This window comes from Cannabis sativa, chromosome X (genome assembly GCF_029168945.1).
Source record: "Cannabis sativa cultivar Pink pepper isolate KNU-18-1 chromosome X, ASM2916894v1, whole genome shotgun sequence".
In the NCBI taxonomy this organism is placed as follows: Eukaryota; Viridiplantae; Streptophyta; class Magnoliopsida; order Rosales; family Cannabaceae; genus Cannabis; species Cannabis sativa.
The window spans coordinates 60,871,492-60,938,988 of NC_083610.1; the positions used below are offsets into that span (position 1 = coordinate 60,871,492).

The 67,497-nt window shown below is 35.8% G+C and overlaps 2 protein-coding genes across 6 annotated transcripts; one reads left to right on the forward strand and one right to left on the reverse strand.

Moving 5' to 3' along the window:
- Positions 1 to 32,873: 32,873 nt before the first annotated feature.
- Positions 32,874 to 50,226, forward strand: LOC115710972 (uncharacterized). Its single transcript, XM_030639325.2, has 12 exons — positions 32,874 to 33,112; positions 33,375 to 33,434; positions 33,553 to 33,606; positions 33,740 to 33,800; positions 33,917 to 33,993; positions 34,239 to 34,288; positions 34,764 to 34,846; positions 35,038 to 35,108; positions 35,182 to 35,341; positions 48,233 to 48,375; positions 48,445 to 48,543; positions 49,904 to 50,226. The coding sequence occupies exons 1-12, from the start codon at positions 33,074 to 33,076 to the stop codon at positions 49,976 to 49,978; spliced, it is 972 nt and encodes a 323-aa protein (XP_030495185.1). The 5' UTR covers positions 32,874 to 33,073; the 3' UTR covers positions 49,979 to 50,226.
- Positions 50,227 to 50,337: 111 nt separating this feature from the next.
- LOC115710949 (E3 ubiquitin-protein ligase RZF1) lies at positions 50,338 to 53,738 on the reverse strand. 5 transcript variants are annotated; one of them, XR_009685193.1, is made up of 3 exons: positions 52,173 to 53,738; positions 50,566 to 50,637; positions 50,338 to 50,435 (listed from the first exon to the last, which is right to left on the reverse strand). XR_009685193.1 is itself a non-coding variant. In XM_061106586.1 (2 exons), the coding sequence occupies exons 1-2, from the start codon at positions 53,308 to 53,310 to the stop codon at positions 50,731 to 50,733; spliced, it is 1,173 nt and encodes a 390-aa protein (XP_060962569.1). In that variant the 5' UTR covers positions 53,311 to 53,738; the 3' UTR covers positions 50,338 to 50,730. The 5 variants fall into 5 exon arrangements, 1 of the variants encoding a protein (XP_060962569.1); XR_009685194.1 differs by having other exon boundaries at positions 50,338 to 50,459; XR_009685192.1 differs by having other exon boundaries at positions 50,566 to 50,765.
- Positions 53,739 to 67,497: the final 13,759 nt, after the last annotated feature.

A 67,497-nucleotide genomic window follows, 5' to 3' on the forward strand; every position in this document is an offset into this window, starting at 1 on the left:
AAGTATAATTATATAAATATTAAATTAAAATTTATATTTAGAGTTTTCTTAATTGGTAATTTTAATTGAATAAATATATATTCAAAATAAATAGATTAAAATAAATGTTAGATGAAAATGCATTTTAAATAATGAGCTTTATTATAAGGATATTCGATCTCCATTGTTGGTTCTACATAGTTCTTGTTTTAGTGACTAATCATTCCTAATGGATGAGCGTTCATTAGCAATTTAACGCCGTAGAATCTTGAAAGATAAGTATTATTTGTAAGTGTTTTATTCCTAGTACTGATCACCATAATGGTAGCTGCTAAGAGTAAGACTTACAAGAGTATGAAACAATAATAGAAGCTCATAAGATTGAATGGCCTTGACTCTCGCCTAAACGGGACAACGCTGAATTCTCATCTTGATCGAATAAAAGATTGCTAGAATGTTTGTCATTTTAGATGAGTTGACTACTCTATTCAATGAATGGTATCTTTGACTCTCGCCTAAATAGGACACTGGTATTAGTTTGTTGGAAACCTTGGAAATTATTTAGGATTGTATGTTTTAGTATTTTCACTTGTCATTCCAACTTACTAAATGCTAATAATTTCTGAATATGTTATTGTGTTAAACCTTAATTGATTTCTATTTATTGTTATTTGCAGTATCCAATATGACTATGAACAATCCCATGGTGTCACTGTTGACTGACAACAAGCTCTCTGGAGCTAACTTCATCAAATGGAGAGAGAACATTATTATTGCTCTCATTGGTGAAAATTCCCTGTTTGTGTTGACTGAAGAGGCTCCTGAGTAGCCAGGTGAGAATGCGAGCAAGGCAGTCAAGGAAAAGTTCGAGCATTGACAGAATGCTAACAATAAAGCTCGATACTTTATGCTGTCTAGCATGGTCGACACCTTGAAAACAAGGTTTTCCAATACTCTCACGGCTACAGAAAGCATGAACTAGTTAATTGAATTGTTTGGGATGGCTTCAATTCAAGCTCGCTTTGAGGCGACCAAGAATTTCATCAATGCACGGGTGAAACCTCATCAGAACGTGCGTGATCACCTACTCCAGATGACTAGTTACTTCCAAGAGGCTGAGAATCATGGAGCTGTTATAGATCAGACAACTCAAGTGAGTTTGATCTTGAATAGTTTGACTCCAGCTTTCCTGCCCTTTACATCAAATTATGTCATGAACAAGTTGGAGCTTGACTTCCTCGAGTTAATCAACAACCTTCAGACATTTGAAAATTTGATTGAAGGACCACAGAAAGGAGGAACTAAAGCTCCTAGTTCTGGCACTGCTAATGGTACGGTCAAGGCTGAGGCAAACATAGCCTCTGCTTCGAAACCCAACAAAAAGAAGAACTGGAAGAATAGCAAGAAGCCTCTTAAAGCTGTGAAAACAGTTAAAAAGAAAAAGGTTGCTAATCCCGAGGCAAAGCAAAAAGGAAAATACTTCTATTGCAATGAAAAGGGCCACTTGAAACCCCAATGCTCTAAGTTTCTAGAGACAAAACAAGGTATTTCTATCTATGCTATAAACTGATGTGTTTTAGAGAATTATTATCCCCCTGGATATTAATTCTAGATCTACTAACCATGTTTGTTTTCTTCTTATTTCAGCTCCAACTGCTTAAACTTGGATTGCTATCCTAGCGAGTTGAGTCGGATGGTTGGACAGAAGGGTGGAGATTATCCAAGATTGAAGATGAAGCTCGAAATCTACTTTTATATTTTTGATTTAATTGTTTCAATTTATGAACAATTTAGTTTCAATTATTGGTTTAAGATTTTATTCCCTATTTCATATTTATGCAGACAATTCAGTTTTTTTTTTTTAATATTAATAAAGTTTTCACTTTTAGTTATGAATTGCATTTATGAATTGAGCTTCATATTTTTCTTTATCTTGTGTATGTCAATACCAATTATATTTAAATGTTTATCATGTTTGTATGTGTTTGTGTTTTATTATTGATACGAAATCTATGGTATATTCATCACGGCAAAGAGATCATACCACATAAATACTTAGAATTTAAAATTCAATGTTTATGAATAATTGTTAAATTCTTAAAACAATTATTAAGATTTTGTTTAATAAAAAGATCTTTTCATCTGATAGGGGTGGAAGAAGTTAAGAAGTAATATATGCAGTTCAACGATCTTTTATATCTTTTGAACTCTAGACTATATTCATAACTCCACATGATCTCTATAACACTTAGGGGTGGATAAAGATATCGACATATGTAGTTCATTTTGAACTCTAGACTATACTCAATACACCACAGCATCTCTATAACACACATATTTTGATTAGACATGGATATAATATAATGAACAAATTAGCAAATTATTAGAACTTATTCTTGATCTTGTATTTTGTTCCTATGTTACTATAGTATAGAAATTGATACCAATAAAGTTCTTGGACATAGTATCACAGTACCTTATCTGAGTGGGAGAATTTTAAAATTTTAAGCCCATCTTTATTTGGATGACACTTGTGATAGATTACTATGTTATGATTATGATAGGAACTTTAGAATTCAACTGAGAAAGTAAATCTAACCATTCATATGGATAGAAATAACTTATCAGAATTTTGAGGATAAGATAGTAGAATTTTGCATAGTCTATTCGAATGACTTGGGCAAGACACCTAATCCTCATGAAATGTTTTATGGTATCTCTAATGATTACTTAATCTTAAACAAGTATTGTACATTAATGTTAATACTAGATTGCTATGTTGATGACTTAGTCTAGAAGGAACTTATAGTTTCAGACTAAGATAATATGTCACAACATGATGTCACTGAGTACCAATAGTAAGAGGCTAAGTGTACACTAGTGTACGAACTTAACCAAACTCCTACTGTTGAGTGGGAGTCATCTAAGATGTAATCAAACAAGGAACATTAGGAGACAGTCAAGGAAGAATCTCTGAAAGTGACCTATATGTTAGATGATAGGGGTGTACATTAGAATCCTTATATCTACACCAACTCATAACCAATTCGAGATGGTGGTTACTCTCGGGGTGGAGGAATTATTCTAGAAAGATGTAAAAACCTATCTATAATAATTTAAGCTCCATCAGTGAAGCTACACAACTTTGTTGCTTTTGTAAAGCATTGTAAAAGTTGTTCAACTAAAGAAAGTTCTTAATTGTGTTATCTCTATTTTATTTTGGATAGAATTAGAGATATGTCTTCTGTATATGCAGATGCACTTAATAAGCGGTAAAGAATTCAGTATCCCTAGATGAGTAATGTGTTGGAATTTATTTTTACCAGGATCCTAGATCTACTCACAAGTATGTTATTTTTGTTGGAATTATTTTACCAGGATCTTAGATCTACTCACAAGTATGTTGATTAACACCCTAAATATGAACTTTCTAAAACGATGAAATAAACACATATAAAGTTTAGGAAACCTTACATTGGGGCAGTGGAATTAAATGACTCCTTCCGTTCAGATCTCTAACCCTTGTATCCTTTCTGTAGCAGAGTATTATCAAGATCTGAACCTGGATCTCTTTCTCTGAATCTTTGATGATGAAACTCCTTTGCTGATGATCTTTCTTCACGATCTTCCTCACTATGATTGAGGTATTGCTTGCTGTGTGTGGGCACTACTCTAATCACTAAGGGGTTTCGAAATTATCAAGGAAGAAGAGAGAGAGAGGGTGGCGGCCAAGGTAGAGAGAGAAAGGCTCAGGTTTTCTGAATATGAAGTGTAATTTTCCTAAAGCCTTCACTACCTATTTATAGCATTTCACTAGGGTTAGGTTTGAATTATTTGGCATTAAAATAATGAAAATATCAGTTTAAATTCCCTACAAAAGTGGCCGGCCATGGCTTACTGGGTTTGGGCCTTGTTTTTTGCAATTTTGCAGTTTTAACACTTTTGTATCTGATTTTCTCAAAAACGCCAATTTTCTAATTCAACCATTTAAATGCCAATTCTAATTATTTAATAACTATAAATAATTATTAAATAATATTGTCATTTATCATATTTATTAATTGAACCATACAAAGTATCATAATTAACAAATATGCCCCTAATAACTCTTTCTTTACAATTTCGCCCTTACTTAGTGAAAATTTCACAAATAAACATAGTCTAATTTGAGAATTATAATTGATTAATCAAAACCAATTACATGAGTCTTACAAACAATATTATCTCAACTAGTGCGGGGACAATGGGTCTATATAACCGAGCTTCCAATAAGTAGATCAAGAATTTAGCACTAAAATTCACTAACTTATTAATTCTTCGTTGAATCCACGCATAGAACTTAGAATTGCACTCTCAGTATATAGAATGCTCTATATGTTCCACCATATAGATGCATCATTAGTTATCCATTGTTATAATCCTAATGTGATCAATGATCCTCTATATGAATGATCTACACTGTAAAGGGATTAGATTACCGTAACACCCTACTATGTATTTTATCCTTAAAACACTTGACCCCGTATAAATGATATTTCAGCTTATGTGAAATGAGTACTCCACCATTTATGTTCGTTTGGTCAAGCTCGAAGGAGATCATCCTTTGCTTACTATTCGCAAGATAGAAGCTATAGATTCCATGTTTATGCTAGCGCTCCCACTCAATTGCACTACCATGTTCCCAAAATGTACGTATCACCCTGACCTAAAAGTAGGCTTAACTAACAAATCAAAGAACACGAATAGCCTTTCAAGATTGAGCCTAATCATAACAGGATTAAGAACATTTGATCTAGGATCAACTAGGCAATATTGACTTGAATAGATTTTACAGTAAGTTTAATTAAATCTAAGTCAAAGTTCAATATCGGTCCCTTCCGATGCATACTCCATGCATCCAACCTGAGCTTTACTTTAACCAATGTTCTGGAAAGAACATAGCATTTCTCCAAATGCAAGTAACCTCTTGTTGTAGATTATCATATTAGTAAAACCCTGTGTCTGATAAATCTAGGAAACTTTATTCACATAGTCATGTTTACTTTCCAATGTGATGACAACACAATAAACAGGATCAAGTATGTGAAAAGGGTTTAAGATGAATTTATAAATCAAATAGACAAGCAATTGATAAAGTGAACCAAAACATACACAAATGAATGAAAAATACTTCTGTTTCTTTATTGATGTTGAATAAAATAGATTACATTGAAATGGAGTTTTATTTAGGGCATAAAACCCAACAAACTCCCACTTGCACTAATATAAAACTAATCAGTACATATCAATTAATCCTAAATTCTGACGGTGCTTTTCAAAAGCTGTCACGACCAAGACTTTGGTAAATGGATCAGCTAGGTTGTCCTCTGTGTCAACTTTCTCAACTAGTACATCCCCTCTTGCCATGTATTCTCTGATAATGTGATACTTCCTTTCAATGTGTTTGCTTCTCTTGTGGCTTCGAGGTTCTTTACTGTTTGCTATTGCTCCATTGTTATCACAAAGTAAGACCAGAGGCTTTTCCATTCCAGGAACGACACCTATACTGGTGAAGAACTTTCTTAGCCAGACAAGTTCTTTAGCAGCTTCGGCTGCAGCTATGTATTCAGCTTCCATAGTCAAGTCTGATATCGCGGTTTGTTTTGCACTTCTCCAAACCACTGCTCCACCCCCAAGAGTAAACACCATCCTAGATGTAGATTTCCTGTCTTCAAGACTTGCTTGGAAATCTGAATCAGTGTAGCCTATGGGATTTAAAGCACCACCCTTGTAGACTAACACAAGATTCCTTGTACTCTTTAAGTATTTCAGAATATACTTAACTGCATTCCAATGTTCATGTCCTGGATTAGATTGATACCTGCTCACGATTCCAACTGCATAACAGATGTCAGGTCTAGTGCATAACATTACATACATTAGACTTCCAACTGCAGAGGCATAGGGAATTTTCGCCATGTCCTCTATCTCTTGAGGATCAGTCAGAGACTGTTCCTTAGATAAACGAATACCATATCTAGAAGGCATGTTTGCCCCATTGGTGTTGTTCATGGAGAATCTCTCTAAGACTTTGTCTATGTAGGTTGTTTGAGAGAGAGCAAGAGATCTATTCTTCCGGTTTCTAATAATCTGAATACCAAGAACATAGGCTGCTTTTCCCAAATCTTTCATATCGAATTGAGTGTTGAGCCATTCCTTGATGTGAGTCATTTTCTTGACATTGTTTCCAATAATCAAAATGTCATCAACATAAAGGACCAGTAATACTACTATTTGGTCTTCCTTTAGTTGGTAAACACAAGGTTCATCTTCATTCTGAAGAAAGTCGTAGGTCTTGATGATTTCATCAAATCTTTTGTTCCATGAGCGAGAAGCTTGCTTAAGTCCATAGATAGACCTATTTAATTTGCAAACTTTCTTTTCCTGCCCAGGAAGAACATAACCTTCTGGTTGCTCCATATAGATGGTTTCTTCAAGTACCCCATTAAGGAAGGCAGTCTTGACATCCATTTGCCAGATTTCATAATCGAAAGCAGCAGCTATGGAGAGAAGAATTCAGATGGATTTGAGCATGGCAACAGGACTAAAAGTTTCCTCATAGTCCACGCCTTCTCTTTGGGTATAACCCTTGGCTACAAGTCTAGCTTTAAAAGTTTCAACTTCGCCTCCAGCTCCTCTTTTCTTCTTGTAAACCCACTTGCATCCTATCGGATGGTAGTCGTCAGGTGCGTCTACATATTCCCAGACTTTGTTCTTTTTCATGGAATCCATTTCTGAATCCATGTCGGCTGACCATCGTTTTCGTTGCGTACTAGCCATTGCCTGTTTATAGGTTAATGGGTCGTCATCAATACGTCATCTACGACCATATTGATTTCACGATCCAAGCCATAACGAGCTGGTTTTGTTGAAACCCTCCCACTACGACGAGGTGCGGTGATCTTCTGAACAGAAACTTTAGTAGTAGATTTCTCAGTTGGTTCAACTGAGGGAGTGGGATTATCCTCTTCACGTGTGGAGGAGGACGGAACATTGGAAGGACTTAAATCTGATAGCAATTCCTCTAGAAAATCTTTACTTTTCGGTTCGTTGTCTTTAATATAGTTCTCTTCAAGGAAAGTAGCATTTGCAGAAACAAACACTTTGTTATCCTTGTGACTATAAAATAGTCCACCCCTAGTCTCTTTAGAATTTCCGACAAACATGCATACTTCGGTATGTGATTCAAGTTTGCCTTCTTTCTTTCTTAAGACATGAGCAGGGCACCCCCAAATTCTGTAGTGGCGTAAACTAGGTGTACGACCATTCCAAAGTTCGACGGGTGTCTTAGGGACTGCTTTAGATAGAAAAACATTTAAAATGCCATTTGCCATCTGTATAGCATATTCCCAGAAGGATGTAGACAGAGTTGAATAACTCAGCATAGACCTAACCATTTCCAAAAGAGTGTGATTTCTTCTTTCTGCAACTCCATTTTGTTGTGGGGTGCCTGGGGCAGTGTATTGGGATTCAATTCCAAGTTCAATTAAATGATCTTTGAATTGCATATCCATATATTCTCCACCCCTATCAGTTCGCAAGATCTTTAATGTAATACCTAATTGGTTTTGGCCCAAAGCATGAAATTCTTGAAACTTTTCAAACGTTTCAGATTTCTTTTGCATTAGGTAAAGAAAACTATATCTAGAGAAATTGTCAATGAAAGTGACAAAATACTCATAACCACCTCGGGCTTTGACATTCAAAGGTCCGCAGACATCGGAATGTACTAACCCTAGGGGCATTTTGGCACGCTCTCCCTTTGCAGAGAAAGAACGTTTAGTCATTTTTCCTTCTAGGCAGGACTCGCATACTGGCAGTTCACCTAAGACGACATTTTTCAATGGACCGCCTTTGGTTAGCCTATTGAGTCTATCAAAGCCTATATGACCTAAACGTAAATGCCATAGATAAGTTTGATCATCATTATCAATCTCTTTTCTTTTGAGGTTTCTAGGTTTAGATACATTGAAAAGTTCACTACTTAGTGAGATTTGAGTATTCGGTCTTAAAACATAAAGCCCTTGTTCCATTGTAGCAACACATATTTGAAATCCATTACGAGAAATTGTACAATTTGTACTCGAAAAATTCAATATATAAGATTGTGTTTGCAAACATGAGACACTAATCAAGTTTCTACTAAAGTTTGGAATAAATAAAACATTTTCTAAAATTAAAAATCTTTGTTGAAACTTGATGCGGGCTTTTCCTCTAGCTTTGACCGATACTAATTCGCCATTGCCAACTTTAAGCTTTAACTCTCCTGGAAGCAGATTTTCCCAAGTTTCAAGCAACTGCAGTGAAGAACATACATGGTTAGTAGACCGAGAATCAACAATCCAGACAGATTTGTCGTTCTCTAAAACACATGATTCAAAGACAAAAGCATTACCTTCGTTTGAACTGTTTAGAAGCTTGGGACATCGTTCTTCATGATGTCCCTTTTCATTACAATTCGAACATAGAAGATTATGTCTGATAATTGTACTTGAAGAAGCAGCTTTGCTAGATCCTTCACACCTAGTCCTTTTCCTCTGATTATGAATTGCAAACCCAGGGGGACCTATTGCAATCAGATTCCGTTCATGGGCTCGTAATTCTGCTTCGAGCTTGTCCATGTCGGAGGAGTTGGAATTGTTGATCATGTAAGAGATAACAAATTCATTATACTCCGGAGGAAGACTATTAAGGATGAGTTGGACCCATTGTTCTCTTGATAAATCAATTCCTAGTAGATTTGCCTTTTGGAACTTTAGATTCATCATCAACAGGTGCGAGTTTATGCAACTACCAGGATGCATTTTCACACTATAGAGTTCTTTTGCTAAGATATTAACTAGGAGAGGATCGGGGTGAGGGTTATTCATAATGACACTACAACACATCAATAGAACAGAAGTAAGGTTTTGGCTCATAAATTCATACACAGTTCAGAAAATAACAAGTAATGACATATGTTATAGAAATACTAAATCTAACATAGTTTATTTTCCAAGGTCTTTCAACAAACTGATACAGTGTCCCGTTTAGGCGAGAGTCAAAGCATCATCCATTGAATAGAGTTGTCAACTCATCTAAAATGATAACCATTCTAGCAACCTTTTATTCGATCAAGATTGGAATTCAGCGTTGTCCCGTTTAGGCGAGAGTCAAGGCAATTCTATTGTATGAGCTTCCACTGTTTCATAATTTGCAAGTCAAGTATGGTCGCCACCATTAGGGTGATCTGTACCATACAAAACACTTACAAACTACTTATCTTTCGGGATTAAACGGTGCGAAATTGCTAATGAACGTTCCTCCATTAGGGAGGATTACTCACTAAAACAAACGCGATGTAAAACCAACAATGGAGATCGAATGTCTCTTGATTAAAAGCTCATTATTTAAAAAAAAATAATATATGTATTTTGTATAATCATTTTATTCGATATTATAATAATGAAAAATTACAAACTAAAGTTGGTTTAAATAAAAAATCAACTTCAATTAATTTTCAATTATTATTTAATTCAAAAAATAAATTCGAATAAATATCGAACAAGTTCCATAATATAATAATGAAAAATTTCAAATCAAAGTTGGTTTAAATAAAAAATTAACTTTAATTAAATTTCAATTATTATTTAAATTCGAAAAATAAATTCGAATAAAAATGGAACAAATTTGAAAATATCTTGTTTAAGTTGTTTTAGAATAATCTAAAAAATCAACTTAAATATCTTTCAAATCAGATTTAATTAAATTAAAATTAAGTTGTAACCACTTAATTTGAAGATATTCCATTTTAAGTTAATATTCGAAAAAATATTAACCTGAAAAATATCTATAATATTCCATTTTAAGTTAATATTCGAAAAGATATTAACTTAAAAAATATCTGAAGAATCTTAATAACCAATGCATAAAATTCCTCAACTTAATTTTGAAATTTTAAATCCAAAAGATATTCAGATTTAAGTTGGTTAGTTGTAGATAACTAAATATCAACTTAAATAGGAATATTTAATGAAAAATTTAAATTAAGCTTCAGAAAGAATCTAGATGGTTATAATTCTATATTTAATTAAATACAAGAAAATACATATAGTTTAGCTTAGAATATAAAATTCTTTAAACTATGGTTTTCTTAAATTAATTTCAAAATAAATGAAATTAATTATGTTGCTAATCAATTTTATTAGGTTAAACTAGTGTAATTAACCTAGTACAGTTATTCAAATCAGGAAAATGGGCCTTCACAATTGGGGTGGTTCATCCGAAGTCTTTGGGTTCAGTATGTCGTACCCACTACTATGGCTCCCAACTCTCACACAAGGCCCAAAAGAGAGAAATTTAACCTTAAAATGAACAACTGTTATTAATTGAATAGGCCCAAAAATTAAATGGGCCTAAATAAAATCTATCAAGAACTATGATAATTTATTTAGCAACAACAACCTATATGCATCTATAATGAAATTAAACACATAGGCTCACACAGGCACACTTTGGATGGGTCCTATCATGTTGCTAGGTCATACACAGATGAAAGAAGATTATAAATATACATGTTACAAATTATTTACTTGACCAAGGGAGCCATCAGATCATTAGATCTGGCAAAAAGTAACCATGGCTATTTGCAATCAAGTAATAATAGGTTTTGAAAACTTAAAAACAAGCTAAAACACATACTCCTGCAACAAGGTTAGCTAGATAGTTGGATGTAGGATTTATTTAATTTTAAATAAATAATTTCGAAATAATTAATTAAATAAATAAAATATTTATTTTCGAAAATTTAAAAAATTAAAAAAAAATTCGAAATTTAAAAAAAAAAATTAAATTTAAAATTAAACCTACAATTTTGAAAAATTAGGTTTCAACCAACCTAAATAACATTTCAAAATTTGCTAACTACTTTTAAAATTTAAATGTTATTTTATAAATAAAAATTAAATAAAAAATTAAAAAAGATAAAGGAATATCTTTTTCAGATTTTAAATGTAATTTAAATAAATAAAATAACAAAATTTAAAAGTTAGCAAAATATCTTACATCTATTTAAAATTACATGATTATAGTTATCTTATTTTAAATTTAAATAAGATCAAATTATTTAAAAAAAAATTAATTTAAAAAATTTAAAATCTGACCTTAAATTTAAAAATAAGATAAAATATAATCAAATTTAAAAATAAGATAGATTATTAAGCAAAAAAAAGATAGATACTAACTATTTTTAAATTCAAATTACACTAATATCATGAATTAAATTTAAAAAATATTAAATAAATTCATTATGATAAATAGAATTGAATTAGGAATAGTAAATGTATAAATACAGAACTACACAAAAAATCGGAAGTTAATTCCATGAAAAAGCATGAAAAAACGAAGAAAAACGAAAAAATTGCAAGTTGTACGGACATGATGCAGTGCATACCCGTCCGCGCGCGTGCTGAGGGTGCTGGGCCGAGTTTTCTCAGCGGAATGCGTGTCACGCATGATTTCCGCGCGCGCAGGGGGAAATCCAGCAACCTTATCTTTTTTTCGAATCTTCAAAAAATCATAACTAATTCCAATTAAATCGAAATTGAGTTCTATAAAAAAGTAACTTGCTTAATTTTTTTCCATACTATCCAATAAAAATAATTCCAGAAACAGATATTCAATTATTTTTACAAAAATTCACAAACATCAATCAATCATCAAATAACACTCAATACAACATGATACCATCCAAAAACATCAAACAATCGTTTTAAAGTCCAAATTTCTTGCAAGCAAATCAATTACCATGGCTCTGAGACCAGTTGTTGGAATTATTTTACCAGGATCTTAGATCTACTCACAAGTATGTTGATTAACAATGAAATAAACACATATAAAGTTTAGGAAACCTTACATTGGGGGCAGCGGAATTAAATGACTCCTTCCGTTCAGATCTCTAACCCTTGTATCCTTTCTGTAGTAGAGTATTATCAAGATCTGAACCTGGATCTCTTTGCTGATGATCTTTCTTCACGATCTTCCTCACTATGATTGAGGTATTGCTTGCTGTGTGTGGGCACTACTCTAATCACTAAGGGGTTTCGAAATTATCAAGGAAGAAGAGAGAGAGAGGGTGGCGGCCAAGGTAGAGAGAGAAAGGCTCAGGTTTTTTGAATCTGAAGTGTAATTTTCCTGAAGCCTTCACTACCTATTTGTAGCATTCCACTAGGGTTAGGTTTGAATTATTTGGCATTAAAATAATGAAAATATCAGTTTAAATTCCCTACAAAAGTGACCGGCCATGGCTTATTGGGTTTGGGCCTTGCTTTTTGCAATTTTGTAATTTTAACACTTTTGTATCTGATTTTCTCAAAAACGCTAATTTTCTAATTCAACCATTTAAATGCCAATTCTAATTATTTAATAACTATAAATAATTATTAAATAATATTGTCATTTATCATATTTATTAATTGAACCATACAAAGTATCATAATTAACAAATATGCCCCTAATAACTCTTTCTTTACAATTTCGCCCTTACTTAGTGAAAATTTCACAAATAAACATAGTCTAATTTGAGAATTATAATTGATTAATCAAAACCAATTACATGAGTCTTACAAACAATATTATCTCAACTAGTGCGGGGACCATGGGTCTATATAACCGAGCTTCCAATAAGTAGATCAAGAATTTAGCACTAAAATTCACTAACTTATTAATTCTTTGTTGAATCCACGCATAGAACTTAGAATTGCACTCTCAGTATATAGAATGCTCTATATGTTCCACCATATAGACGCATCATTAGTTATCCATTGTTATAATCCTAATGTGATCAATGATCCTCTATATGAATGATCTACACTGTAAAGGGATTAGATTACCGTAACACCCTACTATGTATTTTATCCTTAAAACACTTGACCCCGTATAAATGATATTTCAGCTTATGTGAAATGAGTACTCCACCATTTATGTTCATTTGGTCAAGCTCGAAGGAGATCATCCTTTGCTTACTATTCGCCAGATAGAAGCTATAGATTCCATGTTTATGCTAGCGCTCCCACTCAATTGCACTACCGTGTTCCCAAAATGTACGTATCACCCTGACCTAAAAGTAGGCTTAACTAACAAATCAAAGAACACGAATAGCCTTTCAAGATTGAGCCTAATCATAACAGGATTAAGAACATTTGATCTAGGATCAACTAGGCCATATTGACTTGAATAGATTTTACGGTAAGTTTAATAAATCTAAGTCAAAGTTCAATATCGGTCCCTTCCGATGCATACTCCATGCATCCAACCTGAGCTTTACTTTAACCAATGCTCTGGAAAGAACATAGCATTTCTCCAAATGCAAGTAAACTCTGTTGTAGATTATCATATCAGTAAAACCCTATGTCTTATAAATCTAGGAAACTTTATTCACATAGTCATGTTTACTTTCCAATGTGTTGACAGCACAATAAACAGGATCAAGTATGTGAAAAGGGTTTCAGATGAATTCATACATTATATACATATAATCATGAAATAAACCATGTGAACCATGCAACATTAAATGTTATTTCTGATCTATATTAATAAGCAAATCTGATTATATTGAAATGATTTTTATTTAGGGCATAAAACCCAACAAACTCCCACTTGCACTATTATAAAACAAAAATTACGTTTCAAATAATCTCAACACCTCGATATACAAATCAAGTGTAGTAGTAGTAAACTCCTCGTAATAGGATCTGAAAGGTTGAATTAAACACAACCTTTTCTCCACCATTACTCTTCCTTTAATCACAAAATCATTGATAATGTGAAATTCCTCTCTATATGTCTACTCTCTTGGGATACTGGACTCTATACTTTTGGCAACTACTTTTGGTTAATAGGGAAATAACACTAGTAGTTTAGGCAATTTGGAATGGTGCAAAAAATGTATAGAACTTTCCTTAGACTGAATAAGTACCTTTCCTGCAACTTTAACATTCAGTCCCTTTCTGGTAGACCTAGAGACTTCAGATAGGTTTTAACACTTCTCCAAAATCACTATTCCACCCCAGAGTAATCACCATCTTATCAGAAAGATTTTCTAGCACAAAGGCAAATTTCGAAATCTGATGTGGTGTAGTCTAAGAGTTTTAAACACACTCTTATTGACTAACATATTGTAACACCCTAACTAGCATAGGCGTATTACGTGATTTTTAAACATACTGTGCAGCTCGTTGCTAATCAACGAGGTTTATGGAAAACGTGATTAATTAAAAATTTTGCTTTTTAATTAAACTTGTAAAATATTTATATAAAATACTCGGGATCCCGATTACAAAACCATTTACAAAAGTTTACTGTCTATACAAAATACTTGTCGCCTAGCGACTAATTACAAAAATAGCCTCGCTCTCCCGATGATCGTACGCTCCAGGCCTAACCGCCCCGACATGTACAATCTTCACCGGCTCGCTCACGGTCCATCAGCCCTAGCCTTGCCCTTACCTACACATAAACATAGCACTGTGAGTCGACAGACTCAGTAAGAAAAGCATAATAATAATCATACATAAATCCCGGTCATGATCAGACGCCCATACCCCTCACCATAACCCTAACTGCCGTGTCCAACACGATACTTAGTCCTGAACGTTCATAGGGACGGTACTATTGACAAGTAACAGCCTATACTCGGTCGAACTGGTCATACTCCAGCTGCTGGTCATACTCCAGCCTGTACCGATGTGTTACAGTATCAGCCTATACTCGGTCGAACTGGTCATACTCCAGCTGCTAGTCATACTCTAGCCTGTACCGATGTGATACGTCAAATAGTACGGAACCACCAACCTAAGTATCAGCCTATACTCAGCACACTGGTCATACTCCAGCTGCTAGTCATACTCTAGCCTGTGCCGATGTGATACAGTGTCAGCCTATACTCGGTCATACTGGTCATACTCCAGCTGCTAGTCATACTCTAGCCTATACCGATGTGACACAGTCGGATGGTTCGAAGCCAACATACATATCTAATGTAATCTAACAGGCATCCTAACATGCACGCTAAACATGTAATCTATATATGCATACTGTTATACTAATCTTACCTGGATTCCGAATTCAGGTGTGCCGGTCAACTTGACTGGAATGAACTGCGCGGCGGTTTACAGGCTCCTAAACCATAACAATCACAACACTATAAGTGATACGCTAAATCACTTCCCGGGGACTTAAACTAGGAACTAAAAGTTTCCCTATCGATAAAAGCATGGCAATACCCCAAATAACATCAAAACGAGGAAATCTAGGGTTTCTAAAAATTGCCCAACCGGCAGACCGGTTGTCCAACCGGAATTCCGGTTCTGGAAATTTTCAAAACCCCAACCGGAATTCCGGTTCCTCGCAGGCAGAACTCAAAAATTCATAACTTCATCAAATCAAATCCAATTCACTCCAAACCTTCCAGACCTGTTCTAAACATCCCAAAGAACATTTCTAAAGCAACAAAACCGAGCTTCAACCACAGAAACTCATTTCACCATTAAAGGTCAAAGATTGAGTTCTAAAACTCAAAACTTGACTAAGCAACATATCATGCATTAAACCCTGATTAAAATCACATATTCAAGCATATAAAAACTGCAGAAATCAAACCCTAACTCATGCAACAACTACAGCCACCAAGATTCCAATTTTCTCTTGAAAACTAAACTTTTACATAGAAAAACCATAACTCAATCAACCTAACCATCATGCATTACTAGCAGCTCAATTCAACTCATTTAAACATGCTTAATTCTCAGCAAACAACAACAAAATCCCAGCAACAACAATAACCTAAAACTAAGCATGCAACCTACCATTTCTCTTCAAAAATTCAAGAAAACATAAAAGAAAGATGTAGAAAACATACCAACAACTTATGAACACTTAATCTTGCAAGGAGAGCTTGAAATTCAAGAGGAAAAATCCTCTTTTCTTGCTGCTCAAAGGGCCGAATAGAGAGAGGAAAAGAGAGAGAGACTTTTTTCCAATTTTTTTCTAACTTTGAATTTTTTTGAATAAATGAGAGAACATGCAAAATCATACTCTTTATTTCAACCAACAAAACATAATAAAACACATATATTTTATAATTATTAAGCCACAAAAGACAAACTAACAATGGGGCAAAATGACCATTTTGCCCCTTCACACTAAAATCACATAAATAACACTAAAGGGGTATTTTTGGGAAATTCTAAATTCCCGGCCATTCCCGACATTCCCAATGTCTAATAAACCGTCCCAATCTACTAACATACTAAGTTGTGATTTTACTAAGCCAAACACCGAGTTCCATGTTACCGGGCACCGGAAATGCAAAATTATGAAAACTACTAAATGACATAAAATGCATCTCAGAATTCAATAATAACAGTATAAATAATTATTTAAATAGCTATAAATAATTTTCATAATTAAACATGATTAACTGCTAATTTCCAAATTAAACTAAGCGGTCTTTACACATATAGTTCCTCTTCTTAATCTTAAGATTTACTTGATTGTCTTCCAATGTTCTTCTCCTGGATTAATCTGATACTTACTCATTACTCCCACTCAACAGCAGGTGTCTGGTCTAAGGCATACAAAAGCATTTCTAAGACCTCTCACTGTTGATATAAGAAATTCTTTCATGACTTTATCTTTTCTGGAATAGTTGAGACTTTTCCTTAGATAAATAAAATCTATGCCTAAGAAGTTGTGAAGCTTCTATAGATTTCCATTAGAAAGAAAATGCTTCAGCATCTTACTAAAGTAAGTTGCTTGCATTAGAGTAAGTAATTACCAGGTATACCATAAGCCATAGGTTTAGATAAACTCAAACCTATAATACTAGGAACAGGAAGTTTTGTTAAGTCCATTGAATAGACTTATAAACGAAAATTTCCGTTTATGTCCTTGTAATAGAAAGTTTAGGTTGCTCCATGTGAATGGATTAAACTATAGTTCTTTTGGCTTTCTTCTTAGTTTCTTATCTTGACAATCCATTACTTGTTTAAACTCACAATGGATTTTAATCACTAGTGTCTCCCAAGTCATAAGAAGGTGAGTTCCTAGAAATTCTCCCACTACGACAAGGTACCGTGAATTATGTTTAAGAAAACTAAATGGTATTAACCTCTTTGGTTGTGACAAGACAACAGAGGCAGTGGGATCATCATATGTCAAATAAGATGATAGAACACTTTTGGAATCAAGAAAAATATCTCCTTTATTAGCTACTTTATTTTCAGACTTAGTCATTTTCTCAGAAAAGTAGTATTTGTTTGAACAAACACTTTCTTATCTATTGACAATGGGATGGTCCACCCCTAATCACTTAGAATAGCTAACAAACCATGGTTAACAGTTCTAGCTTTTCTTAAGATTTTGATTAGGTCATCCATGAATTTAGTAATGATTTACATTAAGTATACAACCATTACATCATTCTGAAATTGTATTACCATAGAAGGATTTAGGTAACGACTAGTAACTAATCATCAACATGCAACTCGAAATTTCTGGGGAGGTAAGTTTGGATATAATTCAAAAATCAATTTAATGATCTTTGAACTGCATATCTACTAACTATTTCTCCACCCCTATCAGTTCGTAAGATCTTTAACCACTTACCATAATGGTTTTAACCATTGCTAGATATTAATGAAATTTTTCAAACATTTCAAATTTCTTGCTAAAAGGTATAATCTAGAGTTATCGTTTTAAGAATACAACGAAAAACTCATATCCACCCCTGAATGTACATCCATCTGCGAATGAGATGAACTACTTTCAGTGGATATAGGCATATTAACTCTTTGCAGAGATGGATCTTGTCAAATCCACTATGAACAAGATACAAATGCCATAGATTAAAAAAATGTGGTAGTGTCTTTTGATGACTTAGGTTTAGTTACATCAAAGAATTCTTAGAATAGTGCAAGTGGATCCTAGTCACAGAATACCTAACTCATATTCCATACAGTTTGAATCCATTAATAGAAGATGGATATTAAAACCTTGTGAAGGTGTAACTGTATTGCATCCTGGAATTAGAAATATAAGAAAATTTATGTTTGGAATCTAAAATTAAAGTCAAAGACTTAAATTTATACCAAATATTATGAGTAATTCCATCTTGGACCACCACTACTAATTTAACTCTAAGTCTGATTTGCCCAAACAAGTAGGAGATTTCTAAGATTGAGGATTTATATCAATTAAGAATAGAATTTCGGGATTATAATCATATGCGTCATTTAATTTCTTAAGAGAAAATATAGAATGACATGAAATGATTTATAGACCATTCATCCAATGATATGTTATTGAGCTAATTTGAAATGAATAAGCTAAGAGGAATTAGGATAATTTCGTTGTTTAAATAAGAATCCAACGATGCTTCGATTAGCGAGAGTCAAAGTAATCTTATTTATATATATAATCTTCTTGTTTCATATCGTAAAAATACTAGTCTAAGGTGTCATCAATTGATGAACAGCTAGATGTCACATATACAATATTTATCTTTCAAGATCTAACACTGTTATGTATGTCTAATGGTGAAAATCCACTAGGGATTTATCTCATTAGATAAACAAGCCAAGTTAGACCAGCAATGAAGATTCGAAATTAAACTACAACTTAATAACAGAAAATAACATGGTTCAATATAAATTCATACACAATTCAGAAATTATAAACATATAGCAAGTAGGAATGACAAGTGAAAATACTAAAACATACAATCCTAAATAATTTCCAAGGTTTTCAACAAACTGATATCAGTGTCCCGTTTAGGTGAGAGTCAAAGCTACCATCCATTGAATAGAGTTGTCAGCTCATCTAAAATGTTAATCATTCTAGCAACCTTTTATTCGATCAAGATTGGAATTCAGCGTTGTCCCGTTTAGGCGAGAGTCAAGGCAATTCTATCTTATGAGCTTCCACCATTGTTTCGCAATTTGCAAGTCAAATATGGTCGCCACCATTAGGGTGATCCATACCATATAAAACACTTACAAACTACTTATCTTTCGAGGTTAAACGGTGTGAAATTGCTAATGAACGTTCCTCCATTAGGGAGGATTACTCACTAAAACAAACGCGATGTAAAACCAACAATGGAGATCGAATATCTTAATAATAAAGCTCATTATTTAAAGAGAATTGTATTTTCTTTGATTCTCTTTATTTAATCTATTTATTTTAAATATGTATTTATTTAATTAAAATTTCAAATTTAGAATGAAAAAATTCTAAATATAAATTTAAATTTAATATCTATAAATTTTACTTAGATAGATATGAAAATAACATGAATTTCTTCCATCTTAGTAATAATTTCCAATAAATATTTAGAAAAATATTCAATTTAAGTTGTTACAAAATTAATTTAAATTAATTTACAACTCAAATTTAATTTTCTATAAATATATATTGCATTTTGAAGAATTAAAGTATTTAAGAATACAATTTTCGAAAATGCATGTTAAAATAAAAAAATAAATCCAGGAAAAATTATTCTAATTTATTGTTGGCCCAAAATTAATTAATAAAATTAATTTACAACAAAAAATATAATTTTCCTATTTAATTAAATATATAAGAAAAATTTCAAATATTTAAGTATGATGATGAAAATCAACTTAAATATTAATTATCTATTTAATTAAATAAACTAGAAAAATACTTCAAGCAAAAATATCATCTATCTAGATTGTCCTTTGACTAATTAATTAAATTTCTAATAAAATATATTTTACTTCATTTATTTTAATTAATCATTAAATGAAAAAAATCATTGATTTAAGTTGGTCCAAAATTAAAATAATTTACAATTTTAGTCTATTTTTCAAATAAAATTCGAAATGCCAACATTTAAGAAATGCAATTTCGAAATTTGATTAATAAAATAAAGAAAAAATATATTTTGAAAATTATTTAAATTTAGTTGAAAAAATAAATTTCAACTAAAAATAATTTTCTATTTAATTAAGTGTCATGAAAAGAAATATTTAAGTATCATGATGAAAATCAACTTAGATATTTAACTTTCAAATTAATTAAATATATTAAATTCAAGAAATAAATAATTAAGTGTAGAGAAGGCTTAATTATTAATCTCTAGTTTAATACTAGGAAAAATATACTTAAAATAAATTGTACCAAAATTAATTATTTAAATAATTAATTTCACAATGTATAATATTTTCTTATTTAATATTAGAAATAATAAGTAGTCTAGAAATAATTATCTAGAAAATATCTTATTTGACTAAGCATCTTTTCCACAAAATTTGAAAAAATATCTAATTTGAGTTGTATTAGAAAAAAAAATCTAGAACTTAAATATTTTCAAATTTAAATTTAATTAAATATCAAAAATTAAGTTGTAACCACTTAATTTGAAAATAATCCATTTTAAGTTAATATTCGAAAAGATATTAACTTAAAAAATATCTAAAGAATCTTAATTACCAATTCCTAAAATTCATCAACTTAATTTTGAAATTAAATCCAAAAGATATTCAGATTTAAGTTGATTAGTTAGAGATAACTAAATATCAACTTAAATAGGAATATTTAATGAAAAATTTAAATTAAGCTTCAGAAAGAATCTAGATGGTTATAATTCTATATTTAATTAAATACAAGAAAATACATATAGTTTAGCTTAGAATATAAAATTCTTTAAACTATGGTTTTCTTAAATTAATTTCAAAATAAATGAAATTAATTATGTTGCTAATCAATTTTATTAGGTTAAACTAGTTTAATTAACCTAGTACAGTTATTCAAATCAGGCAAATGGGCCATCACAATTGGGGTAGTTCATGTGAGGGGGTGCTGGGTTCAGTATGTCGTACCCACTACTATGGCTCCCAACTCTCACACAAGGCCCAAAAGAAAGGAATTTAACCTTAAAATGAACAACTGTTATTAATTGAATAGGCCCAAAAACTAAATGGGCCTAAATAAAATCTATCAAGAACTATGATAATTTATATAGCAACAACAACCTATATGCATCTATAATGAAATTAAACACATAGGCTCACACACGCACACTTTGGATGGGTCCTATCATGCTGCTAGGTCATACACAGATGAAAGAAGATTGTAAATATACCTGTAACAAATTATTTACTTGACCAAGGGAGCCATCAGATCATTAGATCTGGCAAAAAGTTAACCATGGCTATTTGCAATCAAGTAATAATAGGTTTTAAAAACTTACAAACAAGCTAAAACACACACTCGTACAACAAGGTTAGCTGGATAGTTGGATGTAGGATTTATTTAATTTTAAATAAATAATTTCGAAAAATAATTAATTAAATAAATAAAAAATTTATTTTCGAAAATTTAAAAAAAATTTAAAAAAATTTCGAAATTTAAATTAAAAAAAATTAAAATTAAACCTACAATTTTGAAAAATTAGGTTTCAACCAACCTAAATATCATTTCAAAATTTGCTAACTACTTTTAAAAATTTAATGTTATTTTATAAATAAAAATTAAATAAAAAATTAAAAAACATAAATGAATATCTTTTTCAGATTTTAAATGTAATTTGAATAAATAAAATAACAAAATTTAAAAGTTTGCAAAATATCTTACATCTATTTAAAATTACATGATTATAGTTATCTTATTTTAAATTTAAATAAGGTCAAATTATTTAAAAAAACAAAAAATTTAAAAATTTAAAATCTGACCTTAAATTTAAAAATAAGATAAGATATAATCAAATTTAAAAATAAGATAGATAATTAAGGAAAAAAGATAGCTACTTACTATTTTTAAATTCAAATTACACTAATATCATAAATTAAATTTAAAAAATATTAATAAATTTAATTATGATAATTAAAATTGAATTAGGAATAGTAAATGTATAAATACAGAACTACACAAAAAATCGGAAGTTAATTCTATGAAAAAGCATGAAAAAACGAAGAAAAACGAAAAAATTGCATACTGTCCGCGCGCGCAACAGGGAGTGCATGGGCGAGATTTCTCGGCGCAGGAGGCTGCCAGCAGCCTCTCCGCGCGCAGAACCCAGGATTTCAAACAAAATTCTTGTCTGCGCGCGTGCTGTCCGAGGGACAAGCCTCGTGCGCGCGCGCGTGGAGTTGCACGATTCCTGATTTTTTCCCAAACTTCAAAAAATCATAACTAATTCAAATTTAATCGAAATTGAGTTCTGAAAAAAAGTAACTTGCTTAATTTTTTCCATACTATCCAATAAAAATAATTCCAGAAACAGATATTCAATTATTTTTAACAAAAATTCACAAACATCAATCAATTATCAAATAACACTCAATACAACATGATACCATCCAAAACATCAAACAATCGTTTTAAAGTCCAAATTTCTTGCAAGCAAATCAATTACCATGGCTCTGAGGCCAGTTGTTCGAAATTATTTTACCAGGATCTTAGATCTACTCACAAGTATGTTGATTAACACCCTAAATATGAACTTTCTAAAACGATGAAATAAACACGTATAAAGTTTAGTAAACCTTACATTGGGTGCAGCGGAATATTATGACTCCTTCCGTTCAGATATCTAGCCCTTGATTCCTTTCTGTAGCAGAGCATTATCAATATATGAACCTGGATCTCTTTCTCTAATTCTTTAGTGCTGAAACTCCTTCTTGCTGAAAGTCTTTCTTCACGATCTTCCTCACTATCGTTGAGGTATCACTTGCTGTGTGTGGGCACTACTCTCACACTAAGAATTTTGAAATTGAAGAGGGAAGGAAGAGAGCAAGGTGGCGGCTAAAGATAGGGAGAGAGAGAGGCTCAGTTTTTTTTCTGAATCAGAAGTGTAATTTTACTGAAGCCTTCACTATCTATTTATAGCATTCCACTAGGGTTAGGTTTGAATTATTTGGCATTAAAATAATGAAAATATCAGTTTAAATTCCCTACAAAAGTGGCCGGCCATGCAAAGTGGATTTGGGCCTCACTTTTTGCAATTTTGCAGTTTTATCTTTTCTGCATCTGATTTTCTCAAAAACGCCAATTTTCTAATTCAACCATTTAAATGCCAATTCTAACTATTTAATAACTATAAATAATTATTAAATAATATTGTCATTTATCATATTTATTAATTGAACCATACAAAGTATCATAATTAACAAATATGCCCCTAAAAACTCTTTCTTTACAATTTCGCCCTTACTTAGTGAAAAATTCACAAATAGACATAGTCTAATTTGAGATTTATAATTGATTAATCAAAACCAATTATATGAGTCTTACAAGCAATATTATCTCAACTAGTGCGGGGACCATGGGTCTATATAACCAAGCTTCCAATAAGCAGATCAAGAATTTATAACCTAAATTCACTAACTTATTAATTCTTCGTTGAATCCACGCATAGAACTTAGAATTGCACTCTCAGTATATAGAATGCTCTATATGTTCCACCATATAGACACATCATTAGTTATCCATTGTTATAATCCTAATTTGATCAATGATCCTCTATATGAATGATCTACACTGTAAAGGGATTAGATTACCGTTACACCCTACAATGTATTTAATCCTTAAAACACTTAACCCCGTATAAATGATATTTCAGCTTATGTGAAATGAGATCTCCACCATTTATTTTCGTTTGGTCAAGCTCGAAGGAGATCATCCTTTACTTACTATTCGCCAGATTGAAGCTATAGATTCCATGTTTATGTTAGCGCTCCCACTCAATTGCACTACCGTGTTCCCAAAATGTACGTATCACCCTGACCTAAAAGTAGGCTTAACTAACAAATCAAAGAACACGAATAGCCTCTTGAGATTGAGCCTAATCATAACAGGATTAAGATCATTTGATCTAGGATCAACTAGGCGATATTGACTTGAATAGATATTATGGTAAGTTTAATAAATCTAAGTCAAAGTTCAATATCGGTCCCTTCCGATGCATACTCCATGCATCCAACCTGAGCTTTACTTTAACCAATGCTCTGGAAAGAACATAGCATTTCTCCAAATGCAAGTAAACTCTGTTGTAGATTATCATATCAGTAAAACCCTATGTCTGATAAATCTAGGAAACTTTATTCACATAGTCATGTTTACTTTCCAATGTGTTGACAGCACAATAAACATGATCAAGTATGTGAAAAGGGTTTCAGATGAATTCATATATTATATACATATAATCATGAAATAAACCATATGAACCATGCAACATTAAATGTTATTTCTGATCTATATTAATAAGCAAATCTGATTATATTGAAATGAGTTTTATTTAGGGCATAAAACCCAACACATGAATAGTACTCCTGAGATTGAACCTAAGCATATTAGGATTAAGATCTTTTGATCTAAGATCAACTAGTGATATTGACTTGGAAAGATATAATAGTAAGCATTATAATATTTTTACTAAGATCAATATCGGTCCAGTCCAATGTATACTCTATACATTCGAGACTAGTATACTATGCTAATGTTCTGAAAAGAACATAACACTTATACAAAGTGTAAGTACACTTCATCGCTGATTATCACATCAGTGTAAATCCAATGCACTGATGAAACAGGGACTTTGTCTTTCGAAACATATAACCACAATCACATTCCACTGTGTTGACATCACTGTAATTGCGAATGACTATATGTTCTGGACTTAACAGATTTTGTGTATATATATAAATTAAACCATAAACATGAATACAGCATGTAAGCATAAATGATTTCTAATCTTTTATTGTTGACAAATAAGATTAGATTGTAAAGGGTTTTATTTAGGGCATAAAATCCCAACATAATGCATATAGTAAATGATGTTGCATAATGTTTTATGAACACAAAGGAAGTAATGGTAAAGAAAGCAATAGCTTATCACATACTTACAGTTCCAGTAATTTGGGTTTAGTCAAATACACTACCCTTGATCTGGATATCAAGACAATTGATTGATTGAAATGCACTACTTGTTTTATGTTAGTGCAAGCGGGAGTTTGTTGGGATTTTATGCCCTAAATAAAACCCATTACAATACAATTTGATATGTTATCAATAGAAGATTAGAAGTTATTTATGTTTACATGTAGTTTTCATGTTTATGGTTTAATGTGTACAAAATCTGTTAAGTCCATAACATATATGTGACAATCAGTAGTCCCGTGATCTGTAAGGGGAAATACCGGGTAAGCTGTGCAATCCCACATCGCCTAGGGAAGGTCAAGTGAGATGATTCTGAGACTGTGTAGGTATGGGACTACACAGTTGAAGAGAGCTTAAATGGATTGATTGGTACTACCTATATGAACAAGGTGCATCTTGTTTTTCGGTAGCCCATCTCGAAAGAACTCAATAGTTAAGCGTGCTTGGCTAGGAGCGATTTCAGGATGGGTGACCTCCTGGGAAGTTTTCCAAGGATGCATGTGAGTGAGGATAAAGCACGCTGGAAACACTCGTGTTGGTTTGTAGGGTCAGTCATCAGTCCATGAAGCAGCCAGAGTGACGTACTCGTGTATAAGAGCCATTTATTCCGTGGGTGTAAGAGCCCAATGGAGGCTTGAAGCGGGGACGTTACAAATGGTATCAGAGCCTTGACCCAACCGGAAGTGTGGTCGACGAGGACGTCGGACCCCGTAAGGGGGGGGGGGTGATTGTGACAGTCAGTAGTCCTGTGATCTGTAAGGGGAAATACCGGGTAAGCTGTGCAATCCCACATCGCCTGGGGAAGGTCAAGTGGGATGATTCTGAGACTGTGTAGGTATGGGACTACACAGTTGAAGAGAGCTTAAATGGATTGATTGGTACTACCTATATCAACAAGGTGCATCTTGTTTTTCGGTAGCCCATCTCGAAAGAACTCCATAGTTAAGCGTGCTTGGCTTGGAGCAATTTCAGGATGGGTGACCTCCTGGGAAGTTTTCCCAGGATGCGTGTGAGTGAGGATAAAGCACGCTGGAAACACTCGTGTTGGTTTGTAGGGTCAGTCATCAGTCCATGAAGCAGCCAGAGTGACGTACTCGTGTATAAGAGCCATTTATTCCGTGGGTGTAAGAGCCCAATGGAGGCTTGAAGCGGGGACGTTAAAATATAGTTATTCACAATTACAGTGATGTCAACACAGTTGAATGTAATTGTGATTATATGCTTCAAAAGATAATGTCCCTTGATTCATCAGTGCACTAGATTTACACTGATGTGATAGTCAGCGATAAAGTATACTTACACCTTGGATACGTGTTATGTTCTTTCCAGGACATTGACAAAGTATGCTAGTTTCGGATGTATGGAGTATACATTGGACAGGGACCGATATTGATCTTGGTAAAGATATTATATCTTTCTAAGTCAATATCAATGGTTGATCTTAGATCAAAAGATCTTAATCCTGACATGCTTAGGTTCAATCTCAAGAGTTTTATTAGTGTTATTTGATTTGTTAGTTAAGCCTACCTTTTGGTCCAGGTGATACGTACATTTTGGGAACATGATAGTACAATTGAGTGGGAGCGCTAAACATATATACCTTCTATCTGGACATAGAAGTGAAATGATGATTTCCTTCTAGCTTGGCTTAATAGAGATAAATGGAAGAGCTCTTATTTCAGTGATTATATTAGTTTACTGAAATATTATTTATAGGAAGCTAATGTTGGAAATTATTTTACCAGGATCTTAGCTCTACTCACAAGTATGTTGATTAACACCCTAAATATGAACTTTCTAAAACGATGAAATAAACACATATAAAATTTAGTAAACCTTACATTGGGTGTAGCGGAATATAATGACTCCTTCCGTTCAGATATCTAGCCCTTGATTCCTTTCTGTAGCAGAGCATTATCAATATCTGAACCTGGATCTCTTTCTCTGATTCTTTGGTGCTGAAACTCCTTCTTGCTGAAAGTCTTTCTTTACGATCTTCCTCACTATGGTTGAGGTATCACTTGCTGTGTGTGGGCACTATTCTCACACTAAGAATTTCGAAATATTGAAGAAGAAAAGAAGAGGGAAGTGGCGGCTAAAGATAGGGAGAGAGAGAGGCTCAGTTTTTTCTGAATCAGAAGTATAATTTTCCTGAAGCCTTCACTATCTATTTATAGCATTCCACTAGGGTTAGGTTTGAATTATTTTGGCATTAAAATAATGAAATATCAGTTTAAATTCCCTACAAAAGTGGTCGACCATGCATAGTGGATTTGGGCCTCACTTTTTGCAATTTTGCAGTTTTATCTTTTCTGCATCTGATTTTCTCAAAAACGTCAATTTTCTAATTCAACCATTTAAATGCCAATTCTAACTATTTAATAACTATAAATAATTATTAAATAATATTGTCATTTATCATATTTATTAATTGAACCATACAAAGTATCATAATTAACAAATATGCCCCTAAAACTCTTTCTTTACAATTTTGCCCTTACTTAGTGAAAAATTCACAAATAGACATAGTCTAATTTGAGAATTATAATTGATTAATCAAAACCAATTATATGAGTCTTACAAGCAATATTATCTCAACTAGTGCTGGGACCATGGGTCTATATAACAGAGCTTCCAATAAGTAGATCAAGAATTTATTACTAAAATTCACTAACTTATTAATTCTTCGTTGAACCCACGCATAGAACTTAGAATTGCACTCTCAGTATATAGAATGCTCTATATGTTCCACCATATAGACACATCATTAGTTATCCATTGTTATAATCCTAATTTGATCAATGATCCTCTATATGAATGATCTACACTGTAAATGGATTAGATTACCGTTACACCCTACAATGTATTTAATCCTTAAAACACTTAACCCCGTATAAATGATATTTCAGCTTATGTGAAATGAGATCTCCACCATTTATTTTCGTTTGGTCAAGCTCGAAGGAGATCATCCTTTACTTACTATTCGCCAGATAGAAGCTATAGATTCCATGTTTATGTTAGCGCTCCCACTCAATTGCACTACCGTGTTCCCAAAATGTACGTATCACCCTGACCTAAAAGTAGGCTTAACTAACAAATCAAAGAACACGAATAGCCTCTTGAGATTGAGCCTAATCATAACAGGATTAAGATCATTTGATCTAGGATCAACTAGGCGATATTGACTTGAATAGATATTACGGTAAGTTTAATAAATCTAAGTCAAAGTTCAATATCGGTCCCTTCCGATGCATACTCCATGCATCCAACCTGAGCTTTACTTTAACCAATGATCTGGAAAGAACATAGCACTTCTCCAAATGCAAGTAAACTCTGTTGTAGATTATCATATCAGTAAAACCCTATGTCTGATAAATCTAGGAAACTTTATTCACATAGTCATGTTTACTTTCCAATGTGTTGACAGCACAATAAACAGGATCAAGTATGTGAAAAGGGTTTCAGATGAATTTATACATTATGTACATGTAATCATAAAATAAATCATGTGAACCATGCAACATTAAATGTTATTTCTGATCTATATTAATAAGTAAATCTGATTATATTGAAATGAGTTTTATTTAGGGCATAAAACCCAATAGCTAAGTGTTTTAAGGATAAAATACATTGAGGGGTGAAACGGTAAATTTGTCTCACTCGTTGTAAATCATCTATAGAGGATCTTTGATTATTGGGATTAGAACGATGGTTAAATGTTTATATCGTATCTATATCGTGGAACATATAGAGCATTCTATATAACTGAGAGTACAATTCCAAGTTCTATGGTGGATGCAATAAAGAATTAATAAGTTAGGGAATTTACTTGGTAAATTCTAGTTCTGCTTATTGGAAGCTCGATTGTATAGGCACATGGTGCCCATTCTAGTTGAGACAATACTACTTGTAAGACTCAGTTAATTGGTTTTAATTAATCAATTATAATTCTAAATTAGACTATGTCTAGTTTATGAATTTTACTAAGCTAGTGCTTAATTGTGAAGAAAAGAGATTCTAGGGTTTATTTGTTAATTAAGAGACTTTATTAAGTCTAATTAATAAATATGTTAAATGACAATTTTATTTGATAATTAATTTTAATTATTAAATAAATAGTTTTGGCATTTAAGTAGTTGAATTGGAAAATATGGCATTTTTGAGAAAATAAGATAAATAGTTGGAAAAATGGCAAAATTGAAAGTGGGGGCCCACATCCATGGCCGGCCACTTATGCTTTAGTCTACCATTTATTTTATCAATTTTTTAATGCCAAATAATTTAAACCTAAACCTCATTGGATTCCTATAAATAGATAGTGATGGCCTCAAATTAAAAGATGATGAATACACTTGCCTTCAGTCAAATCTTGAGCCATCTCTTCTCTCTATTTTTGAATCCTTCCTCTCTCTTTCTCTCTTCAATATTTCGAACCCTACAGTGATAGAGTACGTGCCCACACACATCAAGTGGTACTCAATCATAGTGTGTAAGACTGTGAAGAGTCTAATTCAAGAGAAAGAGAATCAGGCTCAGATCTTGGCGATACTCTGCTACAGAAAGGATACAAGGGTTAGAGATCTGAGCGAAATGGTCATTTAATTCCGCTGCACCCAATGTAAGGTTTCTCAAACTTTATATGTGTTTAAATTACATTGTTTTAGAAATTCATATTTAGGATGTTAAACAACATACATGGTAGTAAATCTAGATCCTGGTAAAACATAATCCAACACATTCTTCTCAGAAATCTCAGCAGAACCAGAAACAATATTTGAGGAAACTATCTGGAAAATTTAAGAAAATGATTTATTATATTTACAAAAAAAGAACATTAAAAACACTAGTAAAACAACAATAAAATAATATAGAAACACACTAAAAAAGAGAAAAATATAAAACAAACCAATTTCTCCACAACATTAACAGCAGATGCAATAGTTGCATCAACATCAATTTTCTCATCATCAACTTGATGTTGTTCAGACTGACAATAAAAACAACAGTAAGAAAATATTAAAACAACAAGACAACAACAACACAAAAAAGTAGAACAAAAAAAATATACCTGCCCAACAACAATGTTGGCATCAGCAATGTTGGCATCTTTAGAAGAAGAATCCACTTTGCCAGTATCATCATCCTTTGAAACAACTTCGGCAACAACAACACCCTCATCATTACGATCATTTCTAATAGCAGCCTCATCCTGCCCAACACCAACTCCAACTTCATCAAGATCAAGATCATCATCATCATCATTTTCAGAAGTGCGAAGAGCATCATCAGACTGAGTTCTAGTGTGAGTATGACCAGCATGGGAGGACTGAAAAAATATCAACAGAAAAAATTCAAAAGTGAATTAGAAAAATATGAAAAAAATAGTAAAAAAAATAAAAAAAAAATCAATTAAGGAAAATAAAAAAAAACACCTCAATAAGAATGTCCAACTTCTTGTTCATTTCACCAAAAGATTTCATAAGAATCCCTTGCTGGCTGACAACAACAGAGATATTTTTTTTTAATTCCTCATACTCAAGTCGGGAGACATTCTCATGAGCAGATGATGAAGAAGCACCCATCAAGTCAGGTTCACCAACAGACTTGGATACACCTTTAACTTTGAATTTAACAACATTCGGAGTAGTGTCACCGGAAAAGAAGTCATCAAGCTTCAAACTCACTCTCTCAACGGATGTTGGAGAGATGTTTCGTAATTTTAACTGCAACAACAACAACCAAAAAAATTATCCACATAAATCTGAAAAATAAAATAACAAAAAAAATTGAAAACATGAAATATAACAAATATGTACCAAAACAACTGTAAAACAACAATAGAAACATTGTAAAAAACAAAACATGTACCTCTTTCAATGACCGATTGAACACGAGGCTGTTCATGACATCCATCTTCATCTGACCATCCTTATCCTTTGGTAGTTTAGGCCAATTCAGAAGCCTTGGAATGCCAACATTTGAGTACAAAGAAAGTTTCCCAATAACGTAAGGATAACACTTGAAAAACCAGAATTGTATCGCCAAAGGAAAACCCAATAACCTATAGTACCCACCATCCTCATCACTGCGAACAACCTTCCTAAGACCAGAATCAATCTTACCTTTCAAAGATTGAATAGTCATATCAAAAAAGTGCTTACCCCACCCAAATTCATTGAACCGACCACTATCAACAACATCTATTTCCTCTATCGAAACAGCTTTACCCAGAGACCACCCAACAAATAACACTGAACAAAATATAACACAGCCAACTTGACTGCAAGATCGTCATTACCCTTAAGATTGTCAGCAATGAAGGCAATTTGAATAGCACCCTTGGTAATTTTTTTGTAACCCTTTAAGCACTGTTTAACTAATGTATTACCATCTTGCTTAAACTGATAAAAATCATAATCAATTTGACAATCTAACCCAATAACTAACGAAAACTCCTCAATGCTAAACCTAAGATATTTTCCTTGCACACAAACCTAAAACTCTAATTCATTAGGTTGTTGAACCTCCCTCAACATCAAACCATGAAGAAGTCGGTAATGGATAATATACTCTGGAATTCGGAGAAAATATCCAAACACAGTTTTTCAAAAAAGTTCTAGTTGGGTTTTAGTTAGAATTTTTTTGATATCTTCAATTACAGAGTAATAACCAGATGTTACTACTCTAGAATGGTAGTATTGAGATCGGGTGTACCTGGATTCCCAATCAAAAAAAAAAAAATAATAACAAAAACACTACTAAAACAAACATACAACAACATGAAATAAATTAAATAAAAACAAAAAACAAGGTAAAATAAAAATAGAACAAAATGAATTAAATTACACACCTCTACAACCCTATTGTCAATAATTTCCTCAACAACACCTGTTGATGGCAAAATCTTCACAGGGAATTTACCCTTTCCCTAAAATTAAACGAAACAAAACCAAAAAAACAACAAGAAATAAACAGAAAATTATATAATATAAGAAATAAAAAAATTAACATGCAAAATGAAAACCCCAACTAATATACAGATAAATGAACAATAAACTAAAAATGCAAAAAACCCAAAAACAACACTAGATCAATACGAAAATACCTTCACAGATTTAGGAGACTTCACAAACTTAGTTTCCAACTCAAAATCGGAGTCTGAAAACTCCACAACAGTTAGAGGACGTTTCCCTCGAGTGTTCTTGCAAGTTCCAGCAAGTTGTTTTCTTTTAGGAGCAATAGGAGAAGTAGGGCTAGGTGGATTATCTTTTAGATTTTTCTTACCCATTGTTGGTTTGAGTTTCGTTTTCTGGGGTTATTTTGAGGGATTTTTAGCTGTACCGGATGGTGGGGATGAACGTGTAACAACCATTTAGATGTAGGATGAGAAGTATTTATAGAAAATAACTAGGAAAATGGGGAGGAAAAATAAGAGGGAAGCTTGAGAAGATGGTATATTAACTGAAAATTTTTGAAATGAAAAAAACCACCCACGACTTAGGTAACTGCCTAAGAAACTAAAAGAAGAAGAAGATAAACAGTGGAGGTTGGGGAGTGGGATTAAAGTAATTATTAAACAACCTTTTGTATTTGAAAATAATATAAAAATAAAAAAAAGGTAAAAAAAAAATAAAAAACTGTCAAAAAAGGTGACAAAAGACATCAAATCACAGCTTTTTAAAACGTGGTAAAACCCCGTGAAGATACGTGTAAGCCACAAATAATATATAAACTTTGAATCAATAACAGTATACTGCGGAATAAAAAAAAATAATAAAAATTAACAATCAGCGTGTTACAGTATAAATATAATAAATTGAGAAAAGTTGGTAATCTATATAAATTTCCCATATTTTCTACATACTACTACGACTGGTTTCGATAGGCCTGGCCCAATCATTATATTTTGTTTGTAAGGATGGCCCAATCAATATTGAAATGGTGTACAAACCAAACCAAGTAGTGAAGTAGGCAAGAACACAAGTACCTAGTAAAGAGGAAGAGTCGCTTGGGTGTCGGGGAGAGCGGAGAAGAGAATTTAACAGTAGTTCCATCTGCAGATTGTGTGCCTCCTCCAAATCCCAACACTCTTTCTTACTTTTGCTTTGTTGCTCTGACTATGGGTTTCACCAAGGAACAGTTGCTTGCCCGTTTACAGGTTCGCTAATTCTTCTTATCTCTTTATTTTGGGTCTTCATCCAATTTCTCATGATTCAATTAACCCATGTTTTAGTTTGTTATTTAAAGCTTGTTTTTCTGTTCAGTTTTTTGATTGTTAATAGTATATTAACGTTAATGCATTGCATTTGTTTGAGTTAGTTTTTCCCTAATAATATAAATGTATATATTTGTCTATCTTTGGTCTTCGTTTTGTTTTCTTAATTTGCTGGAAACTAATCTGTCATCATTGAATTACTTAGGAACTTAAAATTGATTATTCGAAGTATGAACATCCTGTTGTTTTGACGGTTGAAGCTCAGGTAAATGAAGCTTTAGAGATTCAATATGTGTGTTGTGTTTACATATAAGGGATACCTAATACTTATATGTAATTATGTGTTTTCTTTTCTGATTCAAGAATCTGTGTTTCTTAATCAGGCGAAATATGTGGGGAATTTAGAGGGTGCACTGAGCAAGAATTTATTTCTGAAGGTAAGTTACTTCAAAGTTCAAATCTTTGAAAGCAGTATTTTCTTTCTTCATTGTATAAGAAAATTTTGGTGTTTTCTTTTGTCTTTCTATTTGCCCATTTCGATTTCCTAATGCTTTTGTTGCTTATATGTAGGATAAGAAGAATAGGTTATACATTGTTTCTGCTTTGTCTGATACTAAGGTGGATTTGAAAGGTATGTTTTTGCTGGAATAGTTTAAGATGTCAAAAACACGTGTTGAAGATGAATTTTACTCTTTCCTGTGATGTTTAAGGTTTACTTGAGTAATCAGTGGCATTGAAACTGAACAGTTCTATCCGCAAGGCTTGGTTTGGGAAAAGGAGGTTTGAGAATGGCTCCTGAAGAAGCATTAGGTGAAATACTCCAGGTTGGTGTCATGCCTTGAGAGTTCATTGTTACCTGAAACTATCATTTTCAAACTCTAGCATTATCCTCATTTTGTATCGATCTTATTTTATTACTATTGGCTATTATGAATGCTCCTCAATTTAGATTGATCAGTCTTGATAATAAAAAGATTAGAGCAAATCTCATGTGTGTGGAAAAAGTAAAATTCATCTCAAGTGTAACATATACACCAGACTTATTGTTGGTTGGCCTTTTCTTTGCCAGGTACCTTTAGGTTGTGTTACACCATTCGCATTGGTGAATGAATCAGCACGGTATCATTCTTTTTTAACTTAATTAAGTGCCACTTAGTTACTCTTTTCGCATTTATATGCATATTGCTGTGTTACTGTTACTTTCTTAGCTGTACTATTAAATGGTTTTCTATTTCTTGTAATACTTATGCATGAATGGCGCTGCATTAATATTGTTCTAAATCTTTTAACATTGTGCACCATTATATATCTCTTTATTTGGTGAAAATTTATTTTCCACTCTTGGCATATGATCAGAAATGATTCTTGATTCCTACTGGATTTTATCACGGCACTAGATTTTATTGCACTTGATCATTGATTCGACCTACCATATAAAGAATTGGATCAATTTAATATTCAATAGCCACACCTGGGGTACATTGCTGTATTTCTACCTGCGATATATTACACTGTCCATTAGTTGTTTTATTTTTGTCTCTTTTTGAGTTAATAATGGTTGATGTCCTTATTATTTATTTATTTTCTGGTGAAGACTTGTCTCTTTATTGTTGGATCAAGGGTTTAAAAGACAGGAACGCTGCTTCTTCCATCCACTCTCAAATGACACATCGATTTGTAAGTGAGAAAATACCTGCATTTATTATACATAATTACCAGAAACCTGTTGAAACTTTTGTACATTTTGTCTCAGTTTCTATATTGCTTTCAACTTAATTTATGTAATTGATATCTTCATATTTATAATCTTCTTTCAAGTTGATGTGAATAATCCCTTCTCTTCTATATCTTTCTGTTTCCACTTCCAGCTCTTAATGTCTCAGGCCTTGACACATTTCTTAAATCATTGGGGAGAGATCCCACATATGTGGACTTGGAGGTAATTAAAATGTTTCTTCAGAATTTAACAAACATCAAATATATCACAAAATATGACCTTTTTTTGGTCACAGGCTAACCCCACTATTGGAAAGGATCAGCCTCCTGATCTAGGTTACCTTGTTCCTGTTGATTCAGTGGTTCTCCCAAATCCTCCAGAAAGCTTAACTTCATCTACAGGCTCTTCTGAGAAATATACTACTTCTGCAGATGTTGTGTCCACAAAAAGTTCTGGTAAATTTTTGGTCAATGTGTAATTTACTGTTTGGTTTGTTAAAATGCAGTTAGTTCTTGGTATAATTTAGTTCTTTAAAATAGATTTTACGAGAATAAGAGAACAAATTATACTTATGTAGTTTTTGTAGTCATTTGGGAATGCCCCTTTTTCTTTGATTGTTGTCATAATTTGTGTTAGTATTTCTATAGCCTACAACATTTGAAGTGAAAGTTGAAACTGTAATGGGCGTAAGTCTTAGTAAACTCGATGCATAAAACACGAAGGGGTGGTCTAGTGGTAAATGGGGAGTGGTGGAAAGTAGTGGTAGGCATTTGTTCCAAGGTTCGAATCCCCACAGATTTAAAAACCTTTGGTTCACTGGGAGGTCTCCCAATCGAATTCCCAAGGCCAAAAATTCATAAAATGAAAAGAAAAAGTAAACTCAGTGCATTAGATGAGGAACATTTAACTTTTTTTGTGCTGATAGCGTTTTGGCAATGGTAGTCTTTTCTTTACTTGTTATATAGCATGGAATGCCAATATTACTTTGATGGTTTCTTGCATTATAGATGTTTACCGAGATTTTTGAAAATCAATAAAACAGAGCTTAAGAAAGATATAAAATAATAAATAATAGACGGGTAATTTTTACGTGATTCAGGCGTTAATAATCCCTAGTCCATGAGTCTGTTGTATTAGCCTTGCGGGCGAGTGTTTGAATAATACAAGTGTTTACAATATAAATCCTAGTTCTGTATTCCAATCGTTTCTCTTGGAGAAGAAGATAGTTAATAGGAAGTTTTAGCAGAGGTTCGGTAAGTAAGAAATTGTTCACCCTTTGTACATGAAAAGTGAGGGTATTTATAGGCACGCATGTGGGTAAAGACATACCCTTTACCCACTTAGGGTTTCGTACTCAACACAACACAAGGGTTGATACTATAACATGATGATTTGACCGTTGGTTGGTGGGAAGCTTTCCCATCGTGTGGTGTACAACTGCTGTAAGGCATTTCGTGGAAATTAGGACACGTGTCGCTCAAAGGTTTCACTTTGAAAAGTTGTTGTCTAGACAAGCTGTTGGACAAAAAGGGGGCTTCAAAGGCACGTACGCGCACTACCATGGTCTGACGTAGGGGACAAGATCCGGTTTGGTGTCAGAAGATATGTAACCGTCATCTTGAGCTCCAAATGGGATACAGCCTAATAGGTTCCAGGACCATTAGGTCACATCCTTCCTGGATTGCACTGACTTGCTATTCTCTTGGAATGCTCGTAGCTTCGGGAGACTTTGATCCTTCTCAGTAGCGAATGAATAGTGGGAGCCCTAAAATCCTTCCCATCCTTGCTAATATGGAGAACCTTCGACTAACTCCTGAAATATAACTTCTTTCGTGATGCTAATAAGCGGAAAATACATACTAATTGCATATAGTCTGAGGTGGTGCCTTTCCGTGATTGCTACAGGCATCCGAAAATACAAATAACATTTACCCCCAAGCTCCCAGGACTTACGAGTTATGGGAGCTTGCAGCTTCCTTCCGGATGCTTGATTTACTATCATGACATGCCAGCCATCTGTTGAAATGCAGAAGAAGTCTTCCATATTACTTCGGGTAACTGAAGGGTTGATATATCCTGTGATATTGCTGTTGTCTTGTTGAAACATGTTGTCTATTTGGTGGAGCCGTGGGGCTTACGCTCTAGGCTCAAGCGCGTTTCTCGTGGGAAGTTAATGACGACTATACTTGAAAAGACAACAGATTTATGGCATGTTAGTGATGCTGCCATGAAATGATGAGTAATGAATGTCTTATTCTCTTTCCTCTGGCACATTAAATGCAAACTCTTTGGGTCCCTAGCCGTTGGATGGAGCAACTTTTGATCAATACAATTTGGATTGCTCATTTCAAAATACTCTGGACCGTTGCCACCCATATAAATGGAGGATTGGGGGAATGGATTCACTTTTTCTTTCTCACCTTAAGCAATGATCCTTAGGCCAGATAATTTCTTCAGGCAAAACCTTCGACCTAGAAAAACCTTCGACCCAGAAAAACCTTCGCCCTTACACACTCGTCTGAACCAAACATCTCATCTCCTTTTCTCGACCTTACTGTCGTATTTCCCAACGTTCGATACTCACCCAGACGGCGAGTTCTCTACTAGAGCAGGGCGTGACCAGATCATCAAGCGACCTGTAGGATTTCGAATGACAACTAGCAACCAACGATTTTCCCTTCAATCCGTCTACAAGTATTTTTTCCACTCAAACTGTTATTTCCAATTTTGATTGTGAAATGTACTCTCAAGCTTGTAGAAATTTATTGTTTTCCATGCGTAAGATTTAGATTTGAAAATTAGGGTCGCTATATGTGAAATAGGTCTGCATGAACTTTGGGGTAATACCTCTAGAGCTAAGGCTCTGTTGAAGTATTTTCCCTTCAGTTTAGGTCGAGGGGAATGTTTGTTATTTGGAAAATTTTGGTTCAGGTGTGGTTGAACATTTCTGGGTTTAAACTGGTTTCTGGGATAATCCCCTTTGCTTCTCTATATATATTTTTTTGTTTGCGAAAGGAAATGTCTGGGCTTCTTTGCTACTGTTGTGCTTTTGGGTTCCCGATTCGTCACCATAACCAGTAGCTTCGTGAGGGTGACCTTTTAGGTGATGAGTCCGGCGAGGACCTCTCCAAACAGTTTTGGAGGAGGCCTTTCACGATACCCTATTTTTCATTTGGATATGGGGTATTAACTGTTTGGGTTTTCTTTTCACTTTTACAGTGTCTGGTGAAGACGATGATTTCCATTTGGCAATCGTGAACCTTGAAGAGGTTGGAGCGTCTTCAGTGGACGCACCCTTTGTGCACTTAGATCCCGAAGACCCAGCTTTAGAAGAGGGGCCTTCCGAAAATATCCAAGTCAAACGGTGACGGAAAGACAAGGGCAAAGGCAAAGCCCATGCCACATCTCCGTCTCCTCTTGTACTCAATAGTTCTATTTGGGAAATAGATCAGATGCCAAATTTGCTGAGGAATTATGGCCTGCTGGAGGCGTATTCACTAATGGTGGTGTTCAAAACATTTTGGGACTTATGTGGAACTGAATGTCTGTTCTTATGGAATTGCCATCCCAAAGTGTGGAAGGTTTCTAAGCTTGGAGTTGGGCTCACATCTCGTGCGAGGCTCACCTTCCGCTCAGAACATACTTTGCCCAATTATGTGTCAAAGCCAGAATTGCTCCCTTCCAACTCCTTCCAGTTTCATACAAACTGCTCTCTGGGTGGTTTGTAATTTGTTAATCCCGGTGCCAGGCTGCTCCAACCCCGAAAGAGATATTGTACTTTTATGAACTGAAGTCGCAGCTCATGCTGGGGCACCCTTCAAAAATTGGATTTTACCGCCTTTAAAAGTACAAGTGCACTCGATGCCCAACAAGCACCTACTCACACTGCCCAGACCATCATGAGTACTGGTACTTTACAACAGGTTTTTCCATGAAGTGAGTCCTAGCTCTCTCACTAGACTTCAAAATTATAGGTACAAAACTTATGCTTTTGTAACTTTTTCTTGATAGTTTTAAAAAGGTAGTCCGCTTTCATAATCTGTTCCTAGAACTATGTTAACGGATGAATTGAGGGAACGGATAACCTCCTATGAAGCTTTTTCAGAGGAGGAACTGAAAGTGGAGGATTTTGTGACCACTGAGTTGTTGTGCTAGTATGGTTTTATAGCAAATTTCCAAAGCATCCACGACGTCAGTGGCAGTCAACCTCAGACCCCAAGCGATCTCAAGGAACAAATTGCTTTGGAATTGTTTGTTCTGATAAATAAGGCCGCCAAAGACGAGGAGCTTCTTGTTGCAACATGTGCCAGTCATCATCCAAATCCCCTTATTGAGGAGGAAATTCAAGCAAGATTTTTGGCAACATACTTGGATGCAAATGCTTCTGGAGGAAGTACTTCTCGAAGAGATAAAATGCCCTTCCGCGTAATTCGTACCCCCATCCTATCTCGGATGTCACTGATAGACCAAGGGGGTTTTGACAATTATTTCCTAAGTTTGAATCGCCGTAGGTATCCATTATCATTACGCAAGGCGGTGACTTTTTTTAGAGCTTGGGTTTGACCTTGTTGGAACATGGATTTTGTGTCATGTAACTTCGTTATAGTTTGAGTCTTTTTCTCAATAAGCTTATCCTTCTCCTCGACGCCAGCCTTCAAAGCGGTGACTTGATCTTCAACAAGTTCTTGCATTGCCTCAGCCGTGTTGACCTTGGCCTCCAACCTTTTGATGGGATTGCTTTTATCCTGGAGTTCTAGGCGCCTGGCTGATGCCTGATTCTCGAGGTCTACTGATAGGTGAACACCTATCGATTCAATAGCCACAAACAAAAGTAGAAGAAAAAGAAAGAAGATGAAAAGAAATTGATATTGATAATTGAAGTCCCCAGGTATTCGAGAGCCTGGGCTCTCCTTACAAATCAGTATTTCCTGCCTGAAAAACATTACAAACTCAACCCATATTATTTATATACCTCACCCCACAGTAACAATGGTGAGACTCAGTCACACCTAAACATCCCTCACTTAACAAACTTGCACAGTCAGCTAATTCTCTGTGCCAGCACCTACAGTAAAGTTCCTACCCCTCTTTCTCGCATAGACATAAGTGACAGGTGGCTTATTAATACCGCCCGCATGAAGTTTCCCCTTGTCCTCAAGGTGGAATTGAGGAAATTGAGCCTGGATGACCGGAAAATCCTCCCAAGTAGCTTCACAATCGGGAAGGTTCTTCCATTTAATCAAAGCTTGAGGACTGGTCTTATGAGTGCCGGGGCGAATGGCCAGCAAGGAGTCAGGTTCGAGTAGCCATTCCAAGTTAGAAGTGAGACCCGGAGGCAGAGGCGAGGCTTGTTGCTGGGGTCCCAAAGCAGCTCGAAGCAAGGACACATGAAAAACAGGGTGAATCATAGACTCCGGGGGCAGTTGGAGGCGATAGGCTGCTGGTCCAACACGAGCTAGGACCGAAAAGGGGCCGAAAAAACGGGGAGACAGCTTCTCATTGGGCCGTTTGGCCAAGGTTCGTTGGCGGTATGGTCGTAGCTTCACATAAACGGGATCACCCACCTCAAAACTGACGTCGCGACGTTTACGGTCAGTCTGTGTCTTCATTCTTTGTTGTGCCCGAAGAAGATTTTGCTTTAACAAGGCAAGGATATCTTCACGGTCCGAAAGTACCTGTTCCACAGTAGAGACTCTAGTGCTTGAGGTCTCGAACCGGCATAAAGGAGGAGGATCGCGATGGTACAAAACTCGAAAGGGAGTCATTCCGATGGAGGTGTGGTGTGACGTGTTGTACCAAAATTCGGCCCATGGTAACCATTTGACCCATTAGGTAGGTTTGAAGCTGACGAAGCACCGTAAATACGTTTCCAAACATCGATTGACCACCTCCGTTTGCCCATCGGTTTGAGGGTGATATGCGGTGCTATGTTTAAGGGAGGTGCCTTGCAAACAGAATAGTTCCCTCCAAAACAAGCTCAAAAAAATCTTATCTCGATCGGATACAATAGAGCGAGGGAAACTATGAAGCTTAACTACTTCCTTCACAAAGGCTGCTGCCACCGTAAGGGCGGTATAGGGATGACGGAGAGGTATAGAATGGCCATATTTGGTGAGACGATCCATCACCACATATATGGAATCAAACCCATTGGAGAGAGGTAACCCTTCGATGAAATCCATAGAAATATCGTCCCATACTTGCTCTGGAATGGGGAGGGGTTGCAGCAAACCCGCCGGGGATTGAGCCATATATTTGTTTTGCTGACATACGGAACATTCTGCCACAAACTTTTGAACATCCTTGCGCATCCCAAACCAATAAAACTTAGCAGCTATTCTTTGAAAAGTCTTAAAGACGCCCGAATGACCCCCCACCTTGCTGTTGTGATATTCCTTCAATAACATTGGAATGGAAGGGGAAGAGGCCGGTAGCACCAAACGACCACGAAATTTGAGACATCCATGAGTAAAAGAGAAACCCCCACCATCTTGGCCGCGAGAGACCTTTGAAATAATCTTAGCCAAGTCAGGGTCAGCGTCCACTTGGGCTTGTAGATCCGGAATGGGTAGCACACTAGGAACCGTAACGACAGCCAAAGAAGCTTCTGCTGAAACTCGTGAGAGGGCATCAGCTGCTCTATTTTCAAAACCCGGCTTATACTGGATGTCAAAATCATAGCCTAAGAGCTTAGTGAGCCACTTCTGGTGTTCCATAGAGACCAAACGTTGCTCCAACAAGTACTTCAAGCTACGTTGGTCGGTTCGAACTAAAAACTTACTGCCGAGTAAATATGGGCGCCACTTTTGTATTGCCAAAACAATAGCCATCAATTCTCTCTCATAAACTGATTTCGATCGAGCCCGTGGAGACAAGGTGCGACTGAAATAGGCAATGGGTCGTTTATGTTGCATAAGAACTGCCCCCAATCCCATACCCGAAGCATCCGCTTCAAGGACAAAGAGGGCTGAAAAATCTGGTAAAGCTAAGACGGGCACGGTACACATAGCACTCTTCAACTGATCAAAGGCACTTTGAGCTTCTGAGGACCATAAAAAAGCGTCTTTTTTAAGCTGGTCGGTCAACGGCCGCGCAATGCTTCCATATCCCTGTACAAACTTGCGATAGTAATCAGTGAGCCCTAAAAAACCCCTCAATTCCTTGATGGTAGAGGGAATAGGCCATTGAAGCATGGCTGAGATTTTACTTGGGTCGGTTGACACCCCACTGGCTGAAATCACATGGCCTAAATACTCCACTTGTGGCTGAGCAAAAATACACTTCTTCCGGTTAGCAAACAATTGATGTTGCTGGAGTCGTTCAAGGACCATGCCGAGATGAGTAATATGGGCTGCTAGAGTGGGACTGTACTCAAGAATATCGTCAAGAAAAGTAGTACACAAGAGCCACGGAAATCACGGAATACCTCGTTCATTAGAGCTTGAAATGTGGCGGGAGCGTTGGTGAGGCCAAACGGCATGACTAGAAATTCATAATGCCCTTCGTGTGTTCGAAATGCCGTCTTTTCCACATCTTCGGAAGCCATGCGGATCTGGTGGTAACCTGACTTTAAGTTTATCTTCGAAAAAATAGTGGCACCGTGTAACTCATCAAGCAACTCATCAATGATTGGAGTGGGAAATTTATCGGCTACAGTTGCTCGATTAAGAGCCCGATAATCAACACAGAACCGCCAACTTCCATCTTTCTTTTTAACCAATAAAATGGGGCTGGAAAAGGGACTTGTACTTGGCTGTACTATGCCCACCCGAAGCATGTCGCGAACCATCTTTTCAATCTCAGCTTTTTGAATTTGAGCATATCGGTAGGGGCGAACTGAGATTGGCTCGGTACCAGGTTTTAGGTTTATAGTATGGTCACGAGACCGCGGTGGTGGGAGTCCCGGTGGCAACTCAAACACTTCTTGGTACTGGTCTAGTAGTTGGGTAATCGGGGTGGGTAAAGGTGGCTGCTCCCCACTCCCTTCCGTGGCCAGTGAGCCTAACTGGACCCAATACACTTCAGCCCCCTTCTCAACTGTTAACATCATAGCTTTCAAGGATATCGGAGACTTACACAAGCTAGGATCTCCCTGTAGAGTAACCCAGGAACCCGCCATCTCGAATTTCATAACCATTGTTTTCCAGTTAACTTGCATATTGCCCAGTGTCTCGAGCCACTTAATTCCCAATATCACATCTGCTCCACCCAATTTAAGTGGGAGAAAATCCGTTATTACTCGAATGGCTCCTAAATCAAGCTCAACGTTAGCGCAAATACCGACTACTGCCCGCCTTGGAAGCTGTAGAAACCATGGATCCGGATGAAGAAGAGAAGGGCCGTTGTGGCTGAATTGTTTGGGTATTTCTTGGGGTGAAGGAGTTTGGGTATTTCTTGGGGTGAAGGAGCTGAATCTGCTTGGAGATAATGGATTGAAATTGGTCTTGGAGTGATGGGGTTTCACGCTTGGGCTTGGGTGTATTGGGCTAGTGTTTAGCATGAGGTGGCCTTCTTCCACTCGCTGAGCCGTCTCCATTATCTGGGTCAATCCCTGGGGTTGAAGGATATGCAGGGCTGCCTTAATGTCCTCACGAAGCCCTTTGACAAAGTTTCCCTCCAGGATGTGATCTGGTACCTCGGGTACCCGCGAAGCTAGCATTTCTCAGGTAACCCGATACTCACGAACCGAACCCGTTTGAACCACTGACAAGAATTCTTCCGATAGAGACCCTGCCGGCACCGTGCGAAATCGGAGAAGGATCATTTGCTTGAGCATTGCCCACGACGTAATCGGGCGGCGTTGATTCTCCCACTGGAACCACGACAAGGCATCCCCATCAAGTCCAACAATCGCGGTGTCTAGCATCATAGCTTCCGTCATTTTTGAAAGGAGAAAATACCGCTCGGCACGGTATATCCAGCCATCTGGATTTTCGCCATTAAACAACGGGATTTCCATTCGTGGTGGCCGAAAATCGTGGCCAAAGGATTGGCCATTCTGAAAGGACCCAAGCTGAATCGAAGGCCCGGTCGGACTCGGAAATGGTGGCACGGCCATATTCACTGGAAACTTTGGAGATTGTTGAGCTCCGGGGCCGCTGGGTTCGCCGATCGAAGACCCGCTCCCTTCAACAGCACGCCGTTGGCGATCTGTCGCAGCCGCAGTCGCATCGAGCGTGGGTTTCCCAGGTGGTAAAAGGAGCTGTGAGATTTGACTCACCACCGATTCCATCTGCTTGGCAACGATGTGCGCAATAGTGTTCTGAATCTCTCCTTGGAGCTTCTCCAGCCCTTGATTCACTTTCCGGACATCTTGGCGAAGCTCCGAGACTTTCGCTTCCACCTTCTCGTCAATGATATCTGGCATCGCGTCTCTCTTTGGTCCCATGAAGGCGATGCTCTGATACCAATTGATAGGTGAACACCTATCGATTCAACAGCCACAAACAAAAGTAGAAGAAAAAGAAAGAAGATGAAAAGAAATTGATATTGATAATTGAAGTCCCCAGGTATTCGAGAACCTGGGCTCTCCTTACAAATCAGTATTTCCTGCCTAAAAAACATTACAAACTCAACCCATATTATTTATATACCTCACCCCACAGTAACAATGGTGAGACTCAGTCACACCTAAACATCCCTCACTTAACAAACTTGCACAGTCAGCTAATTCTCTATGCCAGCACCTACAGTAAAGTTCTTACCCCTCTTTCTCGCATAGACATAAGTGACAGGTGGCTTATCATCTACCTTGGCCTTCTTGGTTTTGTCAAGTTCCTGAGCAAGAGCAGAGTTGGTAGCCTCCAGCTCATCACGCTGAGTCTTGAGTTTTTCTTCGATTTGGGTCGTGAAGGCTGCCTTATAGTCGTTGTACTTTTGCAAGTACTTCTTGTCAGCTTTGGCATCGGCTTTAGTGCAATACTGCTCAGTTTCCTTCTTGATAGTCTCAACTTGGGCTTCCACGTATCGCCGGGTGGTTAAGGAAAGGTCTAGTTGGACTGCCATTGAGTTCACCTCCTTGCAGGTCCGTTCCGCAAGAAACGTCATCTAAAATAAAGGGAGAAGAGTCAGGAAAAAGAATAATACTTTACAGCATGTAAAAGAGAGAAGTCACGACAGAGATATAAGATACCCCAACAGCCTGTTGCCTCGAAGAATTGGCTAGGAGTACGGGGTCAGTGCTACTGCCTATAGCCCATTTTTCAATGGTCAGTTCAATCACGCTAATCGCAATGTCCTCAATCACATCAACACTGAATGGCGCTAACTCCCTGCCAAGGCAGGGCACAAGCTGTTTGCTCATAGCAGGAAGGTCTGTAATGGGTGCGGAGTGCCCTGGGTTGCGAATACCCTCAATGATCTCAGCCCTCTTGACCGCGGACAATCGATCGGTCCTAGATTGGATAACGGTGCGCTCCTCCGCGAGCCGACGCTTTAGATAGACATTTGCTTTCCACACTTGGTCCAGGACGTCGGCCCCAATGTGGGTAGGCTTCAAAGGAAATGTAAATGGCAAAGGTAGGATTTTGGGAAAATTGAAGTCCCTGAACTTGTTTGGCAGGGTTGGCTGAAGAGGTTGAAGCTGAAATTGCTTGGTTACTTGGGTTTTGTGTTGGTGGTTTGGTTTGGTTGTGTTGCCGGTTCGATTGGATTTGTGTTAAAGTGTTGGTAGTCACAAGGACTAGCTGCCTTTCGTTGGCATTATCATTTGGTGGTGGAGTGGAAAATTATGATTGTTGATTCCTAGCTAAAAGGCTCATGCAGACTTATATCTTCCGGTGCCACATAAGTCCCAAAGTTCATGCAGACCTATTTCACATATAGCAACTCTTATTTTCAAATCTAAAAACAAGCTCGTGACTACATTTCACAATCGAAACAAGAAATAACAGTTTATGTGGAAAAAACACTTGTAGACGGATTGAATGGAAAATTGCTGGTTGCTAGTTGTCGTTCAAAATCCTACATGTCGCTCGATGATCTGGTCATGCCCTACTCCAACAAAGAACTCGCCGTCCGGGTGAGTGTCGAACGTTCGGAAATACGACAGTAAGGTTGAGAAAAGGAGATGAGATATTTGGTTCAGACGAGTGTGTAAGGGCAAAGGTTTTCCTGAGTCGAAGTTTTTGTTTGAAGAAGTTCTCTAGACTAAGGATCGTTGTTTAAGGTGAGGAAGAAAAAGTGAATCCATTCCCCCAATCCTACATTTATATGGGTGGCAACGGTTCAGAGTATTTTGAAATGAATGATCCAAATTGTACTAATCAAAAGTTGCTCCATCCAACGGTTGGGGACTTGAAGAGTTTGCATTTAATGCGCCTGAGGAAAGAGAATAAGACATTCATTACTCATCATTTCATAACAGCATCACCAACATGCCATACATCTGTTCTCTTTTCAAGTCCAATCGTCATTCACTTCCCACGAGAAACGCGCTAGAGCCTAGAGTGTAAGCCCCACGACTCCACCAAACAGACACCACGTTTCAGCAAGACGACAACAATATTACAGGATGTATCAACCCTTCAGTTACCCAAAGTAATACCGAAGACTTCTTTCGCATTTCAACACTTGGCTGGCATGTTAGGATAATAAATCAAGCATCTGGAGGGAAGCTGCAAGCTCCCATCACTCGTAAGTCCCGGAAACTTAGGGGTAACTGTTATTCGTATTCCCGGATGCTTGTTACGTGACAATCATATAAGGTGCCACCTCGGACTATTTGCAATTAGTATGTATCTTTTGCTTATTAGCATCACGAAAGAAGTTATATTTCAGGAGTTAGTCGAAGGTTCTCCATGTCAAGGGCGTGAAGGATTTCGAGACTCCCACTATTCATCTGCTACTGAGAAGGATCAGAGTCCCCCGAAGCTACAAGCATTCTAGGAGGGTAGCAGGTTAGTGCAATCCGGGAAGGATGTCACCTGATGGTCCTGGAACCTATTTGGTCGTATCCCATCTGGAGCTCAAGGCGCGGTTGCATATCTTCTGACACCAAATCAAATCTTGCCCCTTGTGTCAGACTATGGTTGTGCACATACATGCCTCTAAAGCTCCCTTTTTGTCCAACGGCTTGTCTAGACAACAACTTTTCAATGCGAAACCTTTGAGCGACACGTGTCCCCATTCCCCATGAAATGCCTTACAACAGCTGTACACCACACGATGAAAAGGCTTCCTACCAACCAACGGTCAGATCATCAAGTTGCAGTGATTGTGGCGTGTTGAGTACGAAACCCTAGGTGGGTAAAAGGTATGCCCTTACTCACATGTGTGCTTATAAATACCCGTACTTTCCATATACAAAGGGTGAACAGTTTCTTACTTACTGAACCTCCGGTAAAAATTTCTATTAACTTTCTTCTTCTCCAAGAGAAGCGACAGGAATAGGGAGGTTTATATTGTAAATACTTGTAATATTCAAATACTCGCCCGCAAAGCTAATATAACGAACTCGTGGATTAGGGATTATTAACGCCTGAACCACGTAAAAATTACCCGTTTATTATTTATTATTTTATATTTTTTTTAAGTTCTGTTTTTATTAGTTTCCGAAAATCTCAGCAAACAATAATTGGAATTGGACTGAGTGAATTATTTTTAATAAATTTGTCGTTATCTTCTTTCTCCCATCCTTTAGCATTGGCATAGCTTCCTCATTCCTCCCTTATGTTAGGACACTATTCCTGCTAATTTGGAGTCTTGTCAACCATAACCTTAATTCTTTCACTTTTAACACTTGGATCCTTGAAAGATATTTTTTATCCTTCAGTCCCCTAGGTCTTGATTGTTGCCAGAAATGTTTTATGGCCACAAAATGATTGACGGAATGTCCTGAGTAAGTACCTAGGTGATGAGGATTTTAAAAATAGGGTATTTCGATGCTAATATTTTTTAATAGGACCTAAGCACTGAAGAATTGGAATCGAAGCTGAAAATTATCGTGCCAATTAATAGTGAATTTGAAAAAAAAAATGTAATATATTCACTGAAACTATGTGCTTTGATATTTCCCAAAAAAAAAAAATTACTGAAACTTCCTCCTTTTTGATATTGGGAACTGAAACACTGCTTTTCTATTTATGAGTGTAATATTTGCTTGGACTAATGAGGATTCATTATATTATAATAATGTAATTATAAATTTATTCACAAAAAAAAAAAAAAAAAAATAGATAAGAGAAAACTCATATTTAGGTGGTACAGAGGTTGATGCTTTATGGGTCATAGCTTCTTGCCTTGCCAAGTGATTAAGTTTGTACTTTCAGGCACAATTATATCATGAAGTTTCTACTGTATGAACTGATAAAGCTTTTTTTCTCATTTTTTTTTTCTTGAAAATGCAGATAAGGTGTCAAAGCCATCAGTCAATCCGCAAAATGCAAAAAATAAGCCAGTCAAAGGAGTAAACCCCCCTTGCTATATAGCTAATGTCAACAGATTTGTTGAAGAGATATTGGATAAAACATCTGCGCTATTGCTCACCGAGGTAGCTGAATAGTAATTTTTTTTTCCTAATTTAGCTGTACCATTGGGCTCATGAGTTCATATCATACAGATTTCGGAGGAGAGTATTAAGCAACACGGAGAACAGCTGGGAACAGTAGTATCCAATAATGTTAAAAGCAGACTTATTTCAGAGTTGAACAGCACAACCGTGAGTATATTCATGAATTTTTTAATTATATAAATTTGTCACAATGAATGGAAAGCTCTTCTCTTCTTACCTTCTTACGATATAAACTTTTATTTTGTTGTTGGGGCTTAATTACTGTTGTGCTGGGGTTGAGGATTGAATCAGAGGAGATGAATACTCAAAACTAAGGAAATGAACAATATTCACAAAAATATGAAAGAAAACTAGAGAGGCTTGACCAAGTTGAAAAATTACCAAAGAGAATACTTGCGGATCCTCACTAGGAAATAAGAATTGGGATGAGACAAGTCTTTAAATTTTTTTAAGAACAATTTTTTTTTAATTTCTTGGCGAAACTAGTTGATCTTGAAGATCTAAAATGGTTGGAATAACTGTATGCCTAATCTATGTAGCTAAGCCTTTAAATAATTTTAGTAGTCCCTTAAGCAAGTCTCATGTTTAATTCAAAAAATGCAATTTTTGGAACCAAAAATATAGGACTTCCTCTGCGTCACTACTTTTAGTGGTGTCGTGTGTTGCCACACTGTTTAGAAAAATCATTTGAAGGTCTGCAATGCCTCCCCTTTGGGCAATGCAGGTCCCCTTGTTTTTGACCTCCTTGACTTGTCTAAATCACCTCAAAAATTGCCAAATTATTCTAACATATCACTAGTTACATATTGTTGCCAACGCATCGCTAGTTACATATTGTTAGAACCCTCTTTAGGGAAGACGCGTTTTTATTTGAAAAAACATAATCTTTTGGAGTCAACAGTATGTAACTACCGATGCGTTCACTTTAAGACATGCGATGTGTTGTTCGATGTCAGATGAAGTGGCATTACATAGCCTATCACTGTTCTAAAAGGTTGTCGTAAGACCTGTGATGCGTTGCACGCAACACAAAGCAGATCTTTTTAAAAGGTTGTTTTAAGGCCTGCAACGCGTTGCCTGCGCAAAGCAGATCCTCCTAGTTTTTGACCTTGACTTGCCCAAATCACTCCAGGAATTACCAAATTGCTCCAACTTATTTAAATGTGTACCATATATTTTTGTAAATTGTTGTATTAAACTGTTGTTTTGCATATCACATTTTGTTAAGTTATCAAAATATTTACATCCAATCCAAGCTCAATTTTATTTGCCGTTTCCCACTCTCGCCTGTAGATGTGTACCATATATTTTTGTTAATTGTTGTATTAAACTGTTGTTTTGCATATCACATTTTGTTAAGTTAATCAAAATATTTTGTACACATAATGCAAGCTCAATTTTATTTGCTGTTTTCCCACTCTCGCCTGTAGGGAAATTGATTTTTCTATACAAATATAATATTTGAATAATTTATCATATAATTTATGCTGTAATTTGATGACTGCAGACGACATTCAAGAACGCTGCCTATACAGAAGGATTTCATGCTGGCGTTCAACATCATCCCAAGCGTACTTACTGATTGTTGATTGGTTTGGTTTGATTTTGTTCTATCTTCATGTCCTCAAAGGAAGGAGGAGGAATATGGAGTGAAACAACAAAATATTTATGGCTAATTGTTCCTTTGATTTAAATTGGATATTATTATAATGAGATAGATTGTATCATTTCTATGGTTGGAACTTGTGGATTTTAAAATATGATCGCATTTCTTTCGTGATACTGATGCTAGCAACATTATCTTTGAAAGTGGTTCTCCTTTATAATCAATTTTGCTGAACTCGTTATTTTTTATTTTTTGCGGTAAACATCACTCAATTAATTGCTTATTAACTTTGTTCAGAATAGTTGTGAAGGCCATCATCTTATGGCTCTTTGTAGTTAATATGGAAGTGTGAATCATCACCATTATTATTATTATTATTATGCATACAGTATCTATTTTACATCAACAGATAATTAATGAATCGTATATAGTCCTGCAGAAAGTAAAAGTCATACACCTGGATTATGTGCATCAAAAAAAAAAAAAAAAAAAAAGAAATGGTCTAAATAAACATCATAAAAGATAAATATAGAGGAAGTGAAGGTGAGATGTATGGAACTTACCAAAGTAATCACTGTGATTTTACATTGCACTTCCCCAACAATTCCCACAGTAAGTTTTACAGAGTTAAAATCCTATAAACAAAGATTTTAAATCATAAAAAAAAAAAAGCAACGTGTGAAATGGCTTCCACGATAAATCAGCAACAAGCTTCATGTTAATGCTAATTAAAGAATACAGCAAGAATGCCACCACTGATTAGCTGTTGAAACAAACAAACAATAGCAAACTAATAAAGATTAACCTCTTCATTAATTCATTATCACATTATTCAAAAGAGCTAGGGTAGTTTTCAGGGGACTCATTGGAAAGTGACTGATTTTTCAGCTTCTGATTTAGTAAATGATCATGTTAAAATATTAATTGTATTTTGTTAGCGTGTCTTACCTGTGGAATGGGACAACTTTGTAAGAAAAAAAAATCTTCAACACAACAAATAAAGTTTTTTCACTTGTTAAGATCACATGTTAATAAACCAGGATTCAGTCTATTATATATACGTATATATATATATATATATATATATAAATATACATATTTTCTTTTGGCTATTTATCATTAAAACTTCATCAAATTAACTATTTTACCAAAACAAAACTCCACGAAGTTAAATAATAAAAGCAAAACTTTTAAAAGTCAATTTATTGGCAAAAAATCATCTGAAATTAGGGTGTGATTGGTTTAGGATTTGAAAACTATTTTATGTTTTTGAAAATTAAAATGGTGGGAGTACACATAAGAATTCTTGATTGGTTGAGTGTTTTCAAAAACAAAATTTGAATACTATTTTGAGTTTTAGGCTAAAAAATGAAAACACCATTTTTATGTTTTTTGTGTTTTCAAATCATTGAATCCAAAAACTCTCTAATTATTCTCTTACTTTTTTATTTTGAGATTCCCAACCAATCACATATTCACTTTTTTAAAACTCAAAAACATTAAATCACACTACAATCAATCACATATTTAAAAACAAATTTTCACTTACAAAATTTAAAATTTTTGTTTCCAAAACACATTTTTAAAAAACACAATTTTGAATCACAAACCAATCAAACCCTAAATAATTCTATAAAACAATTCTGAAGTAATATTATTCTAGAAACGTAATATTAATTTTTTTAGTATTGAACTCTCTAGGGAGTATCATTGATTGATTAGCCATAATTATAGGCATAATCTAATGATTTCACAGTTTTTTTTTTTTTTTTTTTTTTTTATACAAATACTAAGAAAAAAATCTCTCAAGTAAATAATAAATATCAATTTAGTTTTTTTTTGAATGGAAATATATCAATTTAGCTTTTGTTTTGTAATAAAATATTGTGTTGAAAACTTAGCACTAGTCAAGACATTTTGTTTTAGGGATTTTAATATATTAAATTTTGCATTATTTGCATAATTGTTTTCAATAATGTTCCTTGATAATTATTTGACTTTATTTTCTTTTTTGTTATTTTACTTGGCTTCGTAAATAGTGTATTTGTTTTTCTTCATTATTTTGTTTGTTTATGTATAGAAATATTTTGACTTGATATTTTTTTACTATGTCAAAGTATAATAAAAGAACAGAAAAAAAGAAAGAAAAAAAAAAGGATCGATAACTGACCTGATGGTCTAGAAGAAGTGTGAGAGTGATGATGATAATGGTGGTGATCACGGCGTGGAGCAATCTGACGATATCTAGACCGAAATGGCCAGAAAGTAGCCAAGCGACTCCACCTCATGTTCCGCTGATTATTTCCAACAGATGATCCCTCATCAGACCCACCACCGCCACGCCCAACACCAACACTATTGGCCTCACCCACTTCAACCGGCAACTCGTGGCGGCAAACAGGGCAAGAGTTGTGAAGCCTAAGCCACGGCACAATGCAATCCTTGTGATATATATGCTTGCACGGCAGCTCTTTCGCCTCCCCACCCAACTCAAACTCCTCCTTACAAACAGGGCAATATTCCGTATCCTTATTCAGGTGGGATTCCTTTATTTTAATCGTCAGAATCGAGCTAATTGCCGATTCAGGCGCCGGAGCAGGCCCCTGTCGGTCGTTCTGAGTCAATTCTTCTATTAATTCGTTCATTCCAGGCCCGAAAAAATAGTCCCTTATATTCACCCTAGGCGTTCCAGGGTTTTCTGGATGGAGAATCGGAGAGAACGGGCTTGAAGGATCGATGGGCCTGAGTATAATCCATGACCTGGGACGGTTTCGGCGTCTGGATTCAGTTTCAGCTTCGGTTGAACTATTCTCAATCGTCATTGTAGTCCCGTCGAAGCTATGGTTTCGCCGACGAGTTCTCCCCGCCGGCCTAGGCGGAGGCGGAGGCGGTTGATTAGTGGATTGGGCAGCAGGGTCCCAAGTATCAGTTCCTTCTTGATTAATATGAGCGTGGTGACGGTGGCCTAGCCACGGAATCAAGGCACCGTATTGGGAAGCTTCTTCGTCTTGGTCGTAGAGAACGGAATTGAAGCGGCGGCGGCCAATAGGGGGGTCGAGCATGAGTGTTAGAGCTTCGAGAAGACGAGCTTCAGGGGAAGGATCGTAATCGGTGTAATCTATGAAAAGGCGAGGCCTAATTCCAACGTCGATTTCGCGGACGAATTGACCGAAACACCGGGGGCAAACGACGTCGGAGGGGTTGGATGAAGGAGCAATCCTGACCGTCCGATTGCATTGATAGCACCAGTGAGGGTGGAAGGATCTGGTTCCGATGACATGGTTTCCCAAATTGTTATCAGAAGACATGATTGGTTGTTATGAAGATGAATGAGGGTTTTAAATTCAGAAAAGGGTTAATTCTTAATTATGTTAGAGTTTGTTTATATATAATTGATTAGGAAGAAAGAAAGAAGGAAAGAAGAAAGGAAGGAAAGAATGAAGGAAAGAAGAAAGGAAAGAATGAAGAGAGTTTGCTTGTGTTTGGAGTTCTACTATTGGCTATTCGCTCACCCTAATCTCACTTTTTCAGTTGTAACAAAGAAAAGTATGAGTGGGATTTGATGCAAAATCAAACAAGTTTTCAAATTTGGAGGGAATATAGTTATTATTAACGGCTAACTTTTGGAGCACAGAATGTATAATCGTTTCTTTTGGTTTTTGTATTAATAACTTTTTTTTTTGTTCCTCATTAATACCCTGATCAGAACGAGAAATGAGTAGGAGGAGTCTTGTACTCTTTTAGACCAAATCAAAACTTCAATCATCCCAATGTATGTTTATATGTAGTATGTACATATAGTCATATCTGCCAATAAATAAAATTTTGGGATTCATATAATAATACCCATATTTTTTTTTTCATATTTTTACTGTCAAACTTTTACTTTTATATTTTTATTGTACTAAATTCTCAAAAATATTATCTTAAAATTTTAAAATTACAAAAATACTACAGATCTTTACAGTTGCATTCTTCTTTATTGCTATTAAAGAAACTTTTTTGGCATATGTAAAAACAAGATTTTTCATGTAGATCACAAATGTGAAAATTACATGAAATATGAGATTTCATAAAAAAAGTTAAAAAAAATATGGCATTTATAGGTTTGCCACTCTTCTATGACATTTTTTTTCACATTTAAGATTTTTGTATGGTATTTAATATGCCATATTTTTAGGAAAATTTACAAAATACTGTAATTTGGGTTAACTTCTACAAAAATACTGTCACACAGACAAAATTTCAAAAATACTGTGTTTTTATAAAACACAAGTAAAACACAAAGCAGAACAACTCAAAACAACATTAGAACAACTACAAAACACCAGTAGAACACCAGTGAAAACTTAACACAGTATACTGCAGTATGAAACTTATAATAAAACATAGTAAAAAAGTAAAAAATACCGCCTGACAGTATTTTTGTAAAAAATTAGCAAAAGTTAGTATACCATGTAAATTTCCCTATTTTTATAAACTTATTATCCAAACCCATATTTTATGTTTTTGTTTTTAGCTTAACTAGTTTTATTTTTTTTTTAATTTATTTTACATTTTTTTTTTTTTGAACTAAAAGCGTTTATAAATAAATTAAAAGAGTTAGACCTCGTGGTCATTACAAAGGATAGCAGTCGGAATAGTAGATATCTCTACCATACCGTTAATATTGTTGGCGAATGCCCAATTAGCCACATTATGGGCTACAAAATTACACTTTCTAGAAATAAAAGAAAAATTACAGCAAACCATCAAAGTAGAGAGAAGAGTACATTGTCTTGTATAGTTCTCAATCCCCCATAAAGATTCACCACCTTTTAGGTTCTTGATCACACTTTCCGAATCGCTCTCCACCATAACAAAAGGATGTTGCCTTGAGGCCGCCGTCTCCATAGCTAATAAACAGGCCGCCGCTTCCCCAATAAGAGAATCAGCAAACTGAAGCATCTTAGAAGCCACCCACAAGATAGACTCCTTATGATCCCTCGCAATTGCCACCACACACATAGAATCACCTCCGACACGGACGTCGCAATTGATTTTGATCCAATCCTCCGAGGGGGGGACCAAATGAAGAAACAACATCCCGAGGCGGCATGGACAAACAGGAGCTATAGTACCGTAACAACCAGAGATAGAGTCAATATAATGAATCAAGCTTCCCATAGTGTTGTTATGGACTTTGTCATTACGAGCCCTCCAGATCGTGTCAACCACTATGGAAGCATAAAGAAACAAATCATCAGTGTCCACCCCTCTAGTTTTAAGGTTCCAGAGAAAGCTAACCCAATCCCACATACGGGCTCGCGAGTCTAAAACCATAACACCCACTTGGGAGACCCGCCATAGGTGGGATGCAAAGTTGCAGTAGAGAAATAGGTGTTCCATAGTCTCATCCCCGACCCCACAAATGGGGCAGGAAGTCTCATCAATATTCATTCTCTTAGCAAGTAGGGCCCTCAGGGGGAGAGCATTAGAAAGGATGCTCCACCAAAGGACTTTATGACGTTCCAGAATTTTAGAGTTCCACAGTTTGTTCCACATAGCCGGAGCTACATTCCCTAAAGGAGCTCTCCCCAAGGCTTGGATGAGGTAGGCGAGACTTAGTTGAAAACACTCCGCAGGATCTCTTGTCCAAACCCATCTATCCTTACCACGACAATTTGGTTTTCCACCACTTTAAGATACTACCAACGGTTTCCTGTCAAAGAGATCATCGAGCTTTACTTGTCCCAAGTTCCATCGGGAAAAGTAGTTCACCACAAATTCGGGCTCTCCTCGGGGATTATGATTGGGTTTCGGAATAAAGTACACCCATGGATGATCCAAGGGTCATTCCAAATGCTAGTATCTCTCCCATTCGCAATTAGTTTACAAGCCCCCTTTTTCAAGATTTCTTTTGTACGCACAACATTTCTCCGAGAACTGTGGAGTCGGAATTCCTACTGTACAATCAAAGAACTTTCTACCCTCATATATTTTGCACTTAGCACAGCAACAAAGGACAGATTCTCATTGAGGAGATCCCAGCCCCATTTGGCCAAAAGGGCTTGGTTCATCTCTACGGTTTTCCTAAACCCTAGGCCACCATGAGATTTCGGAAGGCATAACTGATCCCAGGCTTTAAGGCAGATACCTCGATTTCCTTGCTCATGACCCCACCAAAAATCTCTAACCATCCCATCAATTCGCAAGGCAAGTTTTTTTGAAAGCTTGGTCGTCTGCATAGTATAAACAGGTAAGGCAAGCCCTACTGATTTGATCAAAGTAGCACGACCTGCCTTAGATAACGATTTCAACTTCCACCCATGCAATTTCTTAACCAGGTTATCAAGAATAAAATTGAAGTCAGCATCTTTTTGGCGAGTTCTAAACAACGGAAGGCCCAGATAATTGATATTACCCACTGCACACTTCAGTCCCAGTGTCTGCTTGATCGCCCTTTTCATTCCGTTGCTCGTGTTACCGCTGAAGAAGATGGATGTTTTGAGCTTATTTATTCTTTGTCCAGACCAATCACAAAATTTTTCCAAACACTGCCACATCTTTCTAGCTTCATCTAAACTCGCCCTTCCCACCAAAATTAGATCGTCCGCAAAGAACAGATGAGACAATCTTGGTCCTTCTCTGCTCAACTTGATACCTTTAATAATTCCATCATTCAGGGCCTTCTGGAGAAGTCGAGAAAGAATATCAGCTGCCCAAATAAAAATGTAAGGAGACAGCATTTTAGGGTTTCTTTCAATTTGGGAAATTTACACCAAATACTACTTTTTTTTTTCAAACATTACATTTTTAATTTGACAAGAACATTTTACTTTTATACTTTTCTTAATTTTTTTTTCTTTTTTACTGCTTTTTACATATTGAAGCTTCAAAAGTTTTTTTTTTTTGTCCTTTTTTTTTTTTTATATATTTTTAGTCAATTTTGGCTCTCTTTTTTCTTTTCAATTTTTAAGTCAGTTTCTACTTTTTTTTTTCTTTTTTTCTCTTATCTCTCTCTATTTTTGTTTCTAATTTCTCTTTGTGTCTCTCTTTTTTTTTTTGTTTTTATTTTTTTTCTCAAACTAATTTTCTTTTAATATATATAATAAATGTACATTTTTATATTTCATTTTTTTTACAAAAATTAAACTTGTTTTTTTTTTTTATTTAAACTACTATTTATTTTTTTTTTGTTAAAAACTAACTATTCCATTAAAAACAGCAGAAAAAAAAACCAGTTTCATCAACATCATCCTAAAAAAAAGAATATAAAAAATCATAATCTAAAAAGAATCCAAACTTTAAAAACTAGTTTCATCAACATTGAAAGAAACTAATAATTTTATTTAAAGAATAAAAAAAATAGTTTCATCAACAAGATAATGAAGAAAATTACAATCTAAAAACGATACTAACTTTAACAACCAGTTTCATCAATATTAAAATAAACGAATTATTTCATTAAAAGAGGCAAAAAAATAGTTTCATCAATAACATAATAAAAAATACACAATGCCTAATAACTAAACTTTTATAAACGATACTAAATTTAAAAACCAGTTTCGAACATATAAATTTTTTATCAATACCTAATAATCAAACTTCTAACTTCATTCTTTATTTTGGCATTTAATTTTTTATTTGCTTGCTCAAAAATTAGAGTTAATTCAAACATACAATATGCATCAAAGATAACAAAGAGAATCATAAATTAAAATCAAAGAGAAAAAAAGAAACAAAGAAAATTAAAGAGACAAAAATGCAATAAAAACCATAAAAGAATAACAAAAAAAAAAAAAAACAGTGGAATGTGAGAAACCAGTTAGTAAAACAACCAAAATAAAAACAAACAAATAAAAACCAGTTTCGTGAAATAAATTAATTAAAAATTGAATAAAACTCAATTATGAACAACAATAAAAAAAATCAGTTATAAAAACTAGTTACTTAAAAAAACCAGTTATGAAAATAATAAAATAATATGTGTGTCAGAAACTGATTAATTAAAATAAAATAAAAATTGTTGTTCAAATATCATACAATAATAAAACTGGTTTTATACAAACTAAAAAATATACAATAATATCATAAAAATGGAGCAACCCCATTACAGAACAGTTAAAACCCAATTTTGACATGTAAAACCAGTTTTGACGCTATAAAAAATCATAACAAAATACAAATGTTAATAATAAAGTTAATTGAAACCAGTTTCATCAGACAATCAAATAAAAAAACACACACACACACACACACACACACAAAAAAAAAAAAAAATACTAATCACAAATATAATCAGAACAACACATAATGCATACCAATAATTTAATAACAAAATATAAGTGTAAGTTTCGAACCTATAAACAAAATAATAAAAAAGTAACTTGAAAAAAATTCTAATAACATGATGAAACTATTTTTTTTATTCTTTTAATGAAATTATTAGTTTCTTTCAATGTTGATGCAACTGATTTTTAAAGTTTAGATTATTTTTAGATTATAACTTTTTATATTATTTTTTTTTTCAGGATGATGTTGATGAAACTGGTTTTTTCTTTCTGCTGCTTTTAATAAAATAATTAGTTTTTAACAAAAAAATAAAGAAAATTTTTTTATGGCATTCCTCATGACTTTTTCCCATATTTGTAAGTTTTTTTTTTTTTTTAAAAAAATGCCATATTTAGTGTAATTAAGTTTTTATGCCATATATATCAAAACTTATCTTTATTTTCCCTTATTTTTGTAAATAGCCCATCACAAATTTGCAGTAACAGAACAGAAATAACAGTGCAGAAAATCAAAACTTCACACAATTGAATTATACGTGGTATTAGTATTCTTTCAAACACTCTTAGTCCACGGGACTACACATAGAGAATGAAATCAATTAGTAAAGTCTCAAACACTTACAAATACAAATGACTTAAACAAGTTTAGACAACCTCTAAAGCTTTGCTGCAATCCTTTGTAATTTACTTTGCCAATCTGATTTTTGAACACAACCAAATAGCAAAATTCCTTCGTCTTTTGATGTGTGAGTACTTACTTCCTCCCAAGGTAAGGCTTTGACAAGTCTTCAACCTATTCTAAGAACAGTATAAGAACAATAAACAAAGACTAAAACCTAGCTGAACACTCTAGGCTTTCACGAAAAAAAACTCTCTCCTCATAAAGATAAAAATATAAAAAATGAAACTAGAAGAGGTGAGAAATGTTTGGTTGCTCTCTAGGTCCTATTTATAGAACATAGAAATGCTAGAGACAACCACAAACACGTTTACACAACTGTACAAATCTTTCCTAAAAAAATCCTTGATTTGCGGCATCACGTTCGTGTTCTGCTGCAGTAGATCATGCCAAAAATAGAAACTTTCCAAGAAAGCGACTTGGACTTCAATGCCTGCCAAATAAAAATTATTTGATGTGTTATATACATAGAAAAATCGAAATTAACAACTAGAAAAAGGAAAAGTCAGTTTTTTCAAAATTATGCAACTATCTATAAAGAGAATTCATTCTCTTATATGACAAGTTTCCTAAACAAAAAGATCAACTGTAAATACAAGATTCCTAGAAAGAAAAGATCAATCAACACCACGAAATTAACACAAGAATTTTTTTTTAATTGCACAATAAAAATACACATTAATTAAAAATATTTTGTTAACTAAATTACCACCAATTCACTTCCCACCAAGCAAAGGAAAATCGCTCCTTTTTTAAAAAAGATTCTTCAATTATTTTTTAAAATTAAATACACACGAAAAAGAAAAGAAAAATATAATAGGAAACAAAGTGCAATTAATCAAGATATTTTAAAGATTTGAATTAAGTGCTGGAAAAAAATTAAGGTCAACAATCTAACAAAATACAATTAATAAAAAATTAATTTTAAGAGGAAACCCATCAAAAATTTATCAATTAAGTACATGTTGATACTTACCAAAAGAAAGATAAATGAAATTTTTTTCTTATCCCATAAGCCAAGTCACACGACTCCCCCTCCCCTTTACATAGATATATGAATTTCAAAATTAAAAAAAAATACAAAGAAACAAATATTTTATACAAAAATTAAGTTATTCTAAAGCATGCATCTTTCTTTGTTTCATCAAAGTGACAAAAAATCATGTTTTTCTTTCAAAGATGATAATAATTTAGTGTATCAAATAATAATGATATTTACCAGATGTTGAAAAAAATAGACTAGTTACATAAAATATAAACCAAGATATTTTTTTTTTCAATTTTAGTAGAAGATACTTACAAATTGGTACACACTTGTAAGTCATTAGTGTGTGCAGTGAAAATAGGATCATTGTCCTTGGCAAAATTTTCATTTTTACCTTTTTCAGTTTGATCCCACAATTGGATGCTGTCACACATGTTGGATTTTATGCCCTAAATAAAACTCCATTTTAATGTAATCCCTATTGTTTTAAATATCAATAAAGAAACAGAAGTATTTATCACTCATTTGTGTGTCATTTGGTTCATGTTATCATTTACTTGTCTAATTGATTTATAAATTCATCCAAACCCTTTTCACATTTATATTCTTGTTTATTGTGTCGTCAACACAGTGGAAAGTAATCAAGATTATGTGATTGAATGTATATTCCTAGATTTATCAGAACACAGGGTTTAACTGATATGAAAATCTACAACATAATTTACTTGCACCGTGGATAAGTGCTATGTTCTTTCCAGAGCATTGGTTAAAGTAAAGCTTGGGTTGGATGGAGTATGCATCGGAAGGGACCGATATTGAACTTTGTTTCAGATATATTAAACTTACCGTAGTATCTGTTCAATTCAATATCACCAAGTTGATCCTAGATCAAATGATCTTAATCCTGATATGTTTAGGTTCAATCTCAAAAGTATTAGACATGTTCCTTAATTTTTTAGTTAAGCCTACTTTTGGGTCAGGGTGATACGTACTTTTTGGGAACATGGTAGTGCAATTGAGTGGGAGCGCTAAACATAAAGATGGAGTCTATAGCTTCTATCTGGAAAATAGAAAGTGAAATGATGATTTCCTTCGAGCTTAGCTAAACAGAGATAAATAGTTGAGTACTCATTTCACTTAGCTGAAATATCATTTATACGGAGCTAAGTGTTTTAAGGAGAAAATACATTGAAAGGTGTTACAGTAATTTGGATCCCTATTCAATGTAAATCATCTATAGAGGGCCATTGATCAAATTAGGATTATAGCAATGGGTAATTAATAGCGTATCTATATGGTGGAATATATAGAGCGTTCTATATGACTGAGAGTACAATTCTAAGTTCCAAGAGTGGATGCAACAAGGAATTAATAAGCTAGTGAATTTACTTGGTAAATTCTTGATCAGCTTATTGAAAGCTCAGAAATATAGGCCCATGGTCCCCATACTAGTTCAGACAATACTGCTTGTAAGACTCAGTTAATTGATTTTGATTAATCAATTATAATTCTAAAATTAGACTATGTCTAGTTTATGAATTTTCACTAAGCAAGGGCAAAATTGTGAAGAAAAAGTTTCTAGGGTACATTGTTAATTAAGAGATTTTGATTAGTCTAATTGATAAATATATTAAATGACATTATTATTTAATAATTAATTTTTAGCTATTAAATAATTGGAATTAGCATTTAAATGGTTAAATTGAAAAATTGGCGTTTTTGAGAAAATGAGATACAAAAATGATAAAACAGCAAATTGTAAAAGTGGGGCCCATTATCCACTTACATGGTCGGCCACTCTTATAGGGTTTTATCATTTATTTTTTTATTATTTTAATGCCAAATAATTCTAACCCTACCCTAGTGGTTTGCTATAAATAGGTAGTGATGACTTATAGGCCACCCTATACCACTCTGGCTAACATCAAACAAGAACCCGGTGAGTCTTTACAAGACTATTTTAAACGCTTTAATGCTGAGGTAACATAAGTAGAGAAGGCTCCTGAGTCTTCGCTAGTATGTATGTTAATAACAGGTGTCCTGCCAAGAACCGATTTCTGGAAGGAACTGCAAGCTCGAAGACCTGAATCGCTCGTCGAGTTCTTTGCCATGGCAGAGCCGCATAAGAGGATTGAGAATTCTCTGGCTGAGTTAGAGAAGGGCAAAGATAAGCGTAAGTCACCAGTGCCGCGATCACGATCCCACAATCCTAGAGGGAAGAATTCCAGAGGACGAAGCCCAAGAAGACGCAGTCCACAGAGACAGCGAAGTCTGAAATTAGCCAAGTCCCCTCCCAAGAAGGAATCCTCCCCAAAAAGGAAAGGTGGTCCGCACTTTGTGAACTATACCGAGTTGGCAGTACCTTGAGACCATATCTATGCCATCGAAGAAAAGAATGGGGTCTTCAAGAAGCCTCCCCCGATCAGGGGAAACCGCGACAAGAGAGACCCTAAAAAATTCTGTAAGTACCACAAAGATATTGGTCACACTACTCTGAAGTGTTGGTTTTTGCAGGACGAGATTGAAGAGCTGATCAGGAGAGGAAAATTCAGCAAATACAAGAAGAATGAGGAAAGTCATCCCCGAGCGGATGAAAAAGAAGAAAATCAGAATGCGAGTGGTTCGAGAACTCCTCACAACATCTTGACGATCATAGGCGGACCCCATATCGCAAGTAATTCCAGGAAGTCACAGGAGCGATATGCGAGAGAAGCCAAAGAAAAGCCACTCACTAATGTGAACAACTTAAGCGAGTGACCGAAGAAGCTGTTCAAGAGGGAGTGCGACGACATCACATTCATGGAAAGTGATGCGAGATGGGTCCACCACCCACATTCTGACGCACTAGTCATCGTCACCAATATTGGTGGAGACAACGTCCACCGCATACTCGTGGACAATGGAAGTTCTGTGAATCTCTTGAACTTCCAAGCCTTCAAACAAATGGGGTTGCATGAGAAGGATCTGCGACCTGTCACATCCTGTATATATGGTTTTACTGGGGATGTCATCGCATTAAAGGGGATGATCAAGCTCCCAATCACTTTAGGAACCGCACCCGTAGTAGCCAAATCAATGGCTGACTTCGTAGTAATCAACCAATACTCAGCATACAATTCTGTAATTGGTCGACCTATTTTAAAGGACATGAAGATCGTGATGTCTATCTATCATCTCACGATGAAGTTCCCTACTCCCGCAGCAGTAGGATCTGTACGAGGAGTCCAGTCGGACTCGCGAGAATGCTATAACACAACAGTTAAACTCCCTGAAAAGAAGTCAGTTAATGTCATCTATTTGCTAGAGGCACCACCTCCTCGTCAGGAGGTCTTCAAAATAGAAGAAGTGCCGCATAAAGACGAGCCAGATTCGGATCAGAGGATCCTCGACTATGCCACAACTACCCAGGCCGCGGAAGACACTATCGAGGTACCTATTGATCCAATAGATAACAATAAATTTTTGAAAATTGGTTCTAAACTAACTTTTCAGCAGCGAGAAAAACTTGTCACTTTTCTCAAACAAAACCTAGATATTTTCACCTAGAAACATTCAGATATGGTCGGAATATCTCCACAGGTCATGTGTCATCGATTGAACATAGACCTCGAAGTGCGAGGTGTCCGACAGAAGCACCGCAAAATGGACCCTGCGAGGTACCAAGCGCTGAAGGAAGAAGTAGACCGCCTCTTGGCATGCGGCTTCATAAGGGAGTCATTCTACCCAAACTGGTTAGCAAATCCCGTACTCGTGCCCAAGCCTAACAACTCATGGCGCACATGCGTTGATTTCATTGATTTGAATAAAGCTTGTCCCAAAGACAGCTTCCCACTTCCTAGCATTGACCAACTTGTCGATGCCACTGCAGGTCATGAGGTTCTCAGCTTCATGGATGCAAACTCGGGATATAATCAAATCCTGATGTATGAACCAGATTAGGAACATACCTCGTTCATTACAGATCGAGGTTTGTATTGTTATAAGGTAATGCCCTTTGGTTTGATAAACGCAGGTGCGACATATCAGAGGTTGGTAAATATGATGTTCGCAGACTTGATTGGAGATACCATGGAAGTGTATGTTGACGATATGCTCGTAAAATCTCAACATGCAAGAGACCATGTCAACCATTTACATGCAATGATTGAAATACTGCGACGATATAAAATGCGGCTAAATCCTCTTAAGTGTGTCTTTGGGGTCGGCTCAGGGAAATTCCTTGGGTTTATGGTGAATCAGCGAGGAGTAGAGGCAAACCCTGCAAAGATCAAAGCATTAGTAGAAATGCCATCCCCGACTAAGCCAAAAGAAGGCCAAAGTCTCATAGGTAAAGTTGCCCCTCTAAATCGTTTTATATCACGATCCTCTAATAAATGCAAAGAGTTTTTTCAGATCTTAAAAGGCAACAAGAAGTTCCAATGGACCGAGAAATGCGAAGATTCTTTTCAAGCACTAAAAACGCATTTGGGGCAGCCCCCAATCTTGTCAAAACCCATGTCCGGAGAAGTTTTGTCCATTTACCTGGCGGTGTCAGAATATGTGATTAGCTCAGTATTAATCTGCGAAGATCAAGGTCGGCAATACCCGGTGTACTTTGCCCATAGCATTGAGGTTTTAACAAACTACCCTTTGAGGCAAGTCTTAGCAAAGCCAGAGGCATCGGGAAGTGTTATAGTGAGATTTCTCTCACCTAGAAACTCGAGACCAGACTCCTATTTAAAGGACACGTGTATTCAGATTTCCAATGAAAGCTGAATTGTCCATGAGAGACTCCTCGATGTTTAAACCTCGCCCAGGATAAAACCAGCGAGATACTGCGAGTACGACCTAAGTCGAATCGCATAACTTTAACTCACATTATACAGGATGGATCCAACTCGCATGTGTCAGGACATATGCGAGTATCCTCTCTATACTTCTGCGAAAGCATAGAGATCAACTCTCTATGATGTGATTTGGTCCCAACGATCCAATAGCCATGATAACCGATATAGACTCGCATGTCTAGGTTCTATCAGCTGGACATGCGATGTCTGCAAGAGGCAATTACCTAAGGGCGCAGACGTTCCAAACGTACTGATGCCCTGCGAGCTCAACAACGGAACATGAACAGTCAACTCGCAGATGCGGAAGACGCATACGTTGATGGACTTAGTAACTGTCGTTCATTTATTAATGTTAACGTGCTTGGGTTTAATTATTGCAATTCAATATGTAAATAATGGATTAACAATGAATGTGATCCTTGTGTAACCGATTGGACACTTGCTTTGTATATAAAGAGGTGATCCACCATGAAATGGCACCGACGAATCCCTTGCTACAGTGGACTAAGTAGATCATAATCTGACTGAACCACTATAATTCTCTGTCTTACTGTTATTTTCCAGTTTTGTTGATTATTTTCCCATTCCCAGTCGAGTACTCACCATTCTAGGTTGAATACTCGCACTTGTCATTATTCATAAAATTCTCTTTCATATTAATAAAATGATATAATTTGGTGTTGCGAAATTCACTCGACAACATTTGGCGCCGTCTGTGGGAAACTCGACTAAGATTTCATTCATTTCAAAGAACAATATCATCATGGCTGGAAATCACGCCAACGGAGCTAACAACGGATCCATCAACATTGGGATGATGAGCGTACCATTATCTGGAGCTGGAGCGCCACCTGTGGACGTCATTAACGGCGGAGTAGGGAGAAGCAATATCAGACCTCTCAACCTATTCCCAGAAACGACTGACCCTCAAGTTGGGGACACATCCACGCCACCAGCAACCATGCATTTTCCCCCCGTCACTCCGGCGGTGGTATCCGAGGGAATGATCCAGCTCACCACTGATCAATATGCTGCGATTCAGGATCAACTGCGTGCACTACAGGCCAAAGTAGATGGACAAAACCGAGCCCGACGCCCTCCTCGAGTTCCTGCTATGCGCACCGATAACCCTCAGGTAACGACTTCTAGACGTCATACTAACCGTGTACGCAGGGAACGAGGAACCAACCCTGAAGGTTTGGACCTGAACCATCTAACGTCGAGGGATCAATCCGCAAGGTATCCAAACCAAAGCACACAAGTTGATGAAGATCCTGAACGCCGTAATCCTCGCAGCCGACCATCAAGAGACAACGACGCAGAGTCAACCTCTTCGTCATCGCATGTTCGCACTCCAAGCAGGTACACAAGGTCCGGCTCTGTACAGACACAACAGGGAGGACGTTATCAGGTACACCGAGGTGATCTACGGGATCATCTCAACGCAGTTTTCAGGGCACGCTCTCGCATCCCACATAATACTGAGACACTCCGTGATCCCCATGCGGACGATCAGGGTGCCAATACTTATAATAACCCGCCTACTGCGCCGATCGCGACCACTGGGATTAATGTCCCAGCAAATCTTGCCGCAGTAGTTGCGAGCCCCGCAGTCGTAGCAGCCCCGGCTCCTGCGGCTGGAGGGATTGACCAAAGCATGCTTCTGCAGGCTTTGAAAATGCTCGAGCAGCAACGAAAGCCTATATATAAGTTGCATGGCACCTCGCCTTTCACTACAGAAGTGCGACATGCTCAACTTCCAAAAGGGTTTTGTCTATCTGAATCTCTCAAATATAAAGGTACTTCTAACCCGATAGATTATCTTGAAAAATTTTATACTATAATGGAAGTGGACCAGGTACCACAGCTCGCAAAGTGCCGTATTCTTGCGGCAACACTCGAGGAAAATGCCCATGATTGGTTCACCCAATTACCCGAGGCATCGATATCGACGTGGGAAACCTTCGTCGACTTATTCCTCACACATTTCCAGGCCACAATGATGTATAGGCCACCTTATACGACTTTGGCCAACATCAAACAAGAACCTGGTGAGTCTTTACAAGACTATTTCAAACGCTTTAACGCAGAAGTAACAAAGGTCGAGAAGGCCCCTAAGTCTTCGCTTGTTTGCATGCTGATAACAGGTATCTTGCCGAGGACCGACTTTTGGAATGAGCTACAGGCTCGAAGGCCCGAATCCTTAGTTGAATTCTTCGCCATGGCCGAACCTCACAAAAGAATCGAGAATTCTCTAGCGGAGTTAGAGAAAGGGAAGGACAAGCGCTGGTCACCCTTACCGCGGTCACGATCTCGCAGTCCACGAGGGAAGAACTCCAGGGGCCAAAGCCCGAGAAGACGCAGCCCGCGAAGACAGCGAAGTCCGAAGTCGGCCAAGTCTCCTCCAAAGAAGGAATCCTCGCCGAAAAGGAAAGGTGGACCTCGCTTCGTCAACTATACTGAACTCGCAGTCCCTCGAGACCATATCTACGCGATCGAGGAAAGAAACAGAGTCTTCAAGAAGCCGCCCCCCATCCGGGGAAATCGCGACAGGAGGGACCCTAAAAAATTCTGTAAGTACCACAAGGACATTGGTCACACTACCTTAGAATGTTGGGTCTTGCAGGATGAAATCGAGGAGCTAATCCGGAGAGGGAAATTCGACAAGTATAAGAAGAGCGAGGAAAGTCGTCCCCAAGCGGATGACAAAGGAGAAAACCAGAATGCGAGTG

Bases quoted from the DNA above. Each gene is read 5' to 3' on its own strand.
- LOC115710972 (XM_030639325.2), top strand. From the start codon at position 33,074: ATGGGTTTCACCAAGGAACAGTTGCTTGCCCGTTTACAG. The intron at 35,342-48,232 runs GTAAATTTTTGG...TTGAAAATGCAG, and splicing joins TGTGTCCACAAAAAGTTCTG to ATAAGGTGTCAAAGCCATCA. The intron at 48,376-48,444 runs GTAGCTGAATAG...CATATCATACAG, and splicing joins CTGCGCTATTGCTCACCGAG to ATTTCGGAGGAGAGTATTAA.
- LOC115710949 (XM_061106586.1), bottom strand. From the start codon at position 53,310: ATGTCTTCTGATAACAATTTGGGAAACCATGTCATCGGAACCAGATCC. The intron at 50,766-52,172 runs GTCAGTTATCGA...TTGTTTCAACAG, and splicing joins CACTTCTTCTAGACCATCAG to CTAATCAGTGGTGGCATTCT.